Source organism: Mobula birostris, chromosome 26, assembly GCF_030028105.1.
Source record: "Mobula birostris isolate sMobBir1 chromosome 26, sMobBir1.hap1, whole genome shotgun sequence".
Lineage (NCBI taxonomy): Eukaryota > Metazoa > Chordata > Chondrichthyes > Myliobatiformes > Myliobatidae > Mobula > Mobula birostris.
The window spans coordinates 4,586,770-4,647,717 of record NC_092395.1 but is presented as its reverse complement, the minus strand read 5'-3'; the positions used below and the strand labels follow the sequence as shown (position 1 = coordinate 4,647,717).

At 43.7% G+C, this 60,948-nt stretch overlaps 1 protein-coding gene across 1 annotated transcript; it reads left to right on the top strand.

The window, feature by feature from the left end:
• The first annotated feature begins 2,526 nt into the window (after positions 1-2,526).
• On the top strand, positions 2,527-27,685 carry smim24 (small integral membrane protein 24). The gene is made up of 6 exons (XM_072244380.1): positions 2,527-2,599; positions 11,538-11,649; positions 14,517-14,558; positions 23,680-23,727; positions 26,290-26,343; positions 26,991-27,685. Exons 1-6 carry the CDS (start codon positions 2,536-2,538, stop codon positions 27,052-27,054), a joined length of 384 nt encoding a protein of 127 aa, XP_072100481.1. The 5' UTR covers positions 2,527-2,535; the 3' UTR covers positions 27,055-27,685.
• Positions 27,686-60,948: the final 33,263 nt, after the last annotated feature.

Genomic DNA, 60,948 nt, shown 5'->3' with positions numbered 1-60,948 from the left:
GTGAGGTAGTGTCCCATTCAGAACCTTTATGACGGACGATTGTGGGAAAGGTCGCGTCTGTGATGGAGTTGGCTAAGTTTACAACCCTCTGTAGCCTCCTGTAACCCTGGACTTTGGAGCCTCCAAACCTGGCTGTGATGGAACCAATCAGAGTGTTCTCCACAGTATAAATGTAGAAATTTGCAACTGTCTCTAGTGACAGACCAAATCTGCAAAATGAGGTAGAGACACTGGCCTGCCCTCTTCACAGTTACATCAATGTGCATAAGTTGTAATCTCATATCATCCTTCTCTTCTCTTTCAAAATCACTTTAATAAGCATGTCATTAAAAATCTTGGCAAACATCTATAGATATGTAATGGAAAGTGTGCTGACTGGCTGCATCATGGCCTGGTATGGGAACACCAATGCCTTTGAGTGGAAAATCCTACTAAAGGTAATGGATCTGGCCCAGTACATCATGGATAAAACCTTCCCAACTATTGAGCACATCTACATGAAATGTTACCATAGAAAAGCAGCATCCATCATCAAAGATCCTCACCACCCAGGCCATGCTCTTTTCTCACTGCTGCTGTTATCAGGTAGAAGGTACAGGAGCCTCAGGACTCACACCACCAGGTTCAAGAACAGTTACTACCCCTCAACCATCATGCTCTTGAACAAAAGGGAATAACTACATTTATTTAAGGACTCATTATCTTGTTAATTCATGCTTTATTGCTATTTATTTATATGTGCACATGCGTAGCTTGTTCCTGTGTACAGTTGCAATCCTATAGATTTGCTAAGTACACCCGCAGAAAAAGAATCTCAGGGTGGTATATGGTGACATGTACTGTATGTACTCTGAGAATATATTTTACTTTGAACTTTGAACTTTGGTTTTAAAATAGTTTAAAATGGGGTCCTGAAAAAGGGTCTCAGCCCGAAACATTGACTGATAATTCTTTTCCAGGGATGCTGCTTGACCTGCTGAGTTCCTCCAACATTTTGTATGTGTTGCTTCCGACTTCCAGCATCTGCAGGCTTTCTCATGTTTAAAATAGTGTTTGCTGGTTACTGCAGGTAACCCGGTTCACCAACTTTGTTCAGCTTTTGTAGAACACAGCTCATGTTCAATCCGTTACTAGAACGAAACTTGTGGGGATTTGAAAACATTGGGTTAATTTATTACCCCAACGTTACGGATCAGCAAGTAAGGCCAAAATTTCATCTCAAGGCTCTTTGGGGATAAAATATTCCTTTGAATGGGAATCACAAAGGAATTTTTCACAGCAGCCTCCAATTATAAGCATCACCTAATGCTGAATACTGAAGCTGGTGGAGCTTGCCTAAAGTTTATGATAATGAAAATAATATATCCGGGACTTCCGTAAGTTTGGAAAGCTGATTCATGTAGTTTTGTTTTCCAAGTGTCTCCGTACAAAAGTAAAGTTTGGTGTATTGAAATGAGCTTAGCGCCCAACCAACAGTCTCCTGAAGTGTTGTGGGTAATTCCACTCACCTCAACTCTGAGTTGCTTCAACAAACTAGGGACACACTTTCAAGGACTTAACAACTCATGTTCTCAGATTTATTTATTTATCTATCTTCTTATTTATTTAGCTATTATATATATGTATAAGAGCCTCAGGACTCGCACCACCAGGTTCAGGAGCAGTTACTACCCCACAACCACCAGGCTCTTGAACAAAATGGGATAACTACACTCACTTGCCCATCCATTGAGATGTTCCCATAACCAATGATCTCACTTTAGGGACTCTATCTCATTATCTCGTTATTTATTGCTATTTATTTATATTTGGATTTGCACAGTTTATTGTCTTCTGCACTCTGGTTGATCTTTCATTGATCCTGTTATAGTTACTATTCTACAGATTTGCGGAGAATGCCCGCAGGAAAATGAATCTGAGGGTTGTTTATGGTGACATTTATGTACTTTGACAATAAAATTTACTTTGAACATTGAACTTTATGTGCATAATTCATTTATTTCACTGTTTGTCTTTTTTGTGCATTGGTTGTCAATTTTTTTGTGTAGTTTTTCATTGATTCTATCGTATTTCTTTTTCCTTCTGTGAATGCCTGCAATAAAGTTGAATCTGTATATTGTATATTGTGATATATAGGTACTTTGATAATAAATTTACTTTGAGCATAAAAGCAGGTGAGTTTCACATGTGTCTCACTCTCCAGAAGGCAATGTGTCACCCAGTCCAGCCATAAAACGATTCAAAGTCCATTTCTGCTCGAGCATTCATTTCCAACTGTGCCAGACAATAATATAGATCTTGTTTCATTAAATCTTGGTTTTTTAATGTGTTTTCACTAAAACCTCCAAGCAATTTCCATAAAATCAACCTTGTTTTAAATGATCTAATATTCCTAAATATTCATGGCAGTTTAATTGCAGACTACTTAATTGCCTGCAGCGCTCAGAACTTTGATCCTTGACTTGCCCTGTGGATCAGAACACTCTGATCACCCCTGCTTGTTGTTTAAAATTGCCGTGGAGACACCGAGAGAAGATGGCTTTTGCCAGCCGAATCCTTATTGTTCTGCTTTTAACCAGTGCAGTCAGTGCGCAGAGTGGTAAGTGGTCTTTTCTTATCATTCTGTATACTCTAGAACTTGAATTGTAACTATTTACGAGGAGAAAGTGTTCAATGAAAAGGTATTTAATAAAAAGTCTCAAAAATCATTTCAACTTTGCCAATTTACTTTTAAGAGTCAAGATTGTTTACTGTCATTCTTCAGTAGATGAGTGTAAAGGAGAACAAAATAATTGTTACTCTGGATCTAATGCAGCACAAAAGAAACCACAAATGCTCACATTGCATTTGCCTTCCTCACCACAGACTCAACCTACAAATTAACCTTTAGGGAATCCTGCACAAAGACTCCCAAGTCCCTTTGTGCTTCGGTTTTTGTATTTTCTCCCATTTAGAAAATAGTCAACCATTTTATTTCTCTTACCAAAGTGCATGACCATACACTTCCAGATACCGTATTCTATCTGCCATTTCTTTGCCCATTCTCCTAATCTGTCTAAGTCCTTCTGTAGCCTCTCTACTTTGTCAAAACTACCTGCCCCTCCACCTATCATCATATTGTCTGCAAACTTTGCAACAAAGCCATCAATTTGACTAATTGGTTTATAGTTTCCTTTCTTCTGCCTCTCTTCCTTCTTGAAGAGTGGAGTGACATTTGCAATTTTCCAGTCTTCCAGAACCATTCCAGAATCTAGTGATTCTTGGAGTGTCATTACTAATGCCTCCATGATCTCTTCAGCCGCGTCTTTCAGAACCCTGGGGTGTTCACCATCTGGTCCAGGTGACTTATCTACCTTCAGACCTTTCAGTTTCCCAAGAACCTTCTCTCTAGTTATAATAACTTCACACACTTCATGACCCCTGACACCTGGAACTTCCACCATACTGCTAGTGTCTTCCACAGTGAAGACTGACGCAAAACACTTATTCAGTTCATCCACCATTTCGTTGTCCCCCATTACTACCTCTCCAGCATAATTTTCCTATGGTCCGTTATCCACTCTCACCTCTCTTTTACACTTCATGTATCTGAAGAAACTTTTAGTATCTTCTTTAATATCATTGGCTAGCTTATTTTTGTATTCCATCTTTACCTTCATAGTGACATCTTTTGTTGTCTTCTGTTGGTTTTTAAAAGCTTCCCAATCCTCTAATTTTTGCTCTATAATATGCCCTCTCTTGCATTTATGTTGACTTTGACTTCTCTTGTTACCCACAGTTGTGTAATATTTCCTTTTGAATACTTCTTCCTCTTGGCATGTACAGTATACATCCTGTGTGTTCTAATTGCATCCAGAAATTCCAGTCTTTGCTGCTCTGCCGTCATCCCTGCCAGTGTTCTTTTCCAATCAATTCTGGCCAGCTCCTCTCTCATGCCTCTGTAATTCCCTTTATTCCACTGTATTACTGATACATCTGACTTCTCTTCAAATTTCAGGGTGAATTTGATCATATTATAAGACCGTAAGATATAGGAGCAGAATTAGGCCATTCAGCCCATCGAGTCCTCTCTGCCATTCCATCATGGTTGATCCCAGATCCAACATTATGATCACTTTCCCCTAAGGGTTCTTTTACCTTAAACTCTCTAATCAATTCTGGTTCATTGCAAAACACCCAATCCAGAATAGCTGATCCACTAGTGGGCTCAACCATAAGCTGCTCTAAAAAGCCATTTCATAGGCACTCTACAAATTCCCACTCTTGAAATCCAGCATCCAGAACCAGTGGATGTGGTATATTTGGATTTTCAAAAGGCTTTTGACAAGGTCCCACACAGGAGATTAGTGTGCAAACTTAAAGCACACGGTATTGGGGATAAGGTATTGATGTGGATAGAGAATTGGTTGGCAGACAGGAAGCAAAGAGTGGGAATAAATGGGACCTTTTCAGAATGGCAGGCAGTGACTAGTGGGGTACCGCAAGGCTTAGTGCTGGGACCCCAGTTGTCTACAATATATATTAATGACTTGGATGAGGGAATTAAATGCAGCATCTCCAAGTTTGCGGATGACACGAAGCTGGGTGGCAGTGTTAGCTGTGAGGAGGATGCTAAGAGGATGCAGGGTGACTTGGATAGGTTAGGTGAGTGGGCAAATTCATGGCAGATGCAATTTAATGTGGATAAATGTGAAGTTATCCACTTTGGTGGCAAAAACAGGAAAACAGATTATTATCTGAATGGTGGCTGATTAGGAAAAGGGAAGGTGCAACGAGACCTGGGTGTCATTATACACCAGTCATTGAAAGTGGGCATGCAGGTACAGCAGGCGGTGAAAAAGGCGAATGGTATGCTGGCATTTATAGCGAGAGGATTCGAGTACAGGAGCAGGGAGGTACTACTGCAGTTGTACAAGGCCTTGGTGAGACCACACCTAGAGTATTGTGTGCAGTTTTGTTCCCCTAATCTGAGGAAAGACATCCTTGCCATAGAGGGAGTACAAAGAAGGTTCACCAGATTGATTCCTGGGATGGCAGGACTTTCATATGAAGAAAGACTGGATGAACTGGGCTTGTACTCATTGGAATTTAGAAGATTGAGGGGGGGATCTGATTGAAACGTATAAGATCCTAAAGGGATTGGACAGGCTAGATGCAGGAAGATTGTTCCTGATGTTAGGGAAGTCTAGAACGAGGGGTCACAGTTTGAGGATAAAGGGGAAGCCTTTTAGGACCGAGATTAGGAAAAACTTCTTCACACAGAGAGTGGTGAATCTGTGGAATTCTCTGCCACAGGAAACAGTTGAGGCCAGTTCATTGGCTATATTTAAGAGGGAGTTAGATATGCCCCTTGTGGCTAAAGGGATCAGGGGATATGGAGGGAAGGCTGGTACAGGGTTCTGAGTTGGATGATCAGCCATGATCATACTGAATGGTGGTGCAGGCTCGAAGGGCTGAATGGCCTACTCCTGCGCCTATTTTCTATGTTTCTATGTTTCTATCTTCCTGCATGCTGTAGTATCCCATGACTATTGTAACATTGTCCTTTTGGCATGCTTTTTAAATCTCCTCTTTTAATTTGTAGACCACATCCTTACCACTGTTTAGGGGTCTATATACAACTCCCATCAGGGTCTTTTTACCCTTGTAGTTCCTAAGCTCAATGCACAATGATTCAACACCTTTCGACCCTTTGTCATCTCTTTCTAATGATTTAATTTACTTTTTTTTTACCAACAAAGCAATGCCATCTCCTCTGCCTTTTTGCTTGTCCTTTCAATACAATGTGTATCCTTGGACATTAAGCTCCCAGCTATAATCTTCTTTCAGCCATGATTCAGTGATGCCTACAACATCATACCTCCCAATCTGCAACTGTGCTGCAAGTTCATCTACTTTATTCCATATACTGTGCTCATTCAGATATAGCACCTTCAATTCTGGATTAAGCCTTTTCAATTTTGTCCGCTTGTTACATTGCAACTCATCCTGTTGACTGCAGTTTTGTCCTGTCAACAGCCTCTCCTCACTACACATTGCCTCTGTTTGTAAATCAGCTACCTTATCTTCAGCACTATCATCTACCTTTCCTACGATACCTGTTGCATTGAAATATAGGTGGCTCAGGACACCGGTCACACCATGCTCCACCTTTTATAGTCATAGTCATAATCATACTTTATTGATCCCGGGGGAAACTGGTTTTTGTTACACTTGCATCATAAATAATAAATAGTAATAAAACCATAAATAGTTAAATAGTAATATGTAAATTATGCCAGTAAATTATGAAGTAAGTCCAGGACCAGTCTATTGGCTCAGGGTGTCTGACCCTCCACGGGAGGAGTTGTAAAGTTTGATGGCCACAGGCAGGAATGACTTCCTATGACGCTCAGTGTTGCATCTCAGTGGAATGAGTCTCTGGCTGAATGTACTCCTGTGCCCACCCAGTACATTATGTAGTGGATGGGAGACATTGACCAAGATGGCATGCAACTTAGACAGCATCCTCTTTTCAGACACCACCGTCAGAGAGTCCAGTTCCATCCCCACAACATCACTGGCCTTACGAATGAGTTTGTTGATTCTGTTGGTGTCTGCTACCCTCAGCCTGCTGCCCCAGCACACAACAGCAAACATGATAGCACTGGCCACCACAGACTCATAGAACATCCTCAGCATCGTCTGGCAGATGTTAAAGGACCTCAGTCTCCTCAGGAAATAGAGACGGCTCTGACCCTTCTTGTAGACAGCCTCAGTGTTCTTTGACCAGTCCAGTTTATTGTCAATTCGTATCCCCAGGTATTTGTAATCCTCCACCAAGTCCACCCTGACCCCCTGGGTGGAAACAGGGGTCACCGGTACCTTAGCTCTCCTCAGGTCTACCACCAGCTCCTTAGTCTTTTCACATTAAGCTGCAGATAATTCTGCTCACACCATGTGACAAAGTGCCCTGTACTCAGCCTCATCTCCCTTGCTGATGCATCCAACTATGGCAGAGTCATCAGAAAACTTCTGAAGATGACAAGACTCTGTGGAGTACTTGAAGTCCGAGGTGTAAATGGTGAAGAGAAAGTTTTGATTCCTAGCTTTGTTTAAGGTCTGACCAACATCTACCTCCACAACTTCTCCACTATCTGTCCTGGCACTCTGGTTCCCATCCCTCTGCAACTCTAGTTTAAACCTCACCATGCAGCATTAACAAACCATTCTGCTAGGATATTAGTCCCCCTCCAGTTCAGGTGCAAACTGTCCCTTCTGTACAAGTCCCATCTTCACTAGCAGAAAGCCTAATGATCCAAAAATCTTATGCCCTCCCTCCTACACCAACTCCTTAGCCATGTATTAAAATGTATAATCTTCCAAGTTCTGGCCTCACTAGCATGTGGCACGGACAGCAATCCTGAGATCATAACCCTGGAGATCCTGCCCTTTAACTTAGCACCTAACTCCCTGAACTCCCTATGCAGAACCTCATCACTTGCCCTACCCATGTCATTGGTACCTACATGGGCCACCACCTCCAGCTCTTCATCTTCCCACTTCAGACTTGATTTAAGATAACCCAGGCCCTGGCATCCGGGAGGCAACATACCATCCGGGAATCTTGTTCTCACCCACAGAACCTCCTGTTTGTACCCGTAAATAACAAATCCCCTATAACATGTCCTTTCCCCTAAGTAACAAATCCTCCTTCACCACAGCATGCTTCTTCTACCCCCTTCCCTTCTGAGTCACAGAGGTAGACTCAGTGCCAGAGACCCGACCACTGTGACTTTCCTCTATAGGTCATCCCCCCAACAGTATCCAAAGTGATACACCTGTTGTTGAGGGGGATGGCCACAATGGTACTCTGCTCTGGCTCCATAACCCTTCTCCCTTTTCTGACTGTCACCCAGCTTCCCATGTCCTGCACTTTGGGCGTAACTACCTTTCTATATGTCCTATTGATCACCCCCTCAGCCTCCCGAATGATCCAGAATTCATCCAGTTCCACCTCCAGGAGTCAATCATCGTGGACAGACATACCACAGCAGAAAAGAATGCTTCTGCAATGCTTGTGGGCAAAACTTATTTAATTTGCATATTTTTGATGATTTGTTGCAAAGGTTTTGCTTTATTGTGAGTGAAAGTCTCAGGTTACTGCTTGTAGCTTTGTGATTTATTTACCATCGGTGGTCATGGAGACGGTTGTAAATGGACCCGTGTCACTAAGCATGTGTCTGATGCCCGGAAGATGTCACTTGCACTGGCAACTAATCAAAGCAACTGATCATACCTGAATGAGTTCTTGATCAGGAAGAACTTCTGGAAGTGATTTGATGTGCACAATGCTTTAAAAATATTATTCAACTTGGAGGAGGCACATAGTGTAATGCTATTGCAGCGTCAATGACCACGGTTCAGATCCCACTGCTGCCTGTAAGGAATTTGAATGTTCTTCCCATGATCATTTGTGTTTGCTCCGGGTGCTCCAGGTTACTCCCACAGTTCAAAGAAGGTTAATTAGTCACATGGATGTAATTGCACAGTATGGACTTGCTGGGCCGGAATGACCTGTTGCCGTGTTGTATCTCTAAATAGGGTTCAAAGTTTAAAGCCAATTTATTCTCAAAGTGTATATTTGTACCCACATACTACCCTGAGCTTCATTTTCTCACAGGCATTCACAGTAGAACAAAGAAATGGAATAGAATCAATGAAATACAAAGACTGTCAATCAACCAATGTCCAAAAGAAGACAAATTGCGCAAATATAAAAACAAAGAAACAAACAAACAAACAAATAAATAAATAATACTGAGAACATGAGTTCTCATTCATCTGAATTCCAGTGAGTACAGTCCCAGGCGACTCAATATCTCCTCATAGTCGAACCCTTGATCTCTGGAATCTACCTGGTGAACCTCCTCTGCACCACCTCCAAAGCCAGTATATCGTTCCTCAAGTATGGAGACCAGAACTGCACACAGTACTCCAGATGCGACCTCACCAGTACCCTGTACAGTTGCAGCATATCCTCCCTGCTCTAAAATTCAATCCCTCTCACAATGAAAGCCAACATTCCATTTGCCTTTTCGATAGCCTGCTGCATCTGCAAACAAACCTTTTTGATTCATGCACAAGCATTCTCCACAGCAACATGCTGCAATTTTTTACCATTTAAATAATAATCTGCTCTTTTATTTTTCCTTCCAAAGTGGATGACCTCACATTTACCAACATTGTACTCCACCTGCCAGACCTTCGTCCACTCATTATCTCTTTGCAGACTCTCCGTATCTTCTGCACAATTTGCTTTTCCACTTAATTTAGTATCATCAGCAAACTTAGATACACTACACTCGGTCCCCTTTTCCAGATCGTTAATGTATATTGTGAACAGTTGCAGGCCCACCACCAAGCCCTATGGCACACCGCTCACCACTGATTGTCAACCAGATTAACACCCATGTATCCCAGCTCTCTGCTTTTTATTAGTTAACCAATCATCTATCCATGCTAACACATCACCCCAAACTCTATGCATCCTTATCTTATGGGTAAGTCTTTTATACGGTACCTTACCGAACGCCTTCTGAACATCCAAGTAAATAACGTCCATCTGTTCCTCTCTATCCGCTGTTCTCGTTGTATCCTCAAAGAACTCTATTAAGTTTGTCAAACAGGACCTGCCTTTGCTGAATCCATGCTGTGAATGTCTGATGGATCCAGTTCTTTCCAGATGCCTCGTTATTTCTTCTTTAATGATAGCTTCAAGCATTTTCCCAACTATAGATGTTAAACTAACTGGCCTATAGTTACCTGCCTTTTGCATACATCTTTTTTGAACAGTGGCATGACATTCACTGTCTTCCAATCCACCAGGACCTGCCCAGAGCCCAGAGAATTTTGGTAAATTATCACCAAGCCTTTACTATAACTTCTATTTCTTTCAGTACCGTGGGATACATTCCATCAGGACCAGGGGACTTATCTATCTTCAGGCACACATGTTTGGTCAGCACCACCTCTTCAGTGATAGCTTTTGTATCGAGGTCTTCATCTCCTATTGCATCCATAACATCTCTTTTGGGCATGTTAGATGTGTCCTCCACCCTGAAGACAAAATAGTAATTCAAAGCCTTGGCCACTTCCTCATTACCCAATATCTATTCCCCCTTCTTGTCCTCCAAGGGACCTACTTTCACTTTCACCACCCTTTTCCACTTTATATAATTATAAAAGCTTTTACTATCTGTTTTTATACTTTGTGCTAGCTTATTTTCATAATCTAGCTTCCCTTTCTTTATTGCTCACTTAGTGGTACTTAGCTGCTTTTTAAAGTTTTCCCAATCTTCCAGTTTCCCACTACTCTGGGCAACTTTGTATGCGTAGGATTTTAGTTTGATGCCTCCTTTTATTTCCTTAGTTATCCAAGGCTGGCCCTCCCCACCCTTACTGTCTTTGCTGTTAACTGGAATATACTTGTGTTGAGCACCGTGAAAGATCTGTTTGAAAGTCTTGCACTGTTCCTCAACTGTCCCACCATATAACCTGTGTTCCCAGTCTACACTAGCCAAATCCTCCCTCATCCCATCGTAATCTCTATTGTTCAGGCATAAATCATGCCGAATAAAACAAAACAATCAAATAAAAATAACAATAATATAAAATAAAGAAAGGGAGGCCTTTGTCGGCAGGGATCGACCATGGATGTTTCATCCCAGCTGTCTATGTGATACACAAGCCAGGGCAGTACGATATGGAGAGCTAGCTGTTGCCCATGCAGCAGGCTCTCCCTCTCCGTGCAGTTGATAAATGCAAAGGTACGCAGAGACCGATACAGTTTGAGACCAGCAGCATTACAGGAACATAAATAAAAGCATCCGTTAGTCTTGCGAGACCATGGATCTGTGCCTGGAAAGTCTTCACTCTCCAGGGCGCAGGCCTGGGCAAGGTTGTATGGAAGACCAACAGTTGCCCATGCGGCAAGTCTCCCCTCTCCACGACACTAATGTTGTCCAAGGGAAGGGCATTAGGACCCATACAGCTTGGCACCAGTGTTGTCGCAGAGCAATGTGTGATTAAGTGCCTTGCTCAAGGACACAACACATTCCCTCGGCTGGGGCTCGAACTCACGACCTTCAGGTCGCTAGTCCAATGCCTTAACCACTTGGCCACGTGCCCACACTACAGGAACAACCAGTCAGCATATAGGATGGCCTTAGGGACTCCAGCTCTGGATTTTTCCTTTGAGGTTTAATCCTGAAGCCTTCCCCATGGGTGGCTGTAACTGCAAGGCAGTGGTTGTTTGAGTTTGGAGTTTTCCTTCTCCTAGATGAGTTGCCAACCACAGCTGATGAACCCCATCTGCCTGAAGAAATAAAATACAACAACGAAATAACTCATAAGTTCTTCATGCACAAGACCACTTCAACATCTACTCAGTTAAAAGGCTGAAATGGAACATTTGTTTGCGGAGATGCTTTTTGTTAAATACAATGAGAATCTTAAACTATCTTTTAATTTAATTTAATTTTTTGAATGAGCAACAGGAGGAAGTAGTGTCGTGGCCTGGCAACCTTGGATGACGGGATTCTCTGCTGTTACTGTGTTCCTCTTCGTCGTCTTTGCTGCATTGATCATTAAGAGAGCCTTTTGTGCAAAGTAAGTAAACATGCTTAATGTCAAAGACCTGTATTAAGATAAATATTGATTTTCCAAGGTCAAAGAATCAGCTAGGCATTCAAAAGACAGGTGGTTAAAAAGGGGGAGGGGCAGAGATAGTTGAACTGATGCTGCTAATAAGCTCTTCCTTAGACCATGTAACAGAGATGGCCATCAATAACTTAGCGTGTAATCTGTGACTCTCTGAAGTGTGTTTGAAAAATGGCCCTGGTTAAGAGAAAAAAGAAGGTGCATAGCAGGTAGGAACAAATGAGGTACTAATGGAGTGTAAGAAATGTAAGAGGACACCTAAGAAAGAAATCAGCATGGCGAAAAGAAGGCATGAGGTTGCTCTAGCAGACAAGGTAAAGGAGAATCCTAAGGATTCTACAGTATATTAAGAGCAAAAAGATTGTAAGGGACAAAATAGGTCCTCTGGAAGATTAGAATGGTAATCCATGTGGGAGATCTTAAATAAATTTTTTGCATGGGTATTTTTTGGATCTGGGAACACAGGTCCATAATTTGTTGTAATGTCATCGCAAGTAGATAGAGTTGTAAAGAAAGGTTTTGCATGTCGGCCTTCATAAGAACATAAGAAATAGGAGCAGGAGTAGGCCATTTGGTCCATTGAGCCTGCTCCACCATTCAATAAGATCATGGTTGATCTGGCCATGGACTCATCTCCACCTACCCGCCTTTTCCCCATAACCCTTAATTTCCCTACTATGTAAAATCTATCCAACCTTGTCTTAAATATATTTACTGAGGTAGCCTCCACTGCTTTACTGGGCAGAGAATTCCTCTGATTCACCACTCTTTGGAAAAAGCAGTTCCTCCTCATCTCCGTCTTAAATCTACTCCCCTGGATCTTGAGGCTATATCCCCTAGTTCTAGTCTCACTTATGAGTGACTCTGTCCCTGCCTCTATCTTATCTATCCCTTTCATAATTTTATGTTGCTATAAATCACTAAGATTAAAAGAGTGCAGAGAAGATTTACTAGGATGTTGCTGGGTCTTCAGGAGTTGAGTTACTGGGAAAGATTGAACAGGTTAGGACTTTATTCCTTAGCACGTAGAAAAATGAGGGGGGATTTGATAGAGGTTTACAAAATTATGAAGGGTATAGACAGAGTAAATGTGAGTAGGCTCTTTCCACTTAGATTAGGAGAGATAAGTACGAGACAACATGGCTTTAGGGTGAAAGGGGAAAGGTTTAGAGGGAACATTAGGGGGAACTTCTTCACTCAGAGAGTGGTGGGAGTGTGGAACGAGCTGCCATCTGACATGGTAAATGTGGGCTCAGTCTTAAGTTTTATGAATAAATTAGATAGATACATGGATGGGAGAGGTCTGGAGGGTTATGGACTGGGTGCAGGTCAATGGGACTAGCGGAATAAAGTTTTGGCACAGACAAGAAGGGCCGAATAGCCTGTTTTCTGTGCTGTAGTGTTCTATGGTTCTATAAAATCTCTCTATATTCTGAATTCCAGTGTGTATAGTTCCAGGTGACTCAACCTCTCCTCAGAGTCTAACCCCTCATCTCTGGAATCATTCTGGTGAACCTCCTCTACACCACTTTCAAAGCCAATTTTTTCTTCCTCATGTAAGGAGACCAGAACTGCACACAGTACTCCAGATGCAGCCTCACCAGTACCCTGTATAGTTGCAGCATAACTTCCCTGCTCTTAAATTCAATCCCCCTAGCAAAGAAAGCCAACATTCATAAATAAATGTATTGAGCGCAGGAGATGGGATGTCATGTTGAAGATGTAAATGACATTGGTGAGGCCTAATTGGAGTATTTTGTACAGTTTTGGTCATCTACCTACAGGAAAGATGTAAATAAGGTTGAAAAAGTACAGAGAAAATTTACAAGGATGATGCCCGGTCTGGAGGACCTGAGTTATGAGGAAATATTGAATCGATTAGCACTTTATTCCTTAGAATGTAGAAGATTAAGGGGAGATTTGATAGAGGTATACAAAATCATGTGGGGTATAGATGGGGTAAATGCAGGCTTATCCCACTGAGGCTGGGTGGGACCACAACCAGAGGTCATGAGTTAATGGTGAAAAGTGAAAAGTTTAAGGGAAACATGAAGGGAAACTTCTTCATTTAGAGGGAGGTGAGAGTGTGGAACAAGCTGTCAGTGCAAGTGGTGCAGGTGAGCTCGATTTGAACACTTAAGAGACGTTTGGTTAGTACAGGATAGAAGGGGTATGGAGGTCCATGGTCCTGGTGCAGGTCAATGGGAGTAGACAGTTTAAATAGTTTCAGCATGGACTAGATGGGCCAACGGACCTGCTTCTGTGCTCTACTTCTCTATGACTTTATGACTCTAAAGGGACCTTGGACCCAGCGACTGGGGTTCAACTCACACCGCTCTCTGTACGAAGTTTGTATATTCACCCATGGGCTTCCTCAGGGGTCTTCGATTACCTCCCACATTCCACACACCTATGATTGGGATGATTAGGTTGTGGGCATGCTATGGTGGCGCTGAATGTATGGGTCACTTGCAGGCTGCTCCAAACACATCCTCAGACTGTGTTGGCTGTTGACACAAGTGATTCATTTCACTATATATTTTGAATTATCAACATACACGTTACAAATAAAGCTAATCTTAATCTTTACATTCCTTCTAAGTCGGGGTTCCCAGCCTGGAGTCCAAAGACCCATCAGTCAATGGTATTGATCTATGGCATAAAAAAGGTTGGGAACCCCTGTTCTAAATGATATTGACCTTCTGAGAGAGTGTCATCAATGTGAAATTTGATTTATTCTGAGATTCCTCGAGTCACTTAATACCTGCAGAGGGACTGGTCTATGTTATTTACATTGTTGTATTTTACTCTAACAGGGAAAATGAAGAGCATGGCACTAACCCAGACAAAGGAAAAAGGTACAGATCTCTATACTTTTTTGTTATACTCAGTGATATTGAGATTGTTTCTGAAAATTCAGCACCCCTCCCTTATCTACAGTGGAAATAGGAGGAATGTGAAAACCTGTTTATTCGATTAGTGGGGCATTGATATGAGAATCCAAGCTTTTTTATATCCGACTTGTCACCTTGTCAGAGAACTTTTAAAAACAAAGCTTGATACCAGACTTCAAGCAGCGAATTGTTTATTTTAGCACGACATTATGGAGAGTCCACATGTATGGAACTATGAGTTACCGGTAAATCAGCTTGTGTTTATATTTAGTAACAGACAAGTGTGAGTGACTTTAACAGAAAAACAAGTTAGTTCATTGTGCTTTTTCACATCTGTCCACACTTATCTTATTTTGCAGCTGTATTATCACTCTAAAGAGGGGTTTTGGCCTTCACAATAATCTTAGTTATGCAAGCTTGCAAGCTAATTGGAAAAACACAGGATATCCACAAGGTCACAATGCTTAGCACCACACTGCTCTTTTCACCCTATATTCAAAATTTTCTTCCACACGCCTGTAAAGGAAAGTAACAGATTGCTTTCTTTTTGGAGACAGTCCACATCAGTAGAAGGACTTACTAAGGAAGTCCCAGGGCAATAATTGATTAGGAAATATTTTTAGGACAGAAAATCACTTTTCTTTTATTGTTTTGAACTTTATCTGTATGCTGATTTGGAACTTCAATATCCTTTGGCAACAAGGAACAACATGGTAGAGTAGAGGTTAGCGCAGTGATATTACAGCTTGGAGCATTCTGCTGTTCGGTGCTGTCTGTAAGGAGTTTGTATGTTCTCCTGTAATTGCGTAGGTTTTCTCCGGCTGGTCCGGTTTCATCCCACAGTCGAAATACATACTGGATAATAGGTTAAAGTCAAAGTTAAGGTAAAGTCTATTATCAGAGTACATACACATCACCACCTACAACCCTGAGATTATTTTTCTCTGGGCATACTTAGCAAACCTATAGAACAGTAACTGTAAACAGGGTCAATGGACAACAAATTGTGCAAATGGTGATATCAATAAATAGCAATAAATAACAAATGTGAAATAACAAGATAAAGAGTTCTTACAGTGAGCCCATTGGTTGTGGGAATGAGTGTAGTTATCCACTTTTGTTCAAGAGCCTGATGGTTGAGGGGTAGTAACTGCCCTTGAACCTGGTGGTGTGAGTCCTGCGGCTCTTGTTCCTTTTACCTGATGGCAGAAGCAAGAAAAGAGCATGGCCTGGGTGGTGAGGATCTTTGACAATGGATGCTGCTTTTTTACAGCAATGTTCCATGTAGATGTGCTCAATGTTTGGGAGGGTTTTACCCATGAAGTGCCAGGCTGAATCCACTAACTTTTATCGGATTTTCTGCTTAGAGGCATTGGTGTTCCCATACCAGGCAGTAATGCAGCCAGACAGCACACTTTCCACCACACGCCTATAGAAGTTTGCCAAAGTTATTGATGACACGTCGAATCTCTGCAGACTCCTGAGGAAATAGAGGTGATGCTTTCTTCACAATATGATGGGTCCAGGACAGATCCTCTGAGATAGTGACATCCAGGAATTTAAAGTTGCTGACCCTCTCCACCTCTGATCCTCCAGCGATGACTGGCTTATGGACCTCTGGTTTCCCTCTCCTGAAGGATGTGTGGCTCTATTTCTTATAGTGCAATGACTCCCTTAGCATTACTTATTGACAGATAACTTACTCTTACACATTGTTCTGCCATCCTCTCACTCTGAATATACCAGTTAACCTCACCGCCGTGTGAGTGCTTTCATTTTAAATGGTATGTAGTTGTATGGACACAATGAACTGGTGACGAGTACGAGCTTTACTGTCAGCAAGTATCACCAACTGCACTGACAGTTAGGAGATGACAGAATTTGGAGGAAGGGAGAGAGACAGTGAGAGGAAAGAGTAAGTCAGTACGGAGGAGGTTGTCACAAAGGGATGTGTGAGTAACAGTGCACAGTACACAGTGAGAGACACACAATTAGCCAAGCTAAAGTGAAATTAATGTGATAATCACCTTAGTTGGGAAAGTTGGCAAATTTGATAGTGCTAATGAGGACTGGGAACTGTATATTGAGAGGGTTGAATTGTATTGTATTGCTAATGATGTGGACGAGGAAAATAAATTTTCCATGCTTCTTAGCTTAATGAGTGCTAAAACGTAGTCTCTTATGCAACTTAGGAACTTCTGAAAAGCCAGCAAATAAGACGTTTGACAAAATTGTTGCAATTTTACAAAATCACTTGAGCCCTAAACTGCTAGTAATAGCTGAGAGATTTAGATTTCACAAAAGGAACCAGTCAAAGGATGAAAGTATTTCTGAATGCATTGCAGAACTGTGAAAACTTTCCTAATACTGTGACTTTAGAGGTGGATTTTCTGATGCATTAAGGGACAAGCTTGTATGTGGCATGCATTGTCAAAGCACTCAAAAGAGGTTACTGTCAGAAATAGACCTAACCTCAGAACGGGCATTGACCATTCCAATATTGTTGGAGACAGCAGAAAAGGATGTGCCAGAACTACAGAAAAAGAGTTTAGAATGTGGAATGCACAATATGGCCTTGAATGGTGAAAAAGCCAAAAATATTATTGATGTGACAAATCCTACCATGATGCAAATGACTGCTGGTTCAAAGAAAAAGTTTGTAGAAAGTGCCACAGATGAGGTCACATAGAGAGAGTGTGTAAGTCAGACAAAAACACAACCAAAGAGAATAACCACACAGATTGAAATGCTTCAAATGCAAAACTAAGCAAATATGGAAAATAAAGTGACTGAAAGTGAAACTGAATCAGATAACACAGAGTCTGATAAAGGTGAGCTGTCATGCCTAGAACTGCATAGCGTTACTGAAGCAGATCACAAAATCATCTGGATCACAACAGATGTGTCTAGTGTAAAACTGAAAATGAAGCTGGACACAGGGTCAGCTTTGCTTATAATTTCAAAGGCTGACTACAACAGACTGTTTCCTAAACTAGAAAAGACCCCAGTGATGCTAAAGATCTACACAGGTGAAAAAGTGTCCCCCAAAGATAAACTGAAAGTAAAGGTGATGTATAGAGGCCAAACACAGCAGTTAGAGATTTATGTGTTGAAAAGTGGAGGGTCAGCACATTTCGGATGTGAATGGTTGAGAAAAATCCAACTAGACTGGCACTCAATCAAAGCTCTCAGTGTGGCATCAACAGATATCTCCACCCCAAACAGTAGCACTAACCAGAGACTGGCACAGCTGCTTAATGCTAATGAGAAGGTGTTTGAGAAGGGGATTGGTAAACTTGAAGGCATGACGGCCAGAATTGAAATCGATGAAGCAACAACACCAAGATTCCATAAACTGCATCCAATGCCTTATGCACTACATCCTAAAGTGGATGCTGAACTTCAGTGCTTGAAGGTGTCTGGCATTCTTTCCAAGGTTGCGTGGAATGATTGGGTCATGTCCATTGTCCCAGTGATCAAGAAAGGAAAAACTGGAGCTATTCGCACATGAGGCGACTTCAAAGTGAGCATCAACTCGATGCTGCATACTGTGCAGTATCCCCTGCCACGAATAGAAGACACTTTTGCACCTTCAGCATGTAGGGAGAGGTTTTCAAAGATTGACTTGTCACAAGCCTATCTGCAAATTGAGAATGGGGAGTCAAGCAGGAAGTTCCTCACAATCAACACTCACAAGGGACTGTTCCAGTATAACTATCTTGTCTTTGGCTTCACATCAGCTCCAGCAATTTGGCAAAGAGAAATGGACCAAGTACTCCAAGATATCCCAAGAACACAATGTTACCTTGATGACATCGTTGTGACTGGCATGAATGATAAAGAACGCCTCCAGAACCTTGGTAAAGTACTTTCCAGGCTGAGTGAGTACGGTCTGAGTGCAAAGAGAGACAAATGTGAGTTTTACAAGAATGAAATCTCATATTGTGGACATGTCATTGACAAGCAGGGCTCACATAATCACAAGCAAAGTTTGAAGCTGTGCTGTAGGCACCCAAAATGGAAAATGTGTCACAACTCAGGTCATACTTGAGCCTTGTAAACTACTACCACCGGTCTCTCCCAAACATTGCTACAGTGCTGCACCCATTGAACACACCGTTACAGACAGGATCAAAGTGAGAATGGTCAGAAAAATGTGAAAGAGCATTCTAGGAAACAAAGAGATGAGTAACATCTGATGAATTTCTCACTGATTATGACCCGCCACGCCCATCAGACTGGTATGCGATGTGTCCTCTTATGGCCTTGAAGCCGTTTTGCCACACATTATAAAACATGGATCTGAACACCCGATTGCATTTGCTTTAAGATCACTGATGAACGTAGAATGCAACTACACACAGATTAACCGAGAGGCCCTTAGTCTAGTGTGGGGAATAAAGAAGTTCCACCACTACCTCTACGGACAAAAGTTTACTCTAGTGACAGATCACCAGCTGGTTGTGTCCATTTTCAACCCCAGGAAGGGAATTCCAGTGATGACTGCTACCCGGTTACAACGTGGGACTGTTCCTGGGATCCCACTCTTATGACATAGAGTTCAAGGGTACCAAACAACACAGCAACACTGATGGCTTGTCCTGTCTTCCACTATCGGCAACTGAAGAAGATAAGTCTTCAAACTGTGACCCAGCAGAGGAGTTCCACTCAGCACTGGCGGATCAGTTGCTGGTAATAAAATTCTGACCTACAAAGAGAAACAAGGAATTGCCCCAACATTGTCAAATGTCTATGACATCATCATGCAAAGATGGCCAGCTCATGGTAACCCTATGTTTCCAGTATTCTCAGGGAGCTGAGACCAACTGTCTGTATGTTGAAGAACGCTGATATGTAAATCCCGTGTTGTGGTTCCCCCGAAACTGCACACCAGAGTGTTAGAGAATCTGTACAAAGGTCACCAGGGTACAGTCAAGATGAAAAGTCTTGCCCGGAGCAACGTGTGGTGGCCAGGAATAGGTAGCAGATTGAAGACTTGACTGAAAGCTACTCCGAATGCCAAAAATTTCAAAATGCACCCTCATGGGCACTGTTACACTCGTGGGAGTGGCCGTCATCACCATGGCAAAGAGTACACATTGACTTTTCTGGACCTTTCATGGACTCCATGTTTCTAATTGCTGTGGATGCTCATTTGAAGTGACCTGAGGTCACACCAATGAAGTCAACCACCTCAACAAAGACCGTCTCCGCGCTGAGGACTACCTTCTCCAGAAATGGCTCACCTGAACAAATTGTGAGTGACATCTGACCACATCACACATTAGAAAAATTCCGACTGTTCATGAAGAAAAATGGCTCAGACATTTTAAGTCAGCTCCTCACCACCAAGCAACAGATGGGTTAGCCAAAAGGTTTGTCCATAAAGTCTCCTATTACAATTGAGTCATTGCCCTTATTACATGCCTTTTCGGACTCCCTTTGCAATCTGAACCCCACACCTTGGCAACTATTTGGATGCCTATATATGACTTCCATAATGGTTTTTTTAACCTTGAAATTTCTTAACTCTACCCACAAAGATTCAGCATTCTCTGAACCTATGTCACCTCTTTCTAAAGATGTAATTCCATCTCTTACTAACAGAGCCACACCACCGCCTATGCCTTCCTGCTTGTCCCTTTGATACAGAGTATATGCTTTGATGTTAAGCTCCCAGCTATGGTCTTCTGTCAGCCATGGCTCAATGATGCCCACAACGTCATACCAACCAATCTCTAATTGCGCCACGAGTTCATCCACCATATTCCAAATGCTGTGTGTATATAAGTCATTTAAATACAGCACCTTCAGTCCTGCATTCTTCGCCCCTTTGAATTTTGCCCCTGTGGTACAATTTAACTCCTTGCTCTTGTCTGCACTTGTACCCAATCATTGGCTTGTTCTTCCTTACATTCATGTTACATCCATCATCTTCTTGTAAACCTGCTGGCTCATCCTCAGCTCTATTATCCCCGTTCCCATCTCCCCTGCCATATTAGTTTAAATTACTCCCAACAGCTCTAGCAAACCTGCCTGCAAGGATATTGGTCCCCATCAGATTCAAATGCAACCCATCCCTTTTGTACAGGTCACACCTGCCCCAGAAGAGGTCCCAATTATCCAGAAATCTGAATCCCTGCCCCCGCTCCAATTCTTCACCTACGCATTTATCTGCCACCTCATTCTACTCCTGTCCTCACTGTTGTGTGGCACAGTCAGCAATCCCGAGATTACTACCTTTGAGATCCTGCTTCTCAGCTTCCTTCCTAACTCCTAGTATTATCTTTTCAGGACCTCCTCTCTTTTTCGACCTATATCTTTGGTACCAATATGTACCACAATTCTGGCTGCTCACCCTCCCTTTTCAGGATATTGTGGACACGTCCAGAAACATCTCAGACCCTGGCACCTGGGAGGCAAACTACCATCTGTGTGTTTTTTTTGCATCCACAGAATCGCCTATTTGTCCTCCCTACTATAGAACCTCTATTACTGCTGTCATCCTCTTCATTTTCATGAGCTACATGGCTAGACTCAGTGCCAGATTCACGGCCGCTGTTGCTTCCCCAGGTAGGTCGGACCCACCCCTCCCTCCAACTGTACTCAAAATGGAGTACTTATTGTTGAGGTGGATGTCCACAGGAGTGCTCTCCACTATTTGATGTCCTCCCTTGCCTCTCCTGACAGTCACCCATTTATTTGTTTCCTGTAGCCTTAGGGTGACTACCTCCCTGTAGCTCCTGTCTATCACTGCTTCACTTGCCCTAACAAGCTGAAGATCATTGAGCTGCAGCTCCAGTTCCCTAACATGGTCTCTAAGGAGATGCACCTGGAGCAGATGTGGCCACTGGGGAGGCTGGAAATCTCCTGGAAATCCCACATCTGACACCCTGAACAGAACCCTGGTTCTGAAGACACACCCCTATTCTGTCTAGAGTTAAATAAGAAATAAGGAAAAAACTTACCTAGCCTCATGTTCTCGTCGAAGACCTGTTGAGCCACAGCCTTATTACGCTGATTCAATTCTACTCCAACAAGGACTGCTCCCATCAGGAGGAGGAGGTGCTTGCTGTCTTGAGGCACATTAGGGTGGATAAATCCCCAGGGCTTGACACCACACGCTGCATCCGTGAAGCAAACAGCATTATGAAGGACCCCACGCACCCCTCATACAAACTCTTCTCTCTCCTGCCATCTGGCAAAAGGCACAGAAGTATTCAGGCTCTCACAACCAGACTATGTAACAGTTTCTTCCTCCAAGCCATCAGACTCCTCAATACCCAGAGCCTGGACTGACTACTGTCCTCTACTGTGCCTACTGTCTTGTTTATTATTTATTGTAATGCCTGCATTGTTTTGTGCACTTTACGCAGTCCTGGGTGGGTCTGTAGACTGGTGTAGTTTTTGTATTGTTCTTTTACATAGCTCAGTGTAATTTTTGTATTGTTCATGTAGCACCATGGTCCTGAAAAACGTTGTCTCATTTTTACTGTGTACTGTACCAGCAGTTATGGTTGAAATGACAATAAAAAGCAACTTGACTTGACTTGACTTGATGTGTTCTCTTGGACACTGTGGGTGGCTAGTGTCCGTGCAGAGATATTTAAATCATCCTTAGCAGCAGTTGAGGTACTGGAGGATTGGAGGATAGCCAATGTTTTTCTGTTGTTTAAGAAAGTCTCTAAAAATAAACCAGGAAATTATAAGCTAATGAGCCTGACATCAGTAGTGGGAAAGTTAGGGACCAGATATATGAGTATTTGGATCATCAGCGTGGCTTCGTGCGTGGTAGATCATGTCTACCCAATCTTATAGGGTTTTTCGAGGAAGTTACCAGGGAAGTGGATGAAGGCAAAGCAGTGGATGTTGTCTACATGAACTTTAGCAAGGCACTTGACAAGGTCCCACTTGGGAGGTTGGACATAAAATTCAGTTGTTTGGCATTCAAGATAAGGGAGTAAGTTGGATTAGACATTGGCTTCGCAGAAGGGCCAGAAACTGGTCATGGAGGATGCCTCTCTGACTGGAGGCCTGTGACTTGTGGAGTGCCACAGGGATTGGTGCTGCGTCCATTATTGTTTGTTCTCTGTACCAACAATCTGAATGATAATGTGGTAAAATGAATTGGCAAATTTGTGGATGACACCGAGATTGGGGGGTGTAGTGGACAGTGAGGAAGACTATCAAAGCTTACAGTGGGATCTGGACCAGCTGGAAAAATGGACTGAAAAATGGCAGGTGGAATTAATTCAGACAAGTATGATGCACTTTGGGAGGACCAACCAGAGTAGATCTTACACAGTGAGCATTAAGGCATCGAGGCATGCGATAGAATAACAGAATCTGGGAATATATGCCCATAATTCATTGAAAGTGGTATCACAGGTAAATAGGGTTGTAAAGAAAGCATTTTGTAAATTGACCTTTATAAGTCAATGTATTGAGTACAGGAGATGGGATGTTGATTTGAAGCTTTATTAAGACATTGGTGAGGCCTAATTTGGAGTATTGTGTGCAGTTTTGGTCGCCTACCTACAGGAAAGATGTAAATAAGGTTGAAAGTGTGGGGAGAAAATTTACAAGGATGTTGCCAAGACCGGAAGACCTGAGTTATAGGGAAAGATTGAATAGGTTAGGACTTTATTCCTTGGGCCAGAGAAGATTGAGAGGAGATTTGATAGAGGTATACAAAATTATGAAGGGTATAGATAGGGTAAATGCAAGCAGGCTTTTTCCACTGAGGTTGGATGAGACTTCAACTAGGGGTCATGTGTTAAGGGTGAAAGATGAAATGTTGAAGGGGAACTTGAGGGGAAACACCTTCACCCAGAGTGTGGTGACAGTGTGGAACGAGCTGCCAGCACAAGTGGTATATGCAGAGAAATGGGTACATGGATAGGAGGGGAAGGGAGGGCTGTGGTCTGGGTGCAGGTTGATGGAACGAATTGGCCTGGACGGGTGAAAGCGCCTGTTTCAGTGCTGTAGTGTTCTGTGACCCTGGCGGGATTGCTGATGCAGAGACGTGCTTTACCCCGGTGTCACTGAAGCAACCTGAGAAACTAGGTTCACTCGTATTTTCCAGGAGCGGGGACGTTGAGATGAGCGACGCTGGCATTTACTCCTGTGCGAGGTAAGGCGTTTCTTTGTGCAAGTTTGCTTCATCTTCACCCTCATATGCCGACACCAATTCCTGGATTTATTTGTCTCCATATGTGCGTTAATCTCAGTCTCAAACATGCTCAACAACAGAGTCGTCTGTGCCAGGGACTGGTGAAGGTTCTCTGCACTCTGCATGGAGACATCCTCCTCAGGTCTGGTGTTAGTAACCATTAGATTAGCTTTAATTGTCAAATGTACAAGACTCTGCAAAAGTCTTAGGCACATATACAGGGTGCCTAACACTTTTACACAGTACTGAGTACTGTATTAATCAACATGGATCAGACAGCGAGTTTGTAAATCTGGACAGAGCGAAGGATGTTGGGAATGGCAAGGGTGGAGTGCCATGGGAGGGGTGTGGGATGGGTGGCAGAGAAAGAGTGCTGGGGGTGGGGCATGATGAGGGTGCAGACATACCCAGTCCTGAGACACCAGGCAAGGTCATTTGATTCCAAACAATTGGTTTATTAATCATTACAGAATGTCTCTCTGGTGCTTCCCACTCTCTCCCCTTTTACCCAATCATGATTCCCCTCTCTCTGCCCCCTTCCCACTCTCAGTCCACAATGGAAACCTATATCAAAATTGGGTTTATCATCACTCACATATGTCATGAAATCTGTTTTTTTGTGGCAGCAGTACTGTGTAATTCATAAAATTACTACAGTACTGTGCAAATGTCTTAGGCACCCTAGCTATATGTATGTGCCCAAGACTTTTGCACAGAACTGTACATTTAAACCTCAAAATATAGAGTGACATGGTTCATTCATGTAAACAACCAACAGATTCCGAGGATGTGCTGTGGGCATCCTGCAAGTGTCACCATGCTTCCGATGATAAGAGGCATACCCACAACTTACTAACCTATATGTGCACCCTTATAAGCATCACACAAAATGCTGGAGGAACACAGCAGGCCAGGCAGCATCTATAGACAAGAGTACAGTTGACATTTCGGCCCAAGACCTTTCATCAGGACTGGAGAAAAAATGAGGAGTCAGAGTGAGAAAGTGGCGGGAGGGGAGGAAGAAACACAAGGTGACGGGTGAAACCAGGGGAATGGAGGAGGGAGGGGTGAAGTAAAGAGCTGGGAAGTTGATTGGTGAAAGAGACACAGGGCTGGAGAAGGGGGAATCTGATAGGAGCGGACAGAAGGCCACGGAAGAAAGAAAAGGGGGAGGAGCATCAGAGGGAGGTGATGGACAGGTAAAGAGATGAGGTGAGTGTGGGAAATGGGAATGGGGAATGGTGAGGGGGGACATTACTGGAAGTTTGAAAAAAGGCTACCGAGGCAGAATATAAGGTGTTTCTCCTGCAACCTGAGTGAGGCCTCATCGCGACAGTAGAAGAGGCCATGGACTGACATATCGGAATGGGAGTGGGAAGTGGAATCAAAATGGGTGGCCACTGGGAGATCCTACTTTTTCTGGTGGATGGAGTGTAGGTGCTTGGCGAAACAGTCTCTCAATCTGCGTTGAGTCTCATCGATATACAGGAGGCCACACCGGGAGCACCGGATGACCCCAACAGACTCACAAGTAAAGTGTCGGCTCACTTGGGAGGACCGCCTAGGGCCCTGAATGGTAGTGATGGAGGAGGTGCAGGGGCTTGTTCTTGCAAACAGAACAATAGGTACACCTCCTCCCACACTACTATTGTACTTTGTCACTGCCTGGTACAGAAACCACACCATGGTGGACAGGAGAGCTCTACAAAACTGCCCAACGCATCACCAGCACCAGCCTACCTGCCATCGAGGGCATGTACACAGAAAGGTGCCGGAGAAGGGCCAGTAACATCATGAAGGATCGCACCCAACCTGCTCATGGCCTGCTTGTCCCACCACTCCCATCAGGGAGGAAGCTGCGCAGCATCCACGCCACATACATACATACATATATTGCTTTTTATTATTATTCTGTTCTTTATCCTTAGTGTTTTTTTTGTTCTCCATCTGACAGATCCGGGGTACCAATTATTTTGTTCTCCTTTACACTTGTGCACTGGAAATGACATAAAACAATCTTCAATCCTGAATGTTGAATTCCTTGCAGTTCTACGTGTTAACTCTCAGTGATTTCAGTACCCGGGCTAAGAAAGGATAAACATGCCAGGGTGGGGGGGGGGGTGGGTGAGACCATCAGTGCTCACTGCATGAAGTTCTGAGAAGTGAGGTTGTCCTGTGTGCAGGGTCTGACGAGCAGAGACCAATGCTCCGTGCTGCCTGACCCGCTGCAATCTCCGTGCATCCTGCTATCAGTACCTTGGACCCTGTCTCAATAATTCTGCTTTAAAGAGTGACCTTTTGTGGTTATCTCCATTCTGTAAGTTAATTCCCGATTTTAGCAACTGAATTTGTTTTCCCATCTTCTGAATTACATTTCACTGCATTTTCTTTGCTTTTTCTTCTAACTTGGTTTTGGCCATCTGCAAGGGTGCATCGTCAACACTAAGTTGTGGTTTGTACCTGTATCACTGAAATACCCGCAGAAGGACCAACATATTTTATTTGTGTTGTTGAATTTTACAGGAACACGGAAAAAGATGACTCTAGCCTTGACTCTAACTCGAGCATTGGAGAAAGGTAAGAATCTAGATCTTTATATTTTTCTGTTATATTTAGCTTTGGAACTTCTTGTGCAGTTGTGGAACTTATTGTGAAATTTTAAGACTTATTTATTTATTGAGATAGTGCAGAATAGGCCCTTCCAGTCCTTCCAGCCCCGCTGGCCAGTAATCCGCTGATTTAATCCTGGTCTAATCATGGGGCAATTTACAATGACCAATTAACCTATCAACTGGTACGTCTTTGGACTGTGGGAGGAAACCGGAGGAAAGACACATGGTCACAGGAAGAACGTACAAACTCCTTACACGTAATGGCAGGAATTGAACCTGGGTCACCTGTACCGTAAAGCGTTGTGCGAACTACTACGCTACTGTGCTGCCCCTATAGACTTCTGCTACAGTAAGGGAAACATGAAATACCTGTTTATTCAACTTGTGGGGTATTGATGTTGTGGACCAGTAGGATTTTTAAAAATGATTTTTCCCGTGTAACAGAAAATAACAAATTTGTTTTTTGAAGACAATCCTCAAGTGTATACGTTACATATTAGCAGAAGGACTTACTAAGGAAGCCCATTGCAACAACTGGGTACAAAACACATGATTAGGGGAGAAAAACAAATGTCATTTACTGTTTCTAACTTTATGTGTATCTTGATTTAGAACTTCGGTATCCAGGGGTCACACTAACCCGATAATGACTGAGAACACAACGACTGACTTCTGAGATGCTGTCACTGGAATCTGATGGATGAATTCATTGAATAAGAAAAGATTATTTTCCTCTGAAAATATAAAGGAGCAGTTCAGTGATAGAAGACTTTACCTATCCGTTCCTGTAATAAATTCAAAGATTCAGAAATTCAAAGAACATCTACTATCGAAGTATGGATGCAGTATACAACCCCGAGATTTGTCTTCCCACAGACAGCCACAAAACAAAGAAAGAAAGGCCATGGTACTCTTTCAAAGAAAAACATTAAACTCCCAACGCGGAAAAAAAGAATAAATCACACAAATGGCAATAAAAACCAAATATAAAATCTGTGTAGGTAGCAAGAGACCAGCGAACATTTAAAACAGAACTTACTTAGCGATGAGTGTTATTCTTTTCAGGAGGCGTGGCTGTTTAAAACGCTGCTGATAAATTATAATGGAAATCCAAAATAATTAATAATGAGACCACTTGAATGAGGCTTGTATCACATGGATGGTAACTTGGGATTTGGTGTTGATTTGCATCTATTAAGTATTAATGAAATATGACACAATGATGCATTGATATAAAAGTTAATCTTTCAAAGAGTAAGAATAACTTGTTCCTAATGAATCTAATTTTTCTGCTTTTGATTGTACAATCGTGGCTTGTTGTTTCAGTGTTATTAATATTAAACTCCTTCTTTGTGAAACCGCTTGAATGTCTCATGTTTACCAATTTAGCACCACAGTAGCTTAGTGGTCAGCATGACACTGTTACAGCTCGTGGCGTTCTAGAGTTCAGGGTTCAGTTACTGCGCTATCTGCAAAAAGTTTGTAAGTTCTGCCCGTGACACCTTGGGTTTTCTCCGGTTTCCCCCCACAGTCCAAAGACAAATCAGTTGGTAGGTTGGTAGGTTCATTGGTCATTGTAAACTGCCCTGATTAGATTGTGGCCTTCTATATATTGGTGAGACCTGATGCAGACTGGGAGATCATTTTGCTGAACACCTACGCTCTGTCCAGCAGAGAAAGCAGGATCTCCCAGTGGCCACACATTTTAATTCCACGTCCCATTCCCACTCTGATATGTCTATCCACGGCCTCCTCTACTGCAAAGATGAAGCCACACTCAGGTTGGAGGAACAACACCTGATATTCCGTCTGGGTAGCCTCCAACCTGATGGCATGAACATCGACTTCTCTAACTTCCGCTAATGCCCCACCTCCCCCTCGTACCCCACCCGTTATTTATTTATATACACACATTCTTTCTCTCTCTCTCCTTTTTCTCCCTCTGTCCCTCTGACTATACCCCTTGCCCATCCTCTGGGTTTTTTCCCCCCTCCCCCCTTTCTTTCTCCCTGGGCCTCCTGTCCCATGATCCTCTCGTATCCCCTTTTGCCAATCACCTGTCCAGCTCTTGGCTTCATCCCTCCCCCTCCTGTCTTCTCCTATCATTTTGGATCTCCCCCTCCCCCTCCCACTTTCAAGTCTCTTACTAACTCTTCCTTCAGTTAGTCCTGACGAAGGGTCTTGGCCCGAAACGTCGACTGTACCTCTTCCTAGAGATGCTGCCTGGCCTGCTGCATTCACCAGCAACTTTGATGTGTGTTGCTTGAATTTCCAGCATCTGCAGAATTCCTTGTGTTCGGGTTAAATCGGTGGGTTGGTAGGTTCACTGGTCATTGTAAATTGTCCTGTGATTAGACTCGGGTTAAATCGGTTGGCTGCTGGGTGATACAAGTCGAAGGGCTGGAAGGCTCTATTCCTCACTGCATCTCTAAATAAATAAAATAACATAATTTAGCATTAATGTTAATGTCAATGTCAAAAGATCAGAATCAGGATCAGGTTTAATACCTTCGGTCTATGTCATGAAATTTGTTGTTTTGCGGCAGCAGTACATTGCAATACATAATAATGAAAACTGTAATTTACAGTAGTAACTGTGTATATATAAAGTTAAATTAAATAAGTAGTGCAAAAATAGAAAAAAACGTAGTGAGATAGTGATCATGTGTTCAATGTCCATTCACGAATCTGAGGGCAGAGGGGAATAAGCTGTTCCTACATTGTTGAGTGTGTGCCTTCAGGCTCCTGTACCTCCTCCTTGATGGCAGCAATGAGAAGAGGGTATGTCCTGGGTGACAGGGGTCCGTAATGATGGATGCTGCCTTTAGAAGGTATCCTGGAGAGGCTAGTGCCATGAAGCACCTGGCTGAGTTTACAACTTTCTGCAGCTTTCTCTGATCCTCTGCAGCGACCCCTGCATACCAGACAGAGATGCAGCCAGTCAGACTGCTCTCCACGTTACATCTGTAGAAACTTGTGAGTGTTTTTGGAGACACGCCAAATCTTCTCAAACTCCTAATGAAATACAGCTGCTGTAGTGCCTTCTTCATAACTGCGTTGATATGCTGGGCACTCTGAGATCTTTAGAGGTGTTGATACCCGGGAACTTGAAATTGGTCACACCTTCCACTTCTGATCCCTGTATGAGGACTGGTGTGTGTTCCCTCATCGTACCCTTCCTGAAGTCCACAATCAATCTTGGGTCTTACTGACATTGAGTGCAAGGTTGTTGCTATGACACCGGTGAGTGACGTCACTCGCTGCTGGGCCATAACCATTCAGAGTCTGGATCAACAATTCGCTTGAAACAGCCAACGAAAGGAACACCCGCAAAAAGCTGGAGGAACTCGGGATGGCGGGGGTCAGGCCACATCTATGGAGAGGAATAAACAGTTGAAGTTTCAGGACTAGGCACTTTAACAGGACTGGAAAAGAAGGGGGAAGATGCCAGAATAAGAAGGTTGGGGAGGGAAGGAGGACAAGCTAGAAAGTGATAGGTGAAGCCTGGTGGGTTGGGGAGCGGGGATGAAGCCAGGATCTAGGAGGTTCTCTGAGTTTCCAGCATCTGCAGACTCATCTACTACATCACAACAACATATGTTCCCTTCTGTTCCCATCACAACACATGATCCCTTCTGTTTCCATGGCAAAACATGTTCCCTTCTGTTCCCATCACATGTTCAGTTCTGGTCACCTCATTACAGGAAAGATGTGCGGAGGAGATTTACAAGGATGTTGCCTGGATTGGAGAACGTGCCTTATGAGAATAGGTTGAGTGAACTTGGCCTTTTCTCCTTGGAGCGACGGAGGATGAGAGGGGACCTGATAGAGGTGTATAAGATGATGCGAGGCATTGATCGTGTGGTGTGGATAGCCGGAGGCTTTTTCCCAGGGCTGAAATGGCTAACACGAGGGGGCACAGTTCTAAGGTGCTTGGAAGTAGCTACAAGGAGGATGTCAGAGTTAAGTTTTTCACACAAAGAGTGGTGGGTGCATGGAATGCTTTGCCAGCAAAGGTGGTGGAGGCGGATACGATAGGGTCTTTTAGGAGACTCTTAGATAGGTACATGGAGCTTAGAAAAATAGAGGGCTACGTGCTAGGGAAATTCTAGCCAGCTTCTAGAGTAGGTTCCATGGTTGGCACAACATTGTGGGCCGAAGGGCCTGTAATGTGCTGTAGATTTTCTATGTTCTAACACGTTCCCTTCTGTTACCATCACAACACATGTTCCCTTCTGTTCCCATGGCAACATGCGTTCCCTTCTGTTCCCATGGCAACACATGTTCCCTTCTGTCCCCATCACAACATTACATGTTCCCTTCTGTCCCCATCACAACAACACATGTTCCCCTCTGTTCCCATGGCAACACACATTCCCTTCTGTTCCCATCACAACACGTTCCCTTCTGTTCCCATCACAACACATGTTCCCTTCTGTTACCATCACAACAACACGTGTTCCCTTCTGTTCCCATCACAACAGATGTTTCCTTCTGTTACCATGGCAACACATGTTCCCCTCTGTTCCCATGTAAGGCTAAACATGCCTAACAGGGGCACCATGGTAGGTTAGTGGCTTGTATGATGCTATTACAACCTGGGGCACCAAAGTTCAAAGTTCAATGTTGACTCTCTCTGTAAGGGGTTTGTACTTTCTCCCTGTGAACCATATGGGTTTCCTCTGGGTGCTTTGGTCCCAAGATGTACTGGTTAGTAGATTAACCTGTGATTTGGCTAGGGTTAAATCAGTGGGTTGCTAGGTGGCACTGGTCATTGGGTTGGATAGGCTGTCATGCACCGAATCTCTAAATAAAATAATACAACACACAAAATGCTGGAGGATCTCAGAAGGTCAGGCAATATCAATGAAGGGGAATAAGAAGCTGTCGTTTCAGGCCAAGACTTCATCAGGACTGGAAAAGAAGGGGGAAGATGGCAGAATAAGAAGGTGGGGGAGGAGAAGGAGGACAAACAGATGAGGTGGAGGGTAAATGTGTGCTTATTATCATTTGTAAAGTTTTTTTCATTCTTAAAGTTTTACAATGAGAGCTGCCCTATCAGGATCAGTTTGTGAAAAAGAAATATTTAATAGATCATTCTCTAAACTAAACCCCCTCATGGGCTGACAAGCAGGTCTGGCCATTAAATCCCAGGTGATTTTCTTATGAACAGGTCTCACTGTTTATAGTGAATGAATTCTTCTGTTAATTGTCTCTGTCACTGTGTCAGTGAACAGAAAACATGTTTGTGTACTGGTTGATTTACCAGATCAACATCTACAAAACTAGACCAGCAAATTTGAATCCCAGAGTGGCAGTGGTTGAATTTAACCAGATAATTAAATAAATCTGTAATTAAGGAGATATTTAGTGGTGACCACACAACCATCTGACTCTCATAAGCATTCACCTGGTCCATTAATGTTCTACAGATAAAGAAATCTACCATCCTTTCCTTGTTTGGTCTCCTTCTCATGAGGTAGTTCCTTGGGATTGAAATTGATTGGGGCGCCGTGGATAAAGTAGTAATTAGCTCAATGCTTGTACAACTCAGGGTGCTCTGGAGATTGGAGTTCAATTTTGTCAGTAAGTTTTTACCTTCCTTCCGATGTACATGTAGATTTCCTCTGGGTGCTCCGGTTTCCTCCCACAGTCCAAATACCCAATTAATTGGTCATTGTAAATTGTCCCTTGATTAGGCTAGAGTTAAAATCAATGGGTTGCAGGGCAGTGCGGCTTGTTGGGCTGGAAGGGTCTGTTCTGCACTGCGTCTCTAAATAAATCAATAAATTTGATTGATGAATGGAAGTTTTCTCCCATAGATTCGAGAGGAATCTTGACAGGATGGGCGGGTTGTTCATGAGTGACCTGTTTCTTCCACACTCAGACCACAAGCAGAGATTCTACAGATGCTGGAAATCCAGAGAATGTCTCAGCTTCTCACTTCATCTCCCCTCCCCACCCACCTATCTTCTCCCTCTCCTGGTCTCACCTATCACCTGCTAGCTTGTACTCCTCCTCCAACTTTCTTATGGTGGTTTCTGCCCCCTTCCTTTCCAGTCCTGATGAAGGCTCTCGGCTCAAGATGTTTTCTATATTGAGGGAGTCTAGGACCAGAGGGCAGAGCCCCAGAGCACAAGTGGTCCCTTTAGAACAGAGCCGAGGAGGAATTTCTTTAGCCAGAGGATGGTGAATCTGTGGAATTCATTGCCATGGGTGGCTGTCGAGGCCAAGTCATTGGATGTATTCAAAGTGGAGATTGATAGGTTTTTTGTTAGTTAGGCTGTTCAAAGGTTACGGGTAGAAAGCAGGAGGCAGGGTTGAGAGGGATAATACATCAACCATGATGGAATGGCTGAGCAGACTCAATGGGCTGAATGGCCTAATTCTGCTCCTCAGTCTTATAGAACATAGAGCATAGGAACAGGCCTGTCAGCCCACAAGATTGTGCTGAACCAGTTAAATTAGTAATCGCATGGCTAACTAATCTAATCCCCTCTGCCTATATGATGTCCATATCCCTCACATTCATGTGCCTATCTAAACATCTCTTAAAAGACCCTAACTCTTCTGTCTCTTCCACCACCCCAGGCAGTGTAAAAACTTGCACCCACCGCTCTCAGTGTAAAAACTTGCCCTCACGTCCCATTGAAACCCACCCCCGCTTCACCTTAAATACATGCCCTCTGGTATAAGACATTTCAGCCCTGGGGAAAAGATACTGCCTGTCTACTCCATCCAGGCCTCGCATATCAGATCTCCCCTCAGCCTCCGCCGTTCCGTTATTTTATCATCTTAAAGTAATCTGACTATTTTCCCTTTGATAATTATGCATAAATTCCAAGGACGAGAAATACTCAGAAACTCAGGATTTTAATTTTTCCTGCAAATATTGAGAGTCGGGACTGATTTCTGAAAGATATCATTTGGTGTCATTGCAGGGGTTGGCCTCAAGAGGCAGTGTCTCAGGAAGGCAGCATCTGTCTCTAAGTACCCCATCGCCCAGGACGTTCCTCTTCTCATCGCTACCGTCAGTGGGGAGGGACGGGAGCCTGAAGGCATACCCTCCACGATCCAGGAACAGCTTCGTACCCTCCGCAATAAGATTTATGAATGGACAATGAATCCATGAACACTTCCTCACTATTTTCCCCTCCCTTTGCACTACTTACTCAATAAGCACTTAATATATATTTATTATTGTCATTTATAGTTTTTCATTATTTTGTGTTGTGATGTACTGCCTCAAAGCAACAAATTCCTCGACTTATGCCGGTGCTATTAAACCTGATTCTGATAAATTTCAAATTAAGTTACGTTAAGTAGTGCAAAAAGAGAGCAAATAAAGAAATAAATAGTGAGGTAGTGTTTGTGGATTCATTGTCCATTCAGAAATCTGATGGCGAAAGAGAAGAATCTGTTCCTGAAGCATTGAGTGTGTGTCTTCAAGCTCCTGTACCTCCTCCTCGATGGTAGCAATGAGAAGAAAGCATGCGGTCTTCATTTGGGTCTCCAGAGTTTGAAATTTGTACGTTGAACTACCTGTTGCCAAAATAGATACCATGACCTTTGACATTGGGTGGACTCAGTCTACATTTTGGGCAATTATTCTGTAACGATGGCGAGAAAACTACCTGCATTTATCAACATAACCAGCAGAGGTCAGCAGACGTTCATGTTTGAAACAAAACACACTGGTTTGCTGTTCAGTTGCCAAGAGTCAAACTTAGGTTATTATTAATTGAACTTTGAGATACAGCTCATTCCTTCAGTGTTATGGTCAATGTTTAACTCTATTCAGTCACAAGATCATGGCTGAGACAACAAAGGCTTGTATACCGTCTGGTAAAATGGCCTCCAGAAACTGAGATCATGCCACAATGTACAGAGAGCTGCAGCTTGCCAAAGCTAGTTATTTTTATCTTCATTGGAAAACAACTCAATCACTCTTAATAGTCTTAGTTTCCTCTGTATTCTTCTTTGAGATGCTGTTATACATTGAAGATGGAGGGTGGGAGAGGGGATCGGAGGGTGGGAGATGGGGATGGAGGGTGGGAGAAGGGATTGGAGGGTGGGAGATGGAAATGGACATTGGGAGAAGGAGAAGGAGAATGGAAGATAAGGATAGAGGGTGGGAGATGGAGATTGAGGATGGGAGATAGGAACTGATGTTGGAGAAGGAGATGAAGGGTGGGAGATGATGGAGGTGAGAGACGGGGATAGAGAGTGGGAGATGGAGATTGAGGGTGGGAGATGGAGATGAAGGGTGGGAGATGGAGATGAAGGGTGGGAGATTGAAACGGACATTGGGAGAATGAGATTGAGGGTGACAGAAGGAGATGGAGGGTAGGAGAAGATGGAAGGTAGGAGTTGATGGAGGTTGGGAGATGGGAACAGACATTAGGAGGAGACTGAGGGTGGGAGATGGGGATAGAGGGTAGGAGATGGGGACAGACATTGGGAGAAGGAGATTGAAGGTGGGAGATGGGAACAGATGTTGGGAGAGGGAGATGGAGGATGGGAGAAGATGGAGGTGGGAGATGGGGACTGAGGGTGAGAGTTGAAGGAATAGGGAAGGGGATGGATGGTGAAGAATGCTGGAGTGGAAAAATGGGCCAGAGAAGGAGAAATGGTGTTACAGAAAGGGAGATGGGTCTGAGGTGTGTGAAGAGTGGCTGGAGATTTGATGATACGTCAAGTCAAGTCAAGTCACTTTTTATTGTCATATAAACCATAACTGCTGGTACAGTACTCAGTAAAAACGAGACAATGTTTTTCAGGACCATGGTGCTACATGAAACAATACAAAAACTACACTGAACTACATAAAACAACACAAAAACTACACTGGACTACAGACCTACCCAGGACTGCATAAAGTGCACAAAACAGTGCAGGCATTACAATAAATAATAAACAAGACAATAGGCACAGTAGAGGGCAGTAGCTTGGTGTCAGTCCAGGCTCTGGGTATTGAGGAGTCTGATAGCTTGGGGGAAGAAACTGTTACATAGTCTGGTCGTGAGAGTCTGGATACTTCGGTACCTTTTGCCAGATGGCAGGAGGGAGAAGAGTTTGTATGAGGGGTGCGTGGGGTCCTTCATAATGCTGTTTGCTTTACGGATGCAGCGTGTGGTGTAAATGTAATGGTGGGAAGAGAGACCCCGATGATCTTCTCAGCTGACCTCACTATCCGCTGCAGGGTCTTGCAATCTGAGATGGTGCAATTTCCGAACCAGGCAGTGATGCAGCTTCTCAAGATGCTCTCAATACAACCTCTGTAGAATGTGGTGAGGATGGGGGGTGGGAGATGGACTTTTCTCAACCTTCGCAGAAAGTAGAGACGCTGCTGGGCTTTCTTTGCTATGGAGCTGGTGTTGAGGGACCAGGTGAGATTCTCCACCAGGTGAACACCAAGAAATTTGGTGCTCTTAACGATCTCTACGGAGCAGTTGTCGATGTTAAGTGGAGAGTGGTCATTCCGTGTCCTCCTGAAGTCAACAACCATCTCTTTTGTTTTGTTCACGTTCAGAGACAGGTTGTTGGCTCTGCACCAGTCCGTTAGCCGCTGCACCTCCTCTCTGTATGCTGACTCATCGTTCTTGCTGATGAGACCCACCACGGTCGTGTCATTGGCAAACTTGATGATGTGGTTCGAGCTGTGTGTTGCAGCACAATCGTGGGTCAGCAGGGTGAACAGCAGTGGACTGAGCACACAACCCTGGGGGGCCCCCGTGCTCAGTGTGATGGTGTTGGAGATGCTGCTTCCAATCTGGACTGACTGATGTCTCCTAGTCAGGAAGTCTAGGAGAAGTCTAGGGTAAGAGTAAGATTAAGCTGGAGGGTGATAGGCAGGTGATTGGAGAGGCAGAACAGCATCTGTAAGTATTGGAATGGGAGCCCCACTTCTTGTGGCTGGATGATAGGAAATGCAAAAACCATTTCCTACAGATACGGAGATTGAAGGACTACTGGGGAGAGACAAGTTGTCACAATGGGATGTTGAGGCCGATGTTAGGGCCACTTGAGTGTAGACTGAGTGATGAAAATGTTCCTCTGGGCACCACGGTTTGGTGGACTATCAGGGAATTTACAACGCAGTGAGGAATGAGCTCAACTTCATGGAAAACAAGGTGGAAGAGATTTATTTATCTGAGTTAATGGGCAGTGCAGGGCCTGGCAGGAAACCAAGGCCGGATTTTCATTGAACACGAAGTTTTCTTTGCAAATAACTTGAGTCACTCAGAGCAAGAGAAAATATTTTTAAGTTCACATTTCTTGTAGTTAGGAAGCATTAAGATGCGCAGCTACAGTCCCGACAAAATTCACATTTCAGAATTGTTTAATGTAATTTCCAGAACACAAGTGTGAAGGAGAACAAAATAATTGTTACTCCGGATCCGATGCAGCATAAAAAACACAATAAGATGAAGAACACAATAATTATTAAAAAAAACACAATAAATATAAATACATAAGATAGCTGATATACATACATTGATCGCATGTCCATAAAGTGACGCTAGGCACAGGACTGTCTGCTTATACAGACAAGTGTGAGGTATTGCACTTTGGAAGGACAAACCAAGATAGAACATACAGGGTAAATGGTAAGGCACTGAGGAGTGCAGTGGAACAGAGGGATCTGGGAATACAGATACAAAATTCCCTAAAAGTGTCGTCACAGGTAGATAGGGTTGTAAAGAGAGCTTTTGGTACATTGGCCTTTATTAATCAAAGTATTAAGTATAAGAGCTGGAATGTTATGATGAGGTTGTATAAGGCATTGGTGAGGACGAATCTGGAGTATTGTGTTCAGTTTTGGTCACCAAATTACAGGAAGGATATAAATAAGGTTGAAAGAGTGCAGAGAAGGTTTACAAGGATGTTGCCGGGACTTGAGAAACTCAGTTACAGGGAAAGGTTGAATAGGTTAGGACTTTATTCCCTGGAGCGTAGAAGAATGAGGGGAGATTTGATAGAGGTATATAAAATTATGATGGGTATAGATAGAGTGAATGCAAGCAGGCTTTTTCCACTGAGGCAAGGGGAGAAAAAAACCAGAGGACATGGGTTAAAGGTGAGGGGGGAAAAGTTTAAAGCGAACATTAGGGGTGGCTTCTTCACACAGAGAGTGGTGGGAGTATGGAATGAGCTGCCAGATGAGGTGGTAAATGTGGGTTCTTTTTTAACATTTAAGAATAAATTGGGCTGATACTTAGATGGGAGGTGTATGGAGGGATATGGTCTGTGTGCAGGTCAGTGGGACCAGGCAGAAAATGGTTTGGCACAGCCAAGAAGAGCCAAAAGGCCTGTTTCTGTGCTGTAGTTTTTCTATGGTTTCTATAAGGTGACTGATGGGAAATGATAAAGTAGTGGTGGCCGGTGTGTGGAGGGGTGGGTTAGTCGGGGGAGGTGTTGATCAGCCTTACTGCTTGGGGAAAGTCACTGTTTCTGAGTCTGGTGACGCTATGTAGCCTCCTCCCTGATGGGAGTGGGACAAACAGTCGATGAGCAGGGTGGGTGAGATCCTTTAGGATGTTACCTGCCCTTTTACTGGCACCTTTCTGCAACTCATGAAATGCAGACTAGTCCTATAACTGTGTGTCCTTGACACAGTGACACACAAGCGCTGTCGAATCATTGTGAAGTGACATGCCAGAGTGATTGAAACATGGCAGCAAGATAACGGAAAAATAAATGCGGAAAAACTGTTACATAAAAAGGCCAGATTTGTCTGCAACATCTGCTTTTATGGCAGCAACACTGGTTTCGGATTTGTCACAGCTTTCCTGAATTCTTCTGAGGGAATATAAACATTTGAAAATGGCCAGAATGACTTTTTTCTTCAGGGTAGTGGTTTCGATTGGGGGTTTTTAGTCATATTTCAGAGAGTCATTATGGTTTATACAACAGATGGGTGTGCATTGGATGCCAAGACCTTAAATTATAAATTCTCAGTTTATAATTGGCTGCTTATTTTTGGAAATAAAAAAAAGCAAACTGCCAGAGAAACCCAGCGGTTGAGCCAGCATCTGTGAAGGCGAAGGAATAGTGACAGTTTAAAGTTTAAAAAGACTCTTCAAGGTGAACTATTATCTGTTTCCCTCTCCACAGATGCCGCCTGATTGGGGAGAGTTTTACAGTGTTCTAGGTGACAGCTCAGGTAGGATCTGACCCTCCTGGTGAAGGACCCTGGCCCAAAATGATTGCTTATTCGTCTCCAAAGATGCTGCCTGACCTGCTGAGGTCCTCCAGCATTCTGTGTGTGTAGCTCAGATAGGGCTTAATTAACGGTAAGATGTATAACTCACAGCCCAAACCATTCATGACTAAAACAAAACGAGGTTAAAATCAATACCTGTACCCGGCTGAAAGCCTGAGAAAAGTTTGTTTAGTCATAGTAATAGTCATACTTTATTGATCGCAGGGGGAGACTGGTTTTCGTTACAGTTGCACCATAAATAATAAATAGTAATAGGACCATAAATACTTAAATAGTATTATGTAAATTATGCCAGTAAATTATGAGATAAGTCCAGGACCAGCCTATCGGCACAGGGTGTCTGACCCTCCAAGGGAGGAGTTGTAAAGTTTGATGGCCACAGGCAGGAATGACTTCCTATGACGCTCTGTGTTGCATCTTGGAGGAATGAGTGTCTGGCTGAATGTACTCCTGTGCCCACCCAGTACATTATGTTTGTCATATATGCCGGGAAAGCACTAGATCCTTTTCTTGAAAAAAAGTCAGATGAAGTTTCCTTCAACGCCTTTGATTTTAAGGACCCCCATCACACACTTCTCATTGTTACCATCAAGGAGGAGGTACAGGAGCCTGAAGACACACACTCAATGTTTCAGGAACAGCTTCTTCCTGTCCACCATCAGATTTCTGAATGGTCCATGAACCCATGAGCACCATCTCACTATTTTTCTTTATTTTTGCTCTGCTTATTTGATTTAATAATAATGTACATGATTCCTTAAGGTTGTCATAGCTGGGGGGAGGTATTGAGGAAGAGCTTTCACTACCTATTCAATGCACCCAATGTTGTACATCTCAAGTACTCTCTGACAACCAAGTCCGACTCCTGGCCTTCATGTGTGGCTCAGCGACAAAGACTGGTGGATCTGTTTCTACTGACAGGAGAAGGGGCAAAGGCAGGTTACTGGCGCCTTAAGACCAGTCGCTTTGGGCAGACGGGGCTCGTCAGCCGTGGTTGGCAGCTCATCCAGGAAAAGGAATACTCAAACCTCCACTGCCTTCAAGGTATTCCCACTCACGGGGAGTTTCGTTATAAACCCTGAGAAAAAATCCAGAGCTGGAGACCCTAAAGCTGTCCTACACTGAGTTCAATGCTGACTGGCAACTCCTGTGATGACACCGGTGCCAAAGTGTACCAGTCTCTGCCATTCCTTTGGATTCATCAGCTGTGTGGGGAGGGGGAGTCTGCTGCATGGGCAACAGCTTGTTCTCCATTTCGTACCGGCCTGGCTTGGTACGGTCTTGTCTATCACATAGAAAGCAGGGATGCATTATCCATGGTTAACGGAGGGGCCCAAATACCCAGATATATAATCTATAAGAATTTATAGCTTTTGATGAATTGTAATGAACTGCTGCCACAAAACAACAAAATTCACAGCATTTGCCAGTGATATTAAATCTAATTCTGATTCTGATACTAAGTTTGTTTGTCCAAGCTATAAAGGGTTAGTCAGGTAAGGTGACTGTGGACGTGTTAAGTTCTTTTAATGTTAGACCATAAGACCAGAAGACATAGGAGCAGAATTAGGCCATTCAGCCCATCATTCCACCATTATCCCTCTCAACCTCGTTCTTCAGCCTTCTCCCCATAACCTTTGACACTCTCATTAATCAAGAACCTATCAACCTCTGCTTTGAATATTCACAATGACTTGGCCTCCACAGCCGTCCGTGGCAATGAATTCTACAGATTCACCACCCTCTTACGTTAACCCTTTAATTCCTAGGATCATTCATGTCAACCTTCTCTGGACCCTCCCACCCTTTCTTGGATAAGGGGCCCAAAGCTGCTCATAATACTCAAAATTCAGTCTGACAAAAGCCTTATAAAGCTTCAGTATTAGATTTTATGTATTTTGTTTGTTCATTATGTTTCCTTGTCATATGACGTGGGCTATCATGGTCTTTGACCATGATTGTTCTTGGCAAATTTTTCTACAGAAGTGGTTTGCCATTGCCTTCTTCTGGGCAGTGTCTTTACAAAATGGCTGACCACATCCAATATGAATACTCTTCCGAGATTGTCTGCCTGGTATCAGTGATCGCATAAGCAAGACTTGTGATATGCATCAGCTGCTCATACGACCATCCACTACCTGCTCCCAGGACTCACGTGCCTGACTGGGGGCTAAACAGGTGCTACACCTTGCCCAAGGGTGACCTGCAGGATAGTGGAGGGAAGGAGTGCTTTCCATCTCCTTTGGTAGTGACGTGTCTCCACCCCACCACCCCACAAATAGTCTAATGGTTAAGTTCTAGATTCATAGAGGGTATGTTAAGGATAACAGGAGAAACCCTTTGATATTTTGATAGTCAGTGTGTCTGTTTGCAAGATTTTCGAAAACATCAGCAAGGGTTCCAGAAGGTTTATTGGAAGATAATGTGCCACATGATTACTGTGTGTCATCTCTTCATGTTCACCAATGCCATCTGCAGAGGCTTCAGCAGGGACCAACGTCCAAGCCTGGAGTGACAGAAAGCCGGCCAAGATTCTGTCAGGAAAAGGAGATGAAAATCTTTTGCACAATTCCGTTATTACAGCTGTCGGGGTGAGACCCAAATGGCCAGGAACTCCAAGTGGCAGGAGGCCAACAGTGAAGCAAGTCTTGACCCTTCACCCTAATGTTGTTGCAGCTGCCTTTCAGTAACACAGTGCTGATTCCTTTCTTAAATAAAGGAAGAGGTTTCTTTTTCCCACTGCATCTGTTTACAATCCCAATCAATCCTGCTCTGGCTGGGGCAGATAATTATTGAAGCAGTAAGAGTTTACAGCAGGAATTAAAGGGGTGACATCTTTAGCCAGTTACATATGCTCAGAATCTGAACCACAATCAGGTTTAATATCACTGGCATATATCATAAAATTTGTCGCTTTGTGGCAGCAGTACATTGCAATAGCTAATAATAAGAAAACTATAAATGACAGCAAGAAATAAAAATTAAAAATAAATTAAATAAGTAGAGCAAAAAGAGAAAAAAAAGTAGTGAGGTAGTGTCCATGGGTTCATTGTCCATTCAGAAATCTGATGGCATTGGGGAAGAAGCTGTTCCTGAATCATTGAGTGTTTATCTTCAGGCTCCTGTACCTCCTCCTGGATGGTAGCAATGAGAAGAGGGCAATCCCTGGGTGATGGGGGTCCTTAGTAATGGATGCCGCCTTTTTGAGTCTGGGGAGGCTAGTGCTTATGATGGAGCTGGCTGAGTTTACAACCTTCTGCAGCTTTTTACGATCTTGAGCAGCGGCCCCTCCATACCAGGCGGCGCTGTGACCAGTTAGAATGCTCTCCATGGTCCACCTGTAGGAATCTGCATTCATTGTACGCAGATCGTAACAAACGATTCGCTGTGCTCCAGCATTTTGAAAAGCTGAGTGCACTCACTGGTTGGAATCTTCCGAGCTTGCAAAATAAATTATGCATATGAAAGTGTTCACTTATCTGGATTTAACCACAAGCAATAATGCCAGGTTACTTTGGAACATAGTACAGTCCAAGGACTTCAGCCCATGATGTTGTGCTGAACTAGTTAAGCCCTTCTGCCTGGATATGGTCTATATCCCTCCATTCCCTGCATGTTGATAAGATCCTCAAAACACCTCTATCGCCATCCCCGGCAGTACACTCCAGGCAGCCACCACTATGTATGTAAAATAATTTCTCCACGATCTCCTTCAAACATTTCCTGTCTCACCATTAATACATGCTGTCTAGTATTAATTACTTAGATCCTGGGAAAAATATTTCACTGCCTACTCTAACTATGCCTGTCAAATTTCTGTCAGGTCCTGCCTCAGGCTACTTTATTTGTACTAGTTTAATTTTAATTTCGTTTAGAGACGCAGCATCGTTACTGACCCAATGAGACCCTGCCACTCAATTACAATTAACCTACTAACCCATGCGTCTTTGGAATGTGGGAGGAAACTGGAGCACCCAGAGGAAATGCACGCGGTCACGTATACAAACTCTTTACCGACAGCAGCGGTAATTGGACCCTTGTTTCTGGTGCCGTAATAGTGTTATGTTAACCACATGGTGACATTTTACGGGCAGCAAACAAAACCACTAACTATTCTATTAATTACACTCTTGCTGGATTACGATCACTGCAGTCCGCAGCCTCTAATTTCCCTTTGGGAGTTGTGCTTTTGAACCGCCCGTATGATCTGAAAGATTCTGCGAACTGGACTCCTGATTGTGCAGGTAGGGCCACGGCCCCCATTGCTGGAGTGGACTTGGGGCCAGATCGAAGCAGTGGGGCCCGAGAAAAAAATGAACCAACGGTGGGCCGATTTAAGCACCGAGCCGGATTGAGAAGTTCAAGGCATCAAGGCCCAGGGCAAAGGATGAACTGGTGTTCGGCTCATTATTCCTGAGGCTTCACTCGCCTCAGCACTGAACCGGCTTTGTGGCTGTGGACTCTCTCTCGGGGATGCTGCAGTTCATTTTCTGTGTGTTATTTATTTACACTTTTATTGTTTGCACAATTTGTTCTTTTTTTGCCATTTAGGTGTTTGACGGTCTTTGTTGTGTGGGTTTTTTATTGGGTTCTACTGTGTTTCTTTGTTTGGTGGCTGCCCGCAAGAAGATGAATCTTAAGGTTATATACCCTGTTAATAAATACACTTTGAATTTTGAATGCTACTATGCCACCTGATACAATGTTGAAATGGATCTCCAAACTATGACAAATTGTTAATTACCAGAAAATCTGTCATTCAGTTACTTTTGCAGCAAACATTAAAGTCATATTTCCTAATGGCATAGAGGAACACCATCGACTCTACGAGTCAATGCTTGTTTTCGGAGTAATTCTATCAATTTTATAACTCGTCCTTCACGCCTGCTCATTGACACTCTGATACTCAGCCACCGACACACTGGGGACATCTGAACTCCCGGCCATCGTGCTGTTAGGATGCGGGAGAGAAACCGCAGAACCCAGACAAAACCCGCACAGTCACCCTGGCTTTGTAACGGACTTCAGGTCAACGGCATTCAGCTGCAGAATCAATCCCCTTTGCCGCGTAACCTCAATTTTAAATACTTCTGTTGTATTCTGGCCAGATTTCCATGAAGGATTTTGTCAAAGTCTTACTAAAATTCATGCAGTCTACACCTCCTTCGCTGACTCCATCTGTAGGAGGTGATGACCGAAGAGGGCAGCAGCTGGCATCAAGAAGCCTCTTACCATCTGGGCCATGACCACTGCTCTGTTACTATCAGACAGGAGGTACAGAAGCCTGAACTCCCACACCACCAGCTACTTCCCTTCAACTAAAGTCAATCCAATGTACATTTATTGTCAAAGTACAGTATGTGTACCGTGCACAATACTCAGAGTCATCTCCTTACAACCTCACAACAAACAAACACAATAGAGTCCACAGAAACACACAGACACAGACACACACACACACACACTCACACACACACACACACACTCACACACACAGACACACACACAGAAACACACACACACTCACAGACACACACACACACACACACACACACACACAGACACACACACACACTCACAGACACACACACACACACACACACACACACACACACACACACACACAGAAACACACACACACACACACACAGACAATGAAGACCGACAAACATCCAATGTGCAAAAGAGGGCAAACTGAGCAAATAATAAAAAATAACAGATAAATAGTACACAAAACATGACAACATGAGATTCTGCAGATGCTGGAAGTTGAGAGCAACAGACACAAAATGGTGGAGGAGCTCGGCAGGTCAGGCAGCATCTGTGGAGATGAACAGTCGATGTTTTGGGTCAAGACCCTTCATCAGGACTGGAGAGGAAGGAGTAAGCCAGAATAAGGAGATGGAGGAAAGGATGCCTGGTGGGTCGGGGAGGGGAGGATGAAGTGAGAAGCTTGGTGGTTGTAGATGGAAAAGGTAAAGGGCTGGAGATGAAGGAATCTGATGGGAGTGGAGGGCGGATCATGGGACAAAAGGGGAAGAGAAGCAGCACCAGGGGGAGGTGACAGGCAGCTGAGGCAAAAAGTTAAGAGTCCAGAGTGGGGAAGTGAAGAAGAGGAAAGGAGGAGGGACAAAGTTACTAGAAGTTAAAAAAATCAATGTTCATGCCATCATGGAGGCTACCCAGCTGGAATAGGACGGAACGTGAATTGCAGAGTCCCTGAAAGTGAGACTACAGGCTGTGGCCAGTTCAGTGTTGAGACATGTGGGCCCTGGCAGATGCTCTCGAACATGGCAGTGTGGGACCCAAGAATGCTTGAAACATCCTGCATGTCTCTATCCCTCCCTCAGCAACAGAACACTGCGGAACACTATGCGCTACTATGGACTTGTCTTTGATGCATCTATGTTTTTTGCAATAAGGTTTTGCTTTTGTGCAGTCTTCACATTTGGTCCGGTTGTAAATACAGTTCATGTATAGTTTATATTCCTTGTGTTGTCCGTGCCTACACGCCGGTGATGCTGCTGCACATGAGGTTTTCCAATGTCCACACGTTAATTAACGTGACTCAACAATACTCCCTACTTCCTCTTCAGATGATCTAAGCAATCAAGATCAGACATGAATTTTCCTCCCTGCCCACCCTCCTATTCTGTCTTCTGTCCCCTTTCCTCCCAGCCTCAGCCCAAAACGTCGACTGTTCCTTTCCATAGACACTGCCTGACCTGCCGAGTTCCTCCAGCAGTTTGTGTGAGTTGCTCTCCACTTCCAGCATCTGCAGAATCTCTTGTGTTTGTGATTTCCCCCCGACTGCCCCTTTGCTGTCCTTGATTAATCTTTGCTTTTCTAAGCAAATAATTTCCCCTCAGCCAAAGTCTTTTAACTTTTCTGTTTATCGTTTCCTCCTTTTCAAACCAGGATGTGTTGTCAGTAATTCTCCAGCCCTCTAGCAGCCACACTCGCCTCCCCATGACAGGAATGAACCAGTTCACCAGTTTACCTTTACAATCAGACATACGTTTCATCTGGACTAGTTGGCTTATCCGTTTCTAAAGAAACCCAAATCCTTTGTGCTTACTGTATTCATTCCATCCAGTACTTCAATGCGTTCCTCTTGAAGTTCAAAGCTGATGAAAAATCTTAGTAATCTGATACTTAACATTTTCCCAGCTTTAAAATCGAAATGGAACATCACTGTGCTGTGTTGAATTTCTACCAACGTACGGCGGAGAGCAGTTTGATTGCCTGCATCACAGCCTGGTGTGGAAGCTCCAGTGCACAGGATCACAAGAAACTGCAGCAGGTTGTAGACGCGACCAGTTCCACCAGTTCCACCAGTTCCATCACCTCTCCAACAGCGAGGACATCTTCAGGAGATGGTGTCCCAAGAAGGCAGCATTCATCAATAAATTCTCTCACCATCCGAGACATGCCCTTTACGAGATGTGCCCCATCCAGGACATGCCCTATCCGGGACATGCCCTATCCAGGTCATTTCCTATCCGGGACATGCCCTATCTGGGACATGCCCCATCCGGGACATGCCCTATCCAGGACATGCCTTATCCGAGATGTTCCCTATCCAGGACATGCCCCATCCGGGACGTGCCCTATCCAGGACATTCCCTATCCGGGATGTGCCCTATCTGGGACGTGCCCCATCCGGGACATGCCTTATCCGGGACGTGCCCTATCCAGGACATGCCCTATCCGGGACGTGCCCTATCCAGGACATGCCTTATCCGGGACATTCCCTATCCGGGACGTGCCCTATCCGGGACGTGCCCTATCTGGGACGTGCCCTATCCAGGACATGCCTTATCCGAGATGTTCCCTATCCGGGACATGCCCTATCCAGGACATGCCCTATCTGGGACATGCCCTATCCTAGATGTTCCCTATCCGGGACATGCCCTATCCGAGACGTGCCCTATCCAGGATGTTCCCTATCTGGGACATGCCCCATCTGGGACGTTCCCTATCCGGGACGTGCCCTGTCTGGGACATGCTCTATTCTCATTGCTATCATCAGAGGGGAGGCACAGGAGCTTGAAGACACACACTCAATGATTCAGGAACAGCTTCTTCCCCTCCACCATCAGATTTCCAAACGGTGCATGAACCCATGAACACCAAATCACTATTCCACTATCTATCTATTTATTTATTAAAACTTATAGCAATTTTTATTTCTTGCACTGTACTGCTGTCACAAAACAACAGATTTCATAGATGCAAGAAATTCTGCAGATGCTGGAAATCCAAAGCAACACACACAAAATGCTGGAGGAACTCAGCAGGTCAGGCAGCATCTATGGAGAGGAATAAACAGTAGATGTTTTTGGCCGAGACCCTTCATCAGGACTGGAAAGGAAGGGGGAAGAAGCCAGAATAGAAAATAAGGGGAAGGGAAGGACGACACATTAGAAAGTGATAGGTGAGGCCCGGTGGGTGGTGGAGGATGAAGTAAGAAGCTGGGAGGTGATAGGTGGAAAAGGTAAAGGGCAGGAGAAGAAGGAATCTGATAGGAGAGGAGAGTGGACCATGGAAAAAGGGAAGGAGGAGGGGCACCAGGAGGATGTGATAAGCAGGTGAGGAGAAGAGGTAAGAGACCAGAGTGGGGAATTGAAGAATAGAGAAGGGGGACAGAAAACAAATTACCAGAAGTTGGAGAAATCGATGTTCGTGCCATCTTTGTGGCAGAAGAGGAGGCCATGGACTGACATGTTGAAATGGGAATAGGGATAGGAATTAAAATGGTCAGCCACTGGGAAATTCTCCATTTTGCAGATGGAGTGGATGTGCCTGATAAATTAATGACACATGTCAATGATAATAAGTCTGATTCTGAGGGTGCAGCTTCACCACATTGTGAAGAGACACCTGGAACACTTCTGAGTCCAGTGTGTGAAGATTGTGTGTTGGTGACAATGAAAGGTTTGGTGCGCAGAATACACAGAAATACTTGTACGTTGTTGCTTTAAGTATGAGTGGGACTTTATAGGTGAACTAACAGCTGATTACTTTGTTATGGAATGTCTTCTTTTTTAATGGATTTTATTGGGTTTCCTTGCTTTGTGGCCACCTGTAAGGAGACAAATCTCAAGGTTGTATAAAGTATACACACAATACCTTGATAATAGATGTTCTGTGAACTTTGAACTTTAATTACTCCTTGGTGAACATTGCAGATTTTATGTTGTATCTGGATTCCATTCCCTTCCAATAAATTAGAATCGATTTGAATCAGAATCGATGATTGATGGGACTAAGCAGATTAATAGCTTGGCATGGACTAGATGGGCTGAAGGGCCTGTTTCTGTTTTACTGTGTTCTATGAATCTAATCAGAGCTGAAATCAGGTTTGATATCACTAGCATATGTTATTTGCAGCAGCAATACATAATAATAAAAATACGAATTACAATTATATATATATATATACACACACACACACACACACAATATAGAAATATAGAAACATAGAAACATAGAAAATAGGTGCAGGAGTAGGCCATTCGGCCCTTCGAGCCTGCACCGCCATTTATTATGATCATGGCTGATCATCCAACTCAGAACCCCGCCCCAGCCTTCCCTCCATACCCCCTGACCCCCGTAGCCACAAGGGCCATATCTAACTCCCTCTTAAATATAGCCAATGAACTGGCCTCAACTGTTTCCTGTGGCAGAGAATTCCACAGATTCACCACTCTCTGTGTGAAGAAGTTTTTCCTAATCTCAGTCCTAAAAGGCTTCCCCTCTATCCTCAAACTGTGGCCCCTCGTTCTGGACTTCCCCAACATCGGGAACAATCTTCCTGCATCTAGCCTGTCCAATCCCTTTAGGATCTTATGCGTTTCAATCAGATCCCCCCTCAATCTTCTAAATTCCAATGAGTACAAGCCCAGTTCATCCAGTCTTTCTTCATATGAAAGTCCTGCCATCCCAGGAATCAATCTGGTGAACCTTCTTTGTACTCCCTCTATGACAAGGATGTCTTTCCTCAGATTAGGGGACCAAAACTGCACACAATACTCCAGGTGTGGTCTCACCAAGTCCTTGTACAACTGCAGTAGTACCTCCCTGCTCCTGTACTCGAATCCTCTCGCTATAAATGCCAGCATACCATTCGCCTTTTTCACCGCCTGCTGTACCTGCATGCCCACTTTCAATGACTGGTGTATAATGACACCCAGGTCTCGTTGCACCTCCCCTTTTCCTAATCAGCCACCATTCAGATAATAATCTGTTTTCCTATTTTTGCCACCAAAGTGGATAACTTCACATTTATCCACATTAAATTGCATCTGCCATGAATTTGCCCACTCACCCAACCTATCCAAGTCACCCTGCATCCTCCTCACAGCTAACACTGCCACCCAGCTTCGTGTCATCCGCAAACTTGGAGATGCTGCATTTAGTTCCCTCATCCAAGTCATTAATATATATTGTAAACAACTGGGGTCCCAGCACTGAGCCTTGCGGTACTCCACTAGTCACCGCCTGCCATTCTGAAAAGGTCCCATTTATTCCCACTCTTTGCTTCCTGTCTGCTAACCAATTCTCCACCCACACCAATACCTTACCCCCAATACCGTGTGCTTTAAGTTTGCACACTAATTTCCTGTGTGGGACCTTGTCAAAAGCCTTTTGAAAATCCAAATATACCACATCAACTGGTTCTCCCCTATCCACTCTACTAGTTACATCCTCAAAAAATTCTATGAGATTCGTCAGACATGATTTTCCTTTCACAAATCCATGCTGACTTTGTCCGATCATTTCACCGCTTTCCAAATGTGCTGTTATCACATCCTTGATAACTGACTCCAGCAGTTTCCCCACCACCGACGTTAGGCTAACCGGTCTATAATTCCCCGGTTTCTCTCTCCCTCCTTTTTTAAAAAGTGGAGTTACATTAGCCACCCTCCAATCCTCAGGAACTAGTCCAGAATCTAACGAGTTTTGAAAAATTATCACTAATGCATCCACTATTTCTTGGGCTACTTCCTTAAGCACTCTAGGATGCAGACCATCTGGCCCTGGGGATTTATCTGCCTTCAATCCCTTCAATTTACCTAACACCACTTCCCTACTAACATGTATTTCGCTCAGTTCCTCCATCTCACTGGACCCTCTGTCCCCTACTATTTCTGGAAGATTATTTATGTCCTCCTTAGTGAAGACAGAACCAAAGTAATTATTCAATTGGTCTGCCATGTCCTTGCTCCCCATAATCAATTCACCTGTTTCTGTCTGCAGGGGACCTACATTTGTCTTTACCAGTCTTTTCCTTTTTACATATCTATAAAAGCTTTTACAGTCCGTTTTTATGTTCCCTGCCAGTTTTCTCTCATAATCTTTTTTCCCCTTCCTAATTAAGCCCTTTGTCCTCCTCTGCTGAACTCTGAATTTCTCCCAGTCCTCAGGTGAGCCACTTTCTCTGGCTAATTTGTATGCTTCTTCTTTGGAATTGATACTATCCCTAATTTCCCTCATCAGCCACGGGTGCACTGCCTTCCTTGATTTATTCTTTTGCCAAACTGGGATGAACAATTGTTGTAGTTCATCCATGCAACCTTTGAATGCTTGCCATTTATATAATATTAAATTAAATAAGTAGTGCTTAAAGAGAGCTGTGTATATATATACTGAGGAAGTGCTCATGGGTTCATTGTCCCTTCAGAAATCCGATGTCAGAAATGTTGAGTGTGTGTCTTCAGACTCCTGTACCTCCTCCCTGATGGCAGCAATGAGAAGAGGGCATGTCCTGGGTGTTGGGGGTCCTTAATGATGGATGCCATCTTTTTGAGACATTGCCTTTTGAATGTGACCTCGATGGTGGGGAGGCTGGTGCCTGTAATGGAGCTGGCTGAGTTTATAAATTTTTGCAGCTTTTTCCAGTGCTGTTGCATGGACTGTCCATAACAGAGGGTGATGCAAGTTAGGGTAGTGTACTGGCTATGTCACAAGACTAATAACCAGAGTTCTGGACACTGGAGTTCAAATTCCACTATAGCAGGTGGGAATTTTACAGCAAGTCATTATATACATTACTGTGCAAATGTCTTAGGCACTCTAGATTTTTAGATGGCATGGCCTCCACAGGTCGCTGACCTCAATGTCATCAAGGCTGCCTGGGATTACCTGGAGAGACAGAAGCAAACAAGACAGCCAAAGTCTGCGGAAGTACCTTGGCAAGTTCTCCAGATGCTTGGAACAACCTACCAGCCAATTTTCTTATAAAACTACTCGACAGTGTACCTAAGACAATTGATGCAGTTTGAAAGACCAAATTTTGATTTAATTTAGCTTTTTACTGTTTACTGCTCTTTATAGTAATGTTTTTAAATATTTAGACTCTTTTCAGTTCATTATTTTTGAAAGCATCTACGCTTTGTAGATTTTTTTACATGTGCTTAAGATTTTTGCACAGTACAGCAAAATTTAATGTTAACAGGAAGAAGTTAGCAGTCATAACCATGAAATTAATGGAGTGTCATAGAGCACATTGGGTTCATGACAGTCCTTCAGGAATGAGGTCCATACCATCTCCTGATGTGACTGCAAACTCACTAGTCTGTCGAATCTTACCTGTCTCCTCAGCTTGGGGCTGCTAAACTTGGGCACAATATTTTAGACTTTCAAACTAACTATGTTTTAAAATTTTACATATGCTACTTCAACTTCTACCTTAATTGTGTATGCATGTTCCAATCTCTGGGCTGCCCTCTGTGCAATTAATAAAACTTAAAAAAACAAATCAAGAGTGGTCTGTTTTCCTAACTGATTTGCTTTCTATAAGAATTCTTTAATGTTATTGATGTGGGCGAGGGTTTGTGCAACACAGGACTTGGAGACTTGCCAATCAAGAGCAGTTTTGAACCACCTTTGTAGGTTGTTACTCTGATTACCACTGCAGGACGGATTTATTTGGAGTTCACAACAGCTCTTTTTTGCCGCAACAATAACAAAATTCTCCAAAGGTGGGGTTCTTTAGGACTGAAGGTGACTTTCTTCTGCAAATTTCCGCAGATGTACTTTGGAGAGCATTCTACCAGGTTGCATTACTGTCTGGTGTGGAGGGGTCACTGCACGGGCTTGGAGAAAGCTAGAAGTTGTAAACTGAGCCAAGTCCATCATGGGCACTGGCCTCCACAGCATCAAGAACACATCGAAAAGGTGGCATCAATCATTAAGGACCCCCGTCACCCATGACATGCCCTCTTCTCATCGCTACCATCAGGAAGGAGGTACAGGAGCCTGAAGACACACACTCAACATTTTAGGCTCCTTCCCTTCCATCATCAGAATTCTGAATGGACAATCAGAATGAACACATCCTCACTATTCTCCCTCTCTTTTGGCACTGCTTATTTATTTCTAATACACTGTATATTTCTTATTGTAATTTATAGTATGTTGGTTTTTTGTACTTTACTGCAGCCACAAAACAGCACATTTCACATTAGATGCCAGAGATAATAAACCCGATTCAGACCCTGATTCTGATTCTTCAACTCTGGACCTCTGGGGCTGGTGAAGCCAATGTGGGAACCATGGACCACTGCTCAGATGAGGCAGGATATGTATGGGGCGGGGAGGGGTGGTGATGCTGCGGGTAGGTGGTTTCTGATGTGGTGGACTCATGCAACTTAAGCAGACCCCCTGTCTGCTCCCGATGCACAGACTCAAGAGCCATAATTCCATTCCAAACACTCATTGTCCACTTTGAGAAATTTCCCAGTGGGAATGCTACATTCCTTCATGGAGGCCTCCAACAGATCTATGATTCTTTTCCTCTAAACCCATCAGGAATGTTGCAACTGCTAATTTTCAGCATAGTTCTGTATCACAATTAGCATTCTTTCCCACAGTAAAGTATCATGTGGACTTTCATTTTAGTAACATATGGCCACAGACGAACAATGGACCCTATTCTTTTGACTGATTTTAATGATAGAATTCCTTTTGATGTCATGCTGACATGCCACAAAATGTAACTGAAATGCAATTTGTACTTTGACCTTTGAACTTTGATGGCACGGGTTCCATCCACTTGATTGGAATTTTAGGTTTTCCCACTGCACCCGACAGCAACAAATCTTCCAAAGTAAAAGCCGCTAATTATTAAGTGTGAGTGTTAACCAAAATGCACATTAAAATATAAGAATCCATCCAGTGGGAATTAACAGAATTCTGGTGTTTTTCCAACTGTGGATCGCAATACTGATAACTTAGAACACAAAGGATAAATATTTCTCCTGAGTTATCGAGAGTGCCTTGTGTATTTTGGAAGACGAGCAATGTTACTGTAAGGCCTGAATAGAGAGGAGGTGGAGAGATGTGTCCATTAGCAGGAGAGTCTAGGACCAGAAGGCACAGCCTCAGAATAGAGATGAGAGGGAATTTCTTTGGCCAGAAGGTAGAGAATCTGTGGAATTCATTGCCACAAATGGCTGTGGAGGCCAAGTTTCCAGTTTCCTCCCACAATCCAAAGGTTGGTAGGTTAATTGGTCATTGTATATTGTCCCGTGATTAGGCAAGGGTTAAATTGGGGATTGCTGGGTGGTGTAGCTCGAAGGAGTGGAAGGGCCTCTTCCGCACTATATCTGAAAATAATGTCACTGGGCATATTTAAAGCAGAGCTTCTTGATTAGTCAGGGCATCAAAGGTTATGGGGAGAAGTCAGGAGAGTGGGGTTGAGAGGGAAAGTAATTCAGATTTGATCAAATTGTGGAGCAGACTCGATAGGCCGAATGGCCAAATTCTGCTCCTATGCGTTACAGTCTAAAACCTCGATGCCTTTTTTTAAAAGAATAGGTTGCAATGTTTCCTCCCGGAAGACCAAAACATCCAATTGACTGGGTTTTGTAGGTTCTTGATTCAAAGTTCAAAGTAAATCTATATTATATTTATAATTTAGTAATATAACATAATATAGTAAATCAATATTCTATATTAAATAAATATTTGTACTTTGATTGGAGTCATTGATCGGAATACTGCACAGATGCAGTAGAGGCAATCCAGCGCAGGTCTAGAGAAGAGCTTTAAAAGGCGGGAAGTTTTTTCAGCGGGAATAGTTGATTGAGTACAATGCAGACACAGTAGAAGCAATCCCACGCAAGTCTGGCGAAGAACTTTAAAAAGCAGGAAGTTTTTTTAGCAGGAGTCGTTGATTGGAGTACAATGCAGATGCAGTAGAGACATTCCCCTGTAGGTCTGGCGAGGAGCTTTAAAATCCCAGTCTCCATAAAAGAGGAGTAACGTCTAGTGGAGTGGTCATCGTGGGAGTGGTCATTGTAAGAGTGGTCTGACAGAGTGGCAAGGCTTTGGCTCAACAGGACTTCATCAAGAACAGGCAGAGGTAAGATAAGTAGGTAAGTTCATCCCTTCTTTCTTATTTAAATCTTGAGAGAATAGGGGTCATGTCTACAGGGCCAGTATACTGTTCTGGGTGTCAGATTTGGGATTTCCGGGAAACCACATCTGCTCCAGGTTTATCGAGATGCAGCTCCTTGGAGACCGTGTTAGGGAACTGGAGCTGCAGCTCGCTGACCTTTGGCTTGTTAGCGAAAGGGAAGAGGTGATAGACAGGAGCTACAGGGAGGTCGTCACCCCAAGGCTACAGGAGACAGATAAATGGGTGACCGTCAGGAGAGGGAAGGGAGAACGTCAGATAATGGGGAGCTCTCCTGTGGACATCCACCTCACCAAGAAGTACTTTATTTGAGTACTGTTGGGGGGAAATGACCTATCTGGGGGAAGAAACAGTGGCTGTGCCTCTGGCCCTGTGGTTCAGAAGGGTAGGGATCTGAAGAGGATGGCAGCAGTAATAGCAGACTCTATAGTTAGGGGGTTCTGTGGACGTGAAAAAGAAACACGGATGGTAGTTTGCATCCAAGGTGCCAGAGTCTGCGTTGTTTCTGAACGTGTCCACAATATCCTGAAAAGGAAGGGTGAGCAGCCAGAGGTCATGGTACATATTGATACCAACGACATAGGTAGAAAAAAGGGGGAGGTCCTGAAAACAAAATACAGGGAGTTAGGAAGGAAGCTGAGAAGCAGGACCTCAAAGGTAGTCATCTTGGGATTGCTGCCTGTGCCATGCGACAATGAGGATAGGAATAGAATGAGGTGGCAGATAAATGCGTGGCTGAAGGTTTGGAGCAGGAGGCAGGGATTCAGATTTTTGGATCATTGGGACTTCTTCGGGGCAAGAGTGACCTGTACAAAAGGGACAGGTTGCACTTGAATCCAAGGGGGACCAATATTCTTGCAGGCAGGTTTACTAGAGCTGTTGGGAGTGGTTTAATCTAATATGGCAGGGGAAAGGGAGCCAGTATGATAGAGCTGAGGATGAGCCAGTGGGTTTACAAGTAGATGATGGATGTAACATGAATGTAAAGAAGGACAAGCCAATGATTGGGTACAAGTGCAGACAGAGCAAGAGATGACATAGGGTCAGAGAATGTTGAATCTTTGTGGGTGGAGTTAAGAAACTGCAAGGGTGGAAAAAAATTATGGGAATCATATATAAGCCTCCAAATAGTAGCTAAGATGTGGGGTTGAGATTGCAAAGCGAGCTGGAAAAGGCATGTAATAACGGTAATGTCACAATTGTAATGGAGGACTTCAATATGCAAGGCGGTGTTAAGATGGCACTAAGTGGCAACTCCTTTGCTGGCATCTTTGGAAACGGCTCTGTTTGCATCTTTAATATCTTTATTTTTCCCTTTCAGGGTTCTTTTGAAGACCCTGACCTGGAGTTACGCGCAGACTTCGGTTCTTTGCGGGAATGGGACCTGTTCTCGGGGTTTCAAGATCGGTAGTTGTTGTTTGGCACACCAAGGGTTCGGCCTGAGAGTCTGGCTCGAATTCAAAAGCCTAAGATCTCGGGGCTCTGGAAATGGGCGGATCGAGGGTCGGTGTCACGGCAGGAGACTCATGTGTCGTTGCGGAGGCCGGAAAATCTTTCGCTGTGGGCCCAAAGACCCGAGATCTTTGCAATCTTCAGGCACAGAGCTCATAAAAAACCATGAAACAGACTTTTTAACATCGTAAACCAGCGGGTTGTTTTTCTGCCTTCCACTTGCTGTGAAAATGGGGGACACCTCCTTCTCCCTTATTAGGGAGAGAGAGAACCTGGGGGCTGCCAAATGCCGGCTGAATTGTGATAGCCTTTGGGGTAACTGCAAGTCTGTGTCTTTGCTATCGCCTAGCTCACGCTTGTGCTCGATAGCAGGTACGCTTTTTTCTGCTGGGGGATCATTGCTTGCTGCTGCTTATGCGTGGGAGGGGGGAGCCAGAGGGGGACTTTGGGGTTGTTACATTTAACTGTCGTTCATTCTTTGGGGCTCTTCTCTGTTTTCATGGATGTTGTGAAGAAAAAACATTTCAGGATGTATATTAAATACATTTCTCTGACATTAAATTGGACCTTTGAACCTTTGAACCTTTGACCCTTTGAAAATCAGGTTGGTGTCGGATCGCAAGAGAGGGAATTTGTTGAATGCCTACAAGATGGCTTTTGAGAGCAGCTTTTGCTGGAGCCTACTCGGGGAAAAGTTATCTTGGACTGAATATTGTGTAATAACCCAGATATTATTATGGAGCCCTTAGGAGACAGTGATCATAATATGACTGAATTCATACTGAAATTTGGGAGGGAGAAGCATAACTCACAAGTATCAGTATCACAATGGAGTAAAGGGAATTGCAGAGGCATGAGAGAGGATCTTGCCCAGATGGATTGGAGGAGGATACTGGTGGGGATGGTGGCAGAGCAGAAGTGGCTGAAGTTTCCGGGAATAGTTCACAAGACGTAGAATAGATATGTCCTACAGAAGAAGAAGTTCTCAAATGGCAGAGGTAGGCAACTGTGGCTGACAAGGGAAGTTAAGGACTGCATAAAAAGCAAGGAAAGGGGATATAAGGTAGCAAAAATGAGTGGGAGGTTGGATGATTGGGAAGCTTTTAAAATCCAACAAAAAGCAACCAAAAAAGCTATAAGAAGGGAAAAGATGAAATATGAGGGCAGACTAGCCAATAATATAAAGCAGGATACTAAAAGCTTTTTCAGTTATATAAAGAATTAGAGTTGATATTAGACCACTAGAAAATGATGCTGGTGAGGTAGTAAAGGGAGAACTAAGAAATGGCAGATGAACTTAATGGGTGTTTTGCATCTGAATTTACTGTGGAAGACACTAGCAGTGTGCCAAAGGACCATGAGTGTCAGGTAGCAGGAGTGAGGAAGTAGTGTCAGGCAAACTCAAAGGTCCTAAGGTGAATAAGACACCTGGACCAGATGGACTACATCCCAGAGTCCTGAGAGAAGTTGCTGAAGAGATAATGGATGCATTGGTCATGATCTTTCAAGAATCATTTGATTCTGGCATGGTCCCAGAGGACTGGGAGATTGTAGATGTCACTCTATTCTTTAAGAAGCGAGGAAAGCAAAAGAAGGAAATTATAGGCCAGTGAGCCTAATCTCAGTGGTTGGGAAAGTGATGGAGTCTATTATTAAGGTTCCAAGGTACTTGTTGACTAATGATAAATAAGTCAAAGTCAGCATGGTTTTTTCTAAAGGGAAATCTTGCCTGACAAATCTGTTAGAGTTCTTTGAGGAAGTAACAAGCAGGGTGGACAAAGGAGAGGCAGTGGATGTCATTTACTTGGATTTTCAGAAGGCATTTGATAAGGTGCCACACATGAGGCTGCTTAACAAAATAAAATCCTACGGCATCACAGATAAGATACTGACATGGAGAGAGGAATGGCTGACAGGCAGGAGGCAGCGAGTGGGAATAAAGGAGCCTTTTCTGGTTGGCTGCCAATAGTGTTCCTCAGGGGTCAGTATTGGGACCCCTAGTTTGCACATTGTTTGTTAATGATTTAGATAATGGAATTGATGGCTTTGTGGCAAAGTTTGCGGATGATACGATGATAGGTGGAGGGGTAGGTAGTGCTGAGGAAGCAATGTGATTGCAGCAGGACTTAGAAAAATTGGAAGAATGGGCAAAAAGGTGGCAGATGGAGTACAGTGTTGGAAAATGTCATTTTGGGAGAAGGAACAATAGTGCAGACTATTATCTAAATGGGGAGGAGGTTCAAACTTCAGAGGTGCAAAGGGACTTAGGAGGTGCAAAGATGCAAAGGGACTTAGGAATCTTCGTGCAAGATTCCCAGAAGATTTATTTACTACTTGAGTCTGTGGTAAAGAAGGCAAATGCAATGTTGGCATTTATTTCAAGGGGAATAGAATATAAAAACAAGGAAATAATGCTGAGCCTTTATAAGACACTAGTCAGGCCACGCTTGGAGTATTGTCAACAGTTTTGGGCCCCATATCTCAGAGAGGATGTGCTCTCATTGGAGAGAGTCCAGAGGAGGTTCAGGAGGATGATTCTGGGAATGAAGGGGTTAACATATGAGGAGCATTTGGTAGCTTTGGGCCTGTACTCACTGGAATTTAAAAGAATGTGTGGGGATCTCGTTGTAACTTCCCAGAATTTGAAAACACTAAGTAGGGTGGATGTGGAGAGGATGTTTTCTGTGATAGGGGTATCCAGAACCAAAGGGCATAGCCTCAAAATTGAGGGGCAACTGTTTAGAATGGACATAAGGAGGATTTTTTTTGAGCCAGGGAGTGGTGAATCTGTGGAATGCTCTGCCACAGACTGCAGTGGAGGCCAAGTCCGTGGGTATATTTAAGGTGGAATTGAAGATTTCCTGATTGGTCAGGGCATTAAAGGATATGGCGAGAAAGCAGGTGTATGGTGTTGAGTGGGATCTGGGTTCAGCCATGGTGGACTGGTGGAGCAAACTCAATGTGCTGAGTGGCCTAATTCTGCTCCTATGTCTTATTGTCTTATATATGTCTCCATACACAGCCCTGAGATTTATTTTTCTTGTGGGCATACTTAATAAATCTAAGAAACGTAATGGAATCAATTAAAGAGAATAGGTTGAGTGAACTCAGCCTTTTCTCCTTGGAGTGACGGAGGATGAGAGGTGACCTGATAGAGGCATATAAGATGATGAGAGGCATTGATCATGTGGATCATCAGAGGCTTTATCCCAGGGCTGAAATGGCTAGAATGAGTGGGCACAGTTTTAAGGTGCTTGGAAGTAGGTAGCGAGGAGATGTCAGGGGTAAGTTTTTTATGCAGAGAGTGGTGAGTGCATGGAATGGGCTGCCAGCGACGGTGATGGAGACGATTATGATAGGGTCTTTTAAGAGACTCTTGGACAGGGACTTGGAGCTTAGAAAAATAGAGGGCTATGGATAACCCTAGGTAATTTCTAAGGTCGTCGTTGTCGTGGCTATCCCTCGAGGTCGAGGATGATGGTCTTCGTTCTGTTGATCTACTTAGGGGCTCTCAAGTGGCTTATGAGTCCAATCTTGGCTTTGAAAGTTCTTCCGCATTCAGGACAGGTAGTTCCTGATGGCAAATCGGGCTTTGGTTGTTGCTGCCTCTCTTTCCATTTTCTTCTCTTTTCTTCTAATTCTGCACATCTGTTGGCTTTGAAAGTTGCTGTTCCTGCTCAGACGATGGCTTGCTAGAGTTTCCTGTCCTTGGCATTGGTTTCCCAATTGTTGATGTCGATGTTACATTTTTTCATGTTGGCTTTTAAGATGTCTTTGAATCTCTTCTGTTGTCCGCCTCTCTTACGTTTGCCTTCTTTAAGCTGGGAGTAGAAGATTTGTTTCGGCAGAGGTTCATTTTTCATCCGAACAACATGACCGCTCCATCTTAGTTGGTTCTTGATGACACAGGCTTCAATGCTTGTTGTTTTTGCTTCATTTAGCACACTGACGTTGGTTCTTCTTCTTCCCAGCTGATATTTAAGATGTTTCAAAGACAACATTGATGAAACTTTTCAAGTGCCTTCAGATGTTGTCAGTATGTTGTCCAGGTTTCTGATGCATACAGGAGCGTTGGGATCACCACTGCTTTGTACGCTAGCATTTTGATGTCTGTTCGGATGTCACAATCATGAAAGACTCTTGTTCGGAGACGTCCAAAAGCTGTTCCAGCGCATTTAAGACGATGTTGGATCTCATCATTAAGGTCAACATTGGAGGAGAGGTGACTTCCAAGATACGGAAAGTGGTCCACATTTTCCAGGGTTGTTTCACCAAGTTGAATTGATGATTCTATCTGATTTATCTCGATTGGTGATGGTTGATAGATGATCTGAGTCTTCTTGGAATTGATGGTAAGTCCAAGTTTCGTGTATGCACGGTTGAAGGCAGTCAGAATCTGTTGTAGGTGGTTTTCTGAGAGAGCTGCGACACTGTTGTCATCTGCGTACTGGAACTCGATGAGGGAACTCGTGGATGTCTTCATTTTGGATTTGAGATGGGCGAGATTGAAAAGTCTGCCATCTGTTCTGTAGACAATTTCGATTCCTGGGAGTAGGTCGTCCTTGATAGCGTGGATGGTTGTTGCAATGAAGATGGTGAACAAAGCTGGGTCAATCAGGCATCCCTGTTTTACTCCTGATCTAACTTGAAAAGGCTCACAGTTACTGTTGCTGACCATGACTGTGGCAAGCATGCCATCGTGGAGGAGTCTCAGGATTCAAATGTACTTTTCAGGGCATCTAGAGGTGGATAGGACATCCCATAGGAGTTCCCTTGATACCGAGTCAAAGGCTTTGGTGAAGTCAGAGAATGCCATGGACAAAGGTTGAAGTTGTTCACGACATTTTTCTTGTAGTTTGTCGCATTGTGAAGATCATGTCGATTGCTCCACGTGATGGTCTAAAACTGGCTTGTGTCTAAGGTAAGGACATGTTCGGCACAGCTCTGTGGGCCAAAGTTCCTGTATTGTGCTGTAGGTTTTCTATGTTTCTACGCTTCTAAAGGCCACACCCAACAGGACAGACAAACAACCAGGGTGCAAAATCAACAAACTGTACGAACACAAAAGAAAAAAAAATAATAAATCAATAAGCGATAAAAATGAGAACAGGAAATGAAGAGTCCTTGAATGTGAGTCCACAGGGATAAAGATTATGGCGAGAAGGCTGAGTGACAGAGTAGGCATTGGGCTCAATAGTCTAATTCTGCTCCTACCAACAGCAGCCTCGCCAATATTAATACAACCTAGACTTCATGCTTTAGACTAATACATTCTTTGCTTATCATATCAACATTCCTTATGCCCATTTTGCCATTCCTTGTGTAAGGGGGGCACAGTAGTCTAGTGGTTAGTGTAACCCATTGGCCATACCACGTGTAAGCGGGGGTACAGTAGTCTCGTGGTTAGTATAACCCATGTGGCTATTCCCTGTGTAAGGGGGGGGGGTACAGAGGTGTCATGGTTAGTA

What these genes read in the sequence shown, in the direction of transcription:
- smim24 (XM_072244380.1), top strand. Translation starts at nt 2,536, where the DNA reads ATGGCTTTTGCCAGCCGAATCCTTATTGTTCTGCTTTTAACCAGTGCA. An exon ending in TGCAGTCAGTGCGCAGAGTG is followed by an intron (nt 2,600 to 11,537) that starts GTAAGTGGTCTT and finishes AATGAGCAACAG; the next exon opens with GAGGAAGTAGTGTCGTGGCC. An exon ending in GGCATTTACTCCTGTGCGAG is followed by an intron (nt 23,728 to 26,289) that starts GTAAGGCGTTTC and finishes TGAATTTTACAG; the next exon opens with GAACACGGAAAAAGATGACT.